We start from the raw sequence: 58,243 nt of genomic DNA on the forward strand, positions 1-58,243 counted from the left end.
AAAACTTCGATTTTTCATATAAATGTATGCGTGTGACTAATCGATTTAAAACCGTGAAAACACTAACACACATTAACAGAAGTTTGCTTTGAAAGGTTAAACTTTTACTGTATAAAATGGTCAATCAATGAATTATCAGCCCCTCGCAACAATGGCTCGGTCATGATTCCAATCCCTTCATCCCAAACAACCATGACATCCTGTTTGCACTCCATTGTGAACCTCCATTCAGGGTCCATCTCGCTTCGACGTCTTAATGCAGACCCCATAATACGACATTAGGGGCCATGGTTTACTTAAATTCAATTCCGTAGCGAATCGCTTCACTGGCGTGTTTCAGAATGGTATAGAACCTTACCCCCCATTGTTCAAATCTCTCGATACTTACATACATAAGATGTTTACTCAAAATAAGATTTTATAAAATTAAATAAAACAGGCATGGAAAATGTTAGAAAACGTTTTTATTACAAAAAAATAATTGACATCCTGGCCAAGTCTCATTTTTCATCTTATAAATAACGATTTTATACTTTCTTTACACAATTCCTCACATTTATACAACATTAAATTAGTTATTCCGTGATTTATTTACATTATATACAACAGTTAAAATGTATTTACAGTGTTATAATAAATATAAATTAACTAAAACGATCACAAATACGTGATTAACAAGGATTTATGGTAAAGCTTTCAAAGCCGACGCTGAAGATTCAGTCCATCATTTTTTTATAATTATTCTTGAGATAAATTTTTTTATTAAGCGTAATTTAGAGCACAATTTAAACATTGGGAAATAATGGACTGATTTTTAAAATATTAATAAAAATATTAAGTAAGTGTATAAATATAGGGAAATGCTGCGATAGGCGAAATTAAGAGAAATATTCTGAAACACTGGAAGATATGAGATACAATATGAAATGTGCTGATTATTTTAATATCTTATTTAAATACAATATGTTCAATATTTACATCACGTTTTCAATTTAGTAATATTAATAACGAATGCGATCAGTCTTAATTTTTTCTTAACATATCATCGATGATTTGATTACTCTCAATTATTATTAAACTAGCGTTCGTGATACTTAGCTGTATATATGGCGCATTCTTAATTACAATATAATAATACTTATAAAGCTACAATCACAATAGTGTATATGATTTATATGTATAAAAAATAAATATTGTTCATTATTTCTTACATGTATATAAAAATTTATTATATGTACACATATAAAAGCACAACCTTAATTTCATCCGAATTTCTTACATTTTTTTAATACTGATAACTCTTCGCGCACCGATAAATAAAACGTCCGATAAATATATTACGATAATTGATAAATTAACAACGAAGACAAAACAATAATTCACCTCTTTCTCTCTCGGTTCTTATCTGAGATGAACGGTGGCAGCCAAAGACAGATACTGTCGAAGAACCGGTTCGAACTCGGAAAAGAAAGAAGTTTTTTCTTCTTTTCTCGATACATACAAATTTTTTACATTGATAAGATAGACGCGTCAACGGGCAATTGGAAATGGTCTCACAGTTGAGAAACGCTTTAATTAACGAATCGGATTAAAACAACATCGGCGTCTTCTTAATTAAATAATATTAAATTAAATTTAATCACATTGGCATGAGCACTTTATATATTATTTTAAATTATAATCATCTCTATAGACACGTATGCACTATCTTTTTTACCCTGCACACTTTGCATTTGACTTCACAACACCAATGGAAAGTACACGAGCACCTTTCGTTCACTATCTGCTCTTGAGTTTTGTAACCTCGACTGCAGCACATAAGATCGCAGCCGTCGACCCCTATCGACGTGTCGTTGCATTGTCGGCCGTGTGTGCCCAAAATGCCCAATTTGGGATTTTTCTCGCAAAACTTGGGCGAAGGCTCCATGTAAACCAAGTCCTTGGAACCCGGCGCTTTGTGCTCCAAGTGATACGGCAGCAGTGTGAACTTATATCTGTTTCTTCTCGGCACGGCTGGATGTCCCGTAGAATGGATGGTGTTATGGACGGGAAGTTCGACGTTTTCATTGTTCCTCTCGTTTGCGTTGTCCCTGAAGCTGTTACTGATCAAAACCCGCGAAGCTCCGTCGAAGCGATCCTTCAAACTATCGCCGATGGTTCTGAAGTTGGGCAACTTCATCCAACACGTCTTAACGGTGCAGGATCCCGACATGCCGTGACACTTGCATTCCTGGCGCATCTCCGACTGCACGTGCTGTTGGACAAGACAAAGGAGACACGTGAATTTATTGTTTTTTTTTTACACAAAACTACCCGCCGAGAGGTGCATAGTGAAATTTCACCTGTCAGCGGTGCTAACGAGACGACAATTGTTCCAATGGCACAATGTGCATTCATCAATTAGTTGCTCCTTGTATTTTTTTATTACTGTCGTTCTACTGACGTGGTGGGGTGCCTTATGTAAATGCGCAAGACAAATTGGCGGAGAAATACCTGTTGGCAAGTCATCCGTCATTTTGTCATGGTCACCATCAGGCCGTTTGTATTCAAATTCATATCCGAGGAACTGGTCGGAGCAGTAGCGTAGCTAGACACGCTGGACCCTCGAGAAATCTCGAGCAAAGAGGAAAATAAATTTGGACCCACCCTATTATTCTTAAACAACTAATAAACTGGTGACTGCGTACTTTGTGTCATTGTATATTATTATAAGTATCAAGCAGGTGAGAATAATCATGCATGATGCCATTAATATATTGTCCATAATATTTTTTTAGAATGATTATGCAACTGATACTGTAGAGTTTTTTGCTTGTATAGCATATAATAAAAAAAGCAACCACAATATAATATACATAATTCGTCTGTGATTTTATTAATATTGATGTTGACACTGCACTTATTCAAGTAAGCAATTTAGTAACATAAATAATTTGCCGTTAGAATAAATCATATAAAATATTAAAAAAAATTGTTACACTTGCATTTTTATGTGTGATTATGAGACATAGAATTTATTTAATTACTATAAAGCTGAGTTTGAGACTCATCAATATATTAAATAATCAGTGAATTTTCGATAAATGGTCAGTAAAACTCTGATTTATGCTATTATTGCTATGTTGTATTATTACTAGAGACACATATTTTGAGAATCTATTTTTTCCAACTTTCGCATTTTATTTTCAATTTTTTGAAACTTATCTTTTAATATCTCTATATTTAGCATATATTTATAAAGAGAAAAATTTCTATATATTTCTATGTGAACTGTAAAAATCATTTCCATAAATTAATCGATGATAAAAAAGGCAATAGTGATAATTAAGAAAATAAGTAAAATACACAAAAATTCGGAGAAAAATAAGGTAAGATAATCTAGATGTAGATCGATTATGCTAATGCTGTTTTGTAACATATCTGAATATATTGAATATAAAAATGTATTTTTACCAGTCTTCCAGCTTCGTTGTTGTGCAGATTCACTTTCTCTCTCAAGTTCCTCGCTCGCTCTCCAGCATCGACGAATTCCCTTGAAAATCTGTATCCATAGCCTATATTGTCTGAACATCCACCCCACTCCCAATCTCGGACGCCAGCCGCTAAGGGTGCACCGCTAGGAGTCGGAGGAGCTCTCGCCTGATAACTGTAATCGCACGTACACGATTCAATGCTGCCTTCTGCGCACGCGCGAGCGACGGCATGAGTCACAGCAGCCGAGGTGATTGCGTAGATGAACGCCGTTTCTCTACAGCCTAGAACAAAAATAAAAAAAAAATAAGTACATGTTTAATTTTCTCATGATATCAATTTGGACGTTGAGCACAAAGGCCGATTGCATTGAATGCCACGAGTTAAAAAGGAATGGCCCTCTCGCGAATTGAATGGCCCTCCATTGTCCATTCACGTGCATTTCGCATTCGGTGATGGGCAAACATGTCATCAGTTTGACGTGGTTCATTAAGTGGCCGAAATAAAGTGCACCGAGAAAGCAATACATTATGGTCACCCTCCTGGCGGGAGCCCTCCGAAAGCGCCCATGGCTCCCGATGAATATATTTCAAATAAATCCATTCACCTGACAGCGCGGCCCGGGACTTAACTGCGATTTTATTGAAAAGACATTCAATACCCGATACGACGACACCGAGACCATGATTCACATGGATGTATTTATATATCATATGTAATAATGATGGGATTGCGGATATTTTCCATTCAAACATTGCTGTGATATTTGGTGCAATATGAAATAATTCGCAACCATAAACGAATGATTCGCTATCATAGCTTTTGTGAGGTTATGGCAAAAGATATTGAAAAAGAGTAGTACGTCAACTGTCATATTATTCAATAAAGAATCATATTATAAATTAATGTAATTAAATTTACTTCATTGTCGAATCATATTTATATTATGAACAATATTTTTTCACTACTATTTTAAGCTCAAAATTACGCGTAATTATCAAAAAAGGGTATTTTTTACTTCGTAATATTATTTTTTAAATATGAGTTAAATAATGAATAATTCTTTTGGGAGCAAAATAAAATATGAATTTATCTTGGATTGCTGTCACAAAGAGCAATCTCAAAACGAAGCACTTAAACTGCCACCATTCGGTGACCCAAACATTTGTTAAGCTGGCCTTAGTATTTCCAAATATTTAAATGAATTTGACAACACTTAATCACTTACAATGTTATAAAGATTAAATTTGCTAATAAAGAGAATGAAAAATAATAGTATAAAATAATTTTAAATTATTAAAATTATTATTAAAATTACTGACGCTTGTAAAAATTTGTATATTTAAGAACAAGTGTGCATTTAACGCATATAATATTCTAATTTTAAATCAATTTGCTTAATTATAAAGGGGCTTTGAAATACGAAAAAATAAAAAGGCGTGTTTATCAATTGCCTAAAATTAAACTTTCAGTTATAATAAACACGTGGGTCATTTAAAAATATCCCACTTAGAACACGCTTAATAAATATGATAAAAAATCTATTTGTAGTTATTGTATTTAAAGGTATTATTATTATAATTCTCAATGATATCGATTATTGTTAGTTGTATAAGCATCTTAATAAATTTAGTTTAATTATCAATAATACTGTATTATAAACTATAAGTAATAAATAAGAACCGCCAATAAACATATAATTTAAATAGCTTAAGTATAAAAACTAAACTATATATATTATTAAAATGTATTTTTTTATAACACATATTGAAAATAGACACCTCTATTATCTTTCTTTGATAATTTCCTACACTTGAATGTGCACATTTAGTTGGAATATAGTGAATTGGGTCAGTGCATCGTTTGACTGGCCGCATTTTAGATGCACGAATATCATGTTTAGTCTAGCGTCGGTTCTATTATGCTTTTGATGAAACGGCGGATCTTCGTTTGATATGTGTCGATGTCATATTTATGTCTACCATGCAAATTTATCCGCCGATGGAAATTTTTTTTTTAAAAGATAAAAGCAAAACTGCTCACCCGCTGCATTTAATAATATAATGAGATTGTTGTGCGCTGTAAACGTCGAATAAATTATAATTATGTCCATATTGCGCAATAAAAAATTTACGCCTCTCTTCTTGTGGCTATAACTTATTTTAATTGGCGTACTTACATACTGAGAGACCAAGTCGGGATGCGATTTGAGTTTGTTCTGCACCCACATTGGAAAAAATATTACATTCGTCATTGGTGGTCGGAGGTTTCGTCCGAGTCCATCTTTTGCGATATGTATTATGTACTTTATAATTTATGAGTATGGAATATGTTTACAAACAAAACGTTCTTTAAATTAAAGTTAATCGACAATTACTGTCATATGAATCACTGTACCATATAGAAACGTGTTAAGCCTTACATTAATTTTACAAAAAGCAAAATAAAAAAATATAAATTTTGCTGCACGGAAATAATTTCATTATGTAAGATAATATACATAGATAACTAAATATGTCGCATGAAACAGTCAGTAATTAAATTATACTTAAAATAAGTGTGATTCAGTAAGTTTGTTGACTTTTTCGGTCATTCACTCTATCGATGCGCCCAGACATTTTTTTTGCGATAGGATCATATTTTATGGAATCATATATCAATTAAAAATACACATAAATGAAAAATGACTAAGACACGTGTCGATTGTTTGTTCGGTGCGTTCCCATAAATAACTTGATCGTTTTATAGTAACATTAGAATTTTTTAAATTTGAAAAAAATATGATAGAAAATATATATATCTGTAAGAAATATTTATCTTATACAGCAGGACTATTAGCAGTTGTGACAAAGCTATTTGCGCATTTAAATTAAAACGCCACTATCATCAATTAACTTACATAACAATTTTTCCCTTATTTCATGTTTTTAAGTGCTTAATTTTAGGTGCTCCATTATTTTTAAGATACATTACAATTTAAGAATAACCGAAACGGATCATGAAATTATTATTATACATAGTCCAACTTATGTTGCCTTTACGCCACTCGTAAATCGGAATAATATATAGATATAATATAAAATTATTATTTTAATCTAAAACGTGGAGTAAACATTGACAGATACCAATGATATATTATGTTTAATAATAGAGATATTTAACATCAATTTATTTATTACAGAATTGAACGCACCTGGCCACCAAAGCAGCCGGCCGGTAATGTTTGCATCTTCATTACCGGTCGGTAATTTCGAGGTCGCACGCAAAAGCTTCAATTGAGCTTTCTTAATAACGCGAGGTGGTCTCAAATTAAAATTTTATTACAGCGATTTAAGCTCGCATGCTCCGCGCGAACGAAAAAAGTCGCACTCTCTGTGTATCTCATCATATTTTATACACAACCTTTAATGCCTTCAATTAATATTTGCCAACAAAACAATCCGTCTCTTGTACATTTTTTTCATTCGCTTAAAAACTTATTCAATAATAATTACATTATCGATTCCCATCGCGGAATTTCCCTGCAACGTATACGATTATAAAACGTCGATAAAATTTAGCTACGCTTTCACGACCTCAGGTGTTGCAAACGCCCGATATATATATAAATATATACATATATATATATATATATATATATATATATATATATATATATATATATATATATATATATATATATATATATATATATATATATAAAAAATAATAAAAAAAGCTCGACGTGAATAATCGAATAAATCACCGAGCCGGCAATGAAAGCTGATTCGCGGTCTTAATTGCTTGTAAATAAACGAACGGACAGACAATGATATATGTATTGTGCGTGCATAAATATTTATATAACGCTAGATTTATATGTGTTTTAAATTGAATTATCTCAATAATGCACTAGGCATTATGTCGAAATAATTAAGGAGTTATTCATCAAAGATTGAATCGGACGTTAACGTTAACCGAGGTCGACGGCATAAGGACCTCGTGTTTAATGATCTCTCGCTGAATTCATATTCATTAGCGATCATTATGGATTTGTTGCTACATTGTTGGTAAAAAAACGTGGATGTAAACTTATCTGGTACATATTGTTGTCGATTGTGGCTCGCAGAAGATCGTGATTCGATTATTCATCCATCATTTGTATGACCATTATGTAAACGTGGTATGTATAATATATGTATTTTAAGTGGTGCAATATCAAGGACGTGCTTTAAAAAGCCTACAAATTAAACACACAATTTTTAATACCTCACAATTCACTGTAATGTATAAACATAAACAAGGGCTTTGAAATACTGTACAAATACTAAATATTTCAAGCATTATTCTTGTGAAAAAGACTGTTTTAAAATTGCAAATACAGAAATTCATATAAAAAAATCTCCAGGTCTGTATAGAACATTCTGAAATTCGTCTTATATTGTCTGCTATTTAATGTTTATATTTCTACACATATTTTAAAATAAATAAATTGTGTTATATTAAGTGAAGATAATTCGATCGTAGTTTGAGCAACAACCTAGATCTTTAATAAAACTGCAAATACCGAGAGTTTTATTAAAGATCTATAACTTAAGGATTCGAGGAGGGTAATTTTTAAATAACTTAATTGAAATTAGCTAATTTATTTTATAAATTTTTTTTTATAAAATATAGCATTTTTGATCCATATTTAGAATTAGAGTAAAATTATTTAAAATTAATAATTTAAATATAGGGTATTTATTTTATTTATTTTATACTACTACTTATATGATATTTATTTTACATATGTAGGGTACTAATTGTTATTAAGCACATTGGTAATCGTAAAACAAAATATTTTAACATTATTATATATTCTTCGGATTACAAGAGTAAGGTAAAAATATGCTTTGTCTAAAAAAAATTTTACATACGCATTTATTTCACTTTTATATTTTTCAAGAATCTGGCAAAAGCCGTAAGAATTATAAAGATTTATATGCAGTAGATATATCACGGTAAATTGGTAACGTGCTATTTGGATGCTCGTTACTTACGCACGTATTTTCTAGTATCCCGACTACACGCTCCCAGATAGCACGTTCCTAATTTACCGTGTTATTGGGGTGTCTATGTATATATATAAAAATGCGTAAAAGTATTTTAAGCTTATTTTAAATATTTAATAAATATGTTTTAAAATTATTATATCCTTTTTACTATTTTCTATATATTTTGTAACGTAGTTATATTTATTTTTATTTTTTTAATTACTGATATTTTCAAAAGTATAGCGAATAAAGCTAGCTAACAAGCTCAGCCGGGTTTACAAGGTCTATTTTTTTAGGAAAGCTCCATGAAAATCAGATTAAAACTACAACAGTTACGGTTTCTTCATAAAATATTCTATTTCATATACACACATCATTTAACTGAGATTATATTTATTTTAAAAAAGTTTTATGGATATTTATTTAACACTAGCGCAGATTTCGTATTCTCAAAAACTGCTATATCTTATATAAATGACTAAAAAAAATCATTTTTACAAGAATTTATTTTTTATATGTTTTTTTGTAGAAATGATCTCCATGTATTTTTCTTTAATTACATAATTAGACTTTTTTTAATAGATAGTATTTTTATTAAAGTGCACAGATTACACCATATTTAATATATTATTAAATTGTTTATTAAATTTAAAATTAATAAAATTTAAAAGTCGTTATATATTAGTTTTTATATGTAATTAAAGTAGTAACACTTCTATGTGGCTCTTTACCTAATAAAACACATGTTTTAATGTTTTCATAAAATGCTGCAAACGATAAGAATAAAAGCGACTATTATGTCGAAACTATATGAGAAAAGTCACTTTCACATTAAAAAAACTAACGAAGCGGTTAGTCCGTTCTTTACTTATATTGAAAACATCATGTTTGTGAAGTTTATGGCAAAGTTTTATGTTTTTTTTTGTGAAACATGAAGTGGTGCAAAAGACATGTATACGTCCATGTTTTTATTTTTCTATATAAAATATATATATAGTCATATAGTTATACGTCTATGTTTTTATTTTTCTATATAAAAAATATAGTCATAATAAAATATTTTGGTTACTCATTGTATTACGTTTATTGATATTTATTTATAGATATTGTAATTTTAAAACTATTTTCAACTTTTTTACCTATATTTTTAACCAAATACTGGTCAAATAAATAAACACAATATTGAATTTATATAACATAATTAATTTAAAGTCACTGCGTATAAATCCATATCTAAATTTTAACCGCCTATATCTCACGGTTGCCCTCTCGATTTTTTTCACTCAAAATTAAACGCCAAGATAATAATCGAATCCGTCCGATGTGTTCTTTTTTTTGATTCGACAAAAACCTTTTAAAAAAGTGTATCGGACAAAATCTCTTGTAGGTAATTTGCATTAAATGCTGATGAGGGGGATATAATTAGTTACGGACACCAGAACGGGTTGACACATCGCTCCTCGGAATTTTACACACTGACCGACACATGTGTACGTACAATATATACATATGTACGCACACGCACACTAGTCTGTGGATTGAATGTAAGTTGCATAGGTAGATTATTAAATAAAAGTATATTGAGGTCCGGGCACAAGTATACGTCCCGAGGCCATCTGCCCGGCCGTAACATGAGAGCGGTATAATATAATGCGGTGTATAATACAATATATAATATAAATAAATGTCCGCTGCAAGGGGTCAATACAAAATAAGACGTTAAAAGGTCCAGCTAATAGAGCCTGCGGCTATGGGCGGTATTACACGGTGTCGACAATATTCGAATGAAGGTTTTCCCGAATTTTCCGCGTATAAAATTATGTTTGCAATGTTCGTAAATAAATATCATTTTTACTTTTGAAATATGGAGTTCTTGTTCGTGATCGTGCTTGAATCTAATAAATGAAGACCCTAAGGCAAGAACACGTTAACTGACATTTGCAAATTGACCTGTATTTTTATAATCTATAACAAAAACAAAAAGCTTTATAGTGGGTATTATGATTGAAATTGTTAAAAAAAAAGATATATTATTTTATTTTATGTCGTCATCATTATACATATTTTTGCCAAAAAAATTATTTGGTAATGTATTTATTTAAATTGTAGGTATAACTAAATTTCATTAGAATGATTTATTGTAAATAAAATTACGTCTTACATTATAGACCAGAAGAACCATTTCTTATTTTAAAGTCATTTACAATTAAAAACCACATCTATGAACTATACTGTAGTTTATTGTACAGTTACTATATTTTTACTTGTTGGTTTTAAACATTATAGATGTTTTAAAGCAACACAAGTTCATTAGAAATAACATTTGAAACTCACCGTAATTGACATTTATAAATCTGTTTTGCCTTAAAATATCAGTTAACATGTCATGGTTTTAGAGATATATGTACAAAGAGAAATATCTAGATTTAAATATGAGTGATATTATAATATTGAGTGATATAAAAAAAGTAATGTTCATTGTTAATAAATGTGTAGAAGACAATGAGTTATCACTGATGAAAAATATTGTATAGCTACGATTTTAACGAACAAATTAAATTAATAATTTATGAGAACTATAATGACTTTTTTTAAACACAAACAATGGGGTAAAATAATCATTCCCAAAAGGTAATGATTCCTCCTTCTATAGAAAGTAAGTCCCTGGGATAGATAGAAGAGCAATTTTAATATGTGTGGGCCAAATAAAGAATACAATAAAAAATAATGGAAACATATCTAGGAAATCAGATTCGAGTATATTTTTTTAGTTAACAATGACTGATCGTGCTGAGTCAAATAAAAAAATCGCACGATATTCATCATGCATTAAAAAAATACAATATAATGGTTAATGAAATTAGTCACAATGTTGATGTGAATTCTTTTTATTTAAATGTTTTTTAAATATTAGCCACCGATTGTTGTAATACCGTCTGTTGAGCACGAGAAAGAGAAATGTTGCAGAGGTCAGGAGTCACTCGGCAGGGGCGCCTCTAGGTGCACTTCCATACATCTCAATCCTTGGACACACGCACACAAACTAATGTATATATTCAATACATGTATTATATACATATTGCGCTTTTCTCTCGCGTGGTCCGAACAAGAAATGGAAACATTAGGCGAGTGAATCGTTATAGTTATATATTGATATGAATTACTGCCCATACAATGTTGTAGTATTATTTATATATTGTATTTGTATAGCATTGACATTATAGTACTAATGTAATTATACATATCTACTCAATTAATCATATAAGAATATAAAATCATTTATATTACATTGATAATATTAAAAAAAACAACTAATTTTCACAAAAAAATAAACTAGCATCTAACTTTCCATTGGAATGTCTTAAAAGCATAGCAGACGATATACATTACTCATTAATTGAAAAAATATTAGTTTTGTATAATGTATTTATAAAGCATAATTAAATTTATAATGTATAAATATTATTAAATTATAAAATTTATAGATTGTATTTTATTATATATTTAAAACTATATACAATCATATATTTCGAACATTAGAAAGTAATTCAGATAGAAAGTTACATAATTAAATTAAGCAGAATTACCAATAATTAATAAAACCTTGGTTATAATATAAATTAATCACACAATTCTAAGAAACTAAGTGTTTGTATGATTATGAATATAGCGCATATTTATTTTTTAGTTTTAGTATTTCAAGAAAATGATATGACATTAAAATCCAATAGGCTTAGATTAAAGTTTTTAAATAAAATGATCTAATTATTGTCGATTTGGTGGTTTTATAAGTGAAGTTTATAGCTACATATACATCTTCAAAACTTAAATTTAAATAAGATTATTTTAGTAGTAGCCCACATTTTCCCAAATGGAACATTCGAAAATTTAAGTTTTTTTCTGATAGTGAAATTACGACATAAAATTGACGTTAAACATAATTCATCTTAATAATCAATTTCTGTCTTACTTCCATATTGTGATGATAAATTGGCAATTGAATGCTTGAAAATGGATTTCTGAGAAGAATCACTTAAATACATGTGCATAAAACGTAAAGCGTTTATCATGTAGAATAGCACAAATATTCTATATAAATATATAGTAAGGCTTAAGGGTTCATTTTTGCTGTGATTATCTACATGGTTTCATGTAATTTGAGAAATCAATCTGAAACTAGTAGCTAATTCATTCATTATCTTGTCATAATCAATACATTGATTACTTATAAATCGATTGACGCGAGTCTTACTTGTTTTTAAAGCCATACGTTGTAGATAATTAAACAATTATTTAATTGACATTAATGGAGAAAAATGTGTTGAAAAAGCTCGTCATTAAATTTATACGATATTGTCACATTTTAAATAGTTTTAAATAATTAAAATTTTCCCTTAGTTATTTATTTTAAATTAAGCCTCCCAAGCTCAAAATAAAAATAATAATTTAATAAAAATCCATCATAAAGGCAATTAAATTAAAGCAAGAAGAATGGCCGTCAGCCGGGGCCTGTGTGTTCCGTCTCAGCAGCAATAAAGCCATCACTCTGCATCAAACCGTGACGCAATCACAATGATACATTACACGCCCAGTATTTCATTTATGTGCCTGGGTTTCATTCAAGAAGAGGAGAAGAGAAGAAGATTTTTTTCCGCCACGAGCACACTCTCCACGGAACAAGTCGCTTACAACACCCTCGGCTCGCTGAATAGCCATCTCTCTGCGGGCCATTGTTGTAATGCTCGGATGTAAAAAGATGATTATTGCCAGTTATTTGGGCTAATAACGGAAGGGACAATGAGTTCTCTCTCGCCGAGGCGGGCTACCGGCCGATTTTCCTTTATTTTTTTCTTCTTCTTTAGGACGTTATTAATATATAAACGTGTGTATGTATATATTACCCCGCGGGTCTCGAGTGCCCACCCTACCTGAGGTCTCAGGAGATTTATACGTGTGCGTGACGCGGAGGTTCGAAATCGCGACCGCACACTGGCATTGCTCAAAGTTATTATTTTTTATTAATTTTAATAATGAATAAAGTTATATGAGGTACTTTAATCTATTAAACGATAAGTTTTCTATGTCAACTTCAAGCTATGATAATACAATCGCTTAATGAAGCTATTAAACTATATAAGTATAAGATAAAGATAGACGGAATAAATAAAGACCTCAAGGCAAGAACACATCAACTAAAATAAACATAGTTTCAAGATATGTAGAATATGTAGTTCAAGCTATAATTAATAATAAAAATACAAAGAGGAAAACTGAAATGTTGCAAACAGAAGGATGTATTTTTTATCTGTACATACATTTTTTTTTATATAAAACCACATCTAAATCAATTTTTACTACATTTTTTTGCATGATCTACAGAAGTTTAAATAATTTATTAAATTAATAATATAATTTTTTGATGGAATTTATCAATACAAATATACCAAAAAATTCCAAAATAAAACATAATATAAATATAATCTTGCCTTATCTAAGTATTCGGCATATTTTTTTCCATCCCTGTATCAATTTTAAATAATAAAAACATGCTCAATCTTACAGAACCAATTGTCAAAAAAAATTGGCACGGATAGCCGTTTTTATTTGAAAAACACCGTATTGCATTTAAATTAAGAATCACTGCTTTTGCATTTTTGTTTATGTTGCTAAATAGTTAGTGAATAATAGTAAAAATATTTCACTTCTAGAAATATTTAATTATATAATTGAAGAGTAAGTATTTTTAATAAAATGAGTATGGCTAAATGAATATTGTAATAAATGATGTATTATTAAAAACAAATACATTAATTTGCTTAATATATAGGTACCACGAAAAATAGTTTAAATCGAAACTTATACTCTTTATAAAATTCGAAGAATATAATTCCATCAACGAGTACTTGTTTATATATCAACATACATTTGATTAAGAAAATAGATACTATATATATTTTTTTATACATAAATTTTTAATATTTAACAGGAAATTAAAAACGAAGGAATATTGTAATATTTTTTTTAATAACTATAGCAAATACATGATTTACCCGGTGGATTGGATTGCACAAAATATTGCTTCAATCAAGACTTATACTTCATATATAATTGAAAGGTAGATTCCAACAATTTTGATTAAATGAATACAATAATTAAATATCATCATATATTTTATAATAAAAAAATTCTATAGTAAATTAATTAAATATCATCATATATTCTATAGTAAAAAAAAATATAGTTCTAAAAATATATTATTTTATAAATAAAAAAAATCTTTATTAAACAATAATTTAGAAACTGAGAAATTTTGTAAAATATTTGGTAATACACGTTTTGCTCGATAAATAGGTATCATAAAAAATTGCTTAAATCGAGACTTAAACTCTATAAAATTAAGAGGTATATATATTAGCAAATTGTTAATTGTAAAAAAATTATTGTTGCGAAAATATAGTATTTTATAAAATACTTAAATATTATTAAGCAGTTAATCAAAAACGTAAAAATAGTTTTTATATATATTTTACGTATTTTAATATACTGCATAATTATTTTTCTTGAGGATTGACTTTCAATCTTCATTATCACCTTAATGGTTTATTATCAATGTTGTTTTAAAGCTTATACATTTAATTTGCGAAAAAAAGAATAATACCAACCAACATATTATGCAATATACTTAATGTTATTTTTTACTATTCATTAATAAATAATTCTTGACCAACTGGTTGAATTTAAGAATAAGATATATCCATTAAGCTTTTTATAGCCACCTTATGTTACAATTTATTGAAAAAATAAATTATTAAAAGGTGCCATAAGAATTGATACGGCACACAGTAGGACACCGGGTGGGTCTAAGTTTCCACAGTTCCTTTATCCTTTTTTTATGGTCTCGGCCAGCGGGGGGCGACAATAACGCGCGTTCTATTAGGTGGCCTATATTCACGTCATCACATCTCAGAATGTCTCAATTTAAGCGTTATAAAATTTAACGACGTATCGAAAAATACCTATTATCAAAATTATTATTCAAGCGCTTTCAGCCGCGGGTCGTAAAGTGGCATTACGTATTATTGAAATTCCCGATAAATAATTATTGCTGGAAATATGCACCGTCAGGTATTTCGATGTGTGGTCGCCGCAACAATGCCCCACAAAAATACCCCACGCATGCGAAGGAGATGTTAAGATGCGGTGATTACACAATAGAAACATCGGTGTTAACATGCCCTTTTATTCCACCTTTCATTCTTACCACCGATGCCTTGGGGATGCTGGGACTTCCTCCTGTCGTCGGCAATTTTTTTTCATAATTTATTAAGTGCGCTCAATGTATGGACAAAATGATTTGTGACATATTATTCGGGTCTGTGTCATTATTCCGACAATCAAAAACCCGACTTTCCTATTCGAATAAAAGTCTTAACATGCTTAGCATTCCTTTACTGTGAAATTGTAAATTCAATAATAAAACTAATGATTTTAGGTACATTAATTTTTGCATTACATATGCTAAGTTTCCTAATAAATGCTTTTAATATATTATTGTTATTGTATAGTATTACAATCAATATTCAGACTATACTATGAAGTTATGTTTAAGCATTATTCAACCTATATTATCATCTAATAATATAACGTATATGTTTTCGAAAACAATATGATTCAAGTCTTTATAAACAGCATTAATTAAAGCCATAAAAAAGTTATTTCATCGAATTCTTTAAAACGAAACACCTACCCACGCCAACTTCCATATGTAACTTTCACCAAGTAATTTAGTGTATAGATTTAATCAATTATGACTTTTGTTCATACATAATTTAAAAAGAAATTAAGTGCGAGATAAAATCTTATACATTCTTTCGCTCTGACATTCGCGGCGTTAATTAAGTAAAAAATAAAGTTTGACAAATTAAAAGTGTCAATTAACTGGTTTTGTTATAACGGTGTTGTATTATGCGTATTGTAGTGGGCGTACGTATAAGTTGTTATTATATCTCATTTTTTGTGGTTTACTAAAACTATTTCCCTCGTTCCATTATCGAATTAATAGTCGCATTAATCTAATGGTACACAAATAGTGGCTACTTTATAATATATCAATGGATAGCTTGTGTGTGTGAGAGGTAGAAAAAATCACATAAAACCTCTGCTATAGCAGATAGGTGAATGAGGTGTGGGGGAAAAAAATCGTAAAACATGGTTATTGGCGGACAAATAAATTACCGTCTGTCACCGTGTTAATAGACGACAAAACGTTTTGGCCGCGTGATGTCATCATCGAGCGATCGATCTGATGCAGTGATCGATATCCGAGGGTCGGATTCGGGTCCCGAGATCTTTATGTGGACCCAACGCTACCAAAAATGTAAATATTGTAAATCAAACGGGTACATGACCACGGAGGTATCTGGAATTCTTGCGCAACATGCGGAAGAATTTTATTTTATTTTTTTACTTAGGACTACGTATTTGTTACTGTTTGATGACTTTCACATATAAAAGAATAAAACTTCCTAATTATAAAAATGTTAATATAACCATAATGAAGTTTTTAGTTTTAACCTTATATAAATAAAACACTTTTTTAATTGAAAGCTTATTATATGAAATAATTGTTTTGCGTAGAAAAAATATATAAATATCTATTTTTAATAACCATACACCTCTAAGCAAAAAAATATTAACCTATATAATGATATTTATTTACGTAGTTATTTTAAATGAACACACTTTCTACAAATACTTTTAACATGATAAAAACTACGCTCTTTATTATAAAATTGTTTATAGCATATATGCACGTCCTAGATTAATTTATTTAATCATCTTTGACCAAAATAGTGACAAAATCTCTATGAGGTAATTAAAGTAGACGATATATATACGATTTTTGAGATGGCCTTCGACGAGGTTTGTCATGGGTTATTACTAAAACAAATTCGAACCTAAGTTGCTCAGATGATTTAACTCGGTTTTTTGTAACCTATGGCGGTCGATTGTTGAAAGAGTATTTCACTCTTTCAGGGGTTTCTCAAATGTCCAGTCTGGGTCCTCTGATTTTTAATTACATAGATACGGCAAATGTTGGAAGTGAAATCTGTGGCATTTTTCATTTTCATTAAAATTAAATCGATAAGTGTACTACAAAATAACGTTGCATTTATGTCATCTACAAAATACATGTATTTAAAAAAATATATACGTAAAAAAATCACTTGCTTTGGTTATGTTACTATTTTTATAATAACTTTGTATTTTTATATCAAAATTATTGCCCATTCTGGTATTTGACCGTAGCACTTTACATGTACATATACATATATACTTTTGTGTGTTTGTGTGTGTATATATTACCGTATTTCTCGTTGCCGTTATCAAGGATAAAATCGAAACAGGGACGCGGGTAATTAAATTTCACCTGACAGAGTTGACAGTTAGTATTAATTTAAGAGATTCTGAATATCGGGAAGGCCCTCGATAGAGATGAGACTTGCGCAGCCTCTCTGATGGAATTTTTATTACGGACCCCGAACACCCAAGCGTTTCCAAGCCATATCACATGCTCAGCTCGAATCGATTAACATTTTTTTATACGATAAAAGTGATACACACACTCGAACGAAAATAAAATTTAATTCGAACACGTTTGATAAATATAAATCAATGCTAATATATGTATTAATATAAGCAATGTTATTATATTTATTTAAAATGGAATCGATAATAATAAAAAAAAATATTTATATACTGATATTAAAATATCGAACTCGTATCGTAATATCCAGAATCATTTTGTAGGCGGGCGCCTCACACTCGGTCCATATAATTATGATACTTCTACATTAACCTCGGGCGATAGCGTTTTACGTCTAAATTATTTTTCGGGCTTTCATGAAAGAAAAATGGCCTTTAAGGGCCAAATCGAACCGCTTCTCGCATGGGTGGCTTTTGATTTGTTTGTTGTTTATTTTTATTTTTTATTACATATATAAAATCTTTCATTATTATTTTAATGTTTCAATTGACTCAAGCGCCTGCTGAAATGTTTACAGCTCAATAATTAAAACGTGACTATTGCCAAGTGTTATTTTAGTGCATTCGTATTGATTTATTCGAGTTAACGATTTGACGCTCGCTAGATAATTTTAAGTGGTTGGCTCCCAAGCTCCCGGTAATGAAGAGGGGAGATACAAAACAGAACTGAGTGTTTTTGATTAGCTTAATATTTTATATGTGTATATATTACAAAATGCAAAACTGTATTATAATAATAACGATTGGATTTATACTGGCAACTGTATAGAGCAAGAACGAAACGCTATTATTAGCAAAGTATCCCATTTCAACTGACAATGGCATTAAAAGCCGATTAGTTTCGGCGATAAGAAAGCTATTGTCGACACCTATTGTTGGTATGTATGTGTGTGTGTCATTTGGGCGGATTGCTTTCGCATGGGGTTCATTCAAGAGTGCCCTACAAATTGGCAACTGTCGACAAACATCTGCGCAACAGTGAACTCTCTAGAAATGGCTTACTCTAATAAATAATAAAATAATATTTTTTTTTAATGTATTTAAAAATTCCATATAGATAAAAAAATTAAACGAGATCTGAAGAACCAACTTAGTTTACCAATTGATATGTTTTTAATATACAAGTAAGAAAAATATAAAATACAATTAAGCACCTATTTTTACAAAATAATAATATTTGGTGCTATAAGTATTGTTAATTAATATTATATTTAAAATTAATTTTAATATCTAATTTGGTATTGATTGGCGTATTTTTTTATTCATAATCCTAATCAGAAAGGGTAGTATAAGTGGTTATATATAAACCTGAAAGATTAGGGTTCGAATCTCATATGGACTATAATAATAAAACATTTAATTTTTTTATGTAAATTTTGAAATTTAAAATTAAGACTGTATTAAAAAGATTATTAAGAAATACTCCGTCACTATACAACATACTTTTAGAATTTAGAAATAGATACTTTTAGATATAGTCATGCACTTTATATTAAAAAAAAAAGTACGAACCTCTATCTACGATCTTGCCAAAGAGGTTCTTCCCCCGAAGAAAGTTTCTCGTCGAGCAGTTCCACCGTCGATTTCTAAACTGATATTGGCACTCTTGTATCGCTTGATTAGCTCCTTTGGCGACTGCAGCCAAAACACCGCGATTTTCTCGTGCTAATTTTTGTTGTTTTCGCCTTAGCGTGTTTTGAACACTTGGGTCCATGTAAACAACGCCAGGCGACAAGGGTGACAAGTTGTTGGGCTCTCCGGCTTTTGCAATCCCCCTAAAAAAAATATAAGCATGAAATAAAACAAAGTCACTCACTTCCTCTACACGTCAGAGAGTAAAAATTTAAAAAGTCAACATTTACATTTTTTATCAATAAGCTATCTTTCATCCTTCTTCGAACGCACCATACCTTTGTTTGCCTTAGCTGATAATGCTGCACACACAAATTAACAAACAACACCTGACGAATCATTAATATGCACATATCCTCGGTTACGTGTGAATTTTACTTTATATGATTTGTACAACAAAAACACACTGAAATTTGACACAATGCACACAGAATCCTCTGAATGGACAGTGTAAATATTGATCGTGGCGATTATGTTTCTTCAGATGCCTACATAGTGGTAGGTAGACGGGGTGTCATGTTTGAGAAACCTTCTTATACTATAAATACAATATAATTTACATCTACCAAATATTTTTAATAATAAATATATATTAAAAATTAAAACCTTAAGTAATCGATTATATAATATACGTAATATTTTATTATATTTCCAGCATTGTTTAAGTTCCTTACGGATGCTTAAAAGTCGTTCAACACAAATCTTTCTGTCAATATTGGACAACGTTTTGAGGTACACAATTTGTGTATTTTTGTCCGTTTTAGTCAAACATACTGATACTAACACAGACTGTGTATTCAATACTTCCTGTTGAATTAGGGATATACGACTATATTATTTTCATTTTTCCCATGTATTTATAATATATTATTAATCTATCGATTATTAATTTTATTTGCTAGACAGACTCATATTTATATAAAAAAAATATTTTTCGTCTACCCTGTATTCACCGTGGGCACTTTACGACCGTCTCATTTAGTAATAGAAAAACATTAATTATGTATTCGAATTAATAGAATGTCTCAATTCGGTAAAGGTTAAGCAATAAAAACTAACGACTTTGTCATTCATATTCGATGTATACTTTTCCGCGTCATTTTATCAATCGTACAAGAGCGAGAGATGACCGGAGTGAGATAAGGGCCTCCGTGGATGTAGGCTGAGGCGAATGTCTTTATTACACGCGATATTATTTAAATATTCATACAATGTACGTACACATCTAATGAATATGTTTATTAAGACTCTTTTTTACGTTATTTTCTTATATCACCGCGAACAAGAAGCTTTAAACGTATCGTCACTCGGGTGTTTAGCCACAAAGTGGTGATTATTGTAGCTGCAATGCACTCGAAGATAACACCACATTCCGTGAGATCCAGCCTCCGCGTCACGATCGACAAGATTGAGCTTTGTATATTTAAGTTTGTGAGTTTATAATCGTGTGTGCGTAAAACGATCGCTTTCTTGGCCTCACCGTATAATACTAATAATATGTCTATAAAGTGTTCAGATAGCTTGGGATAGTTTAAACGCCGGGCATTTAGCGAAGGGGTTAAATTATGTAAAAAGATTAAGGACAAACATTAAGAGATAATCTTATCGCTGCCTACAATATAAAGCTATTAGTTAGCCGTTAATTGGGTTTGTTTTTAATTCGAACCCGGGAATGCTACTCAATGAACATGCGATAATTTATTCAGTGGACACGACAACAATTTTATTTAATATAATATATTTAATTTCGTTAAAATATAAATTAAATTACAATATAATATCAAAAATAAATATCTATTTTATTACTATTAATAAAAATATGTTTTATGCAGTATTTAATAATGGCACCTATTTATTTTCACCAAGAGCAGTTTTTTCGTGTAAAAAAACTACAGCAATAAAGAGCAATTTGAGTAATATTTACATTAAAATCATATGGATAATGGTTATTTTACGTTACAATGATAAATTGTATAGGTACAATGAATTACGTTTGATTATCAATGCATTTAATATATGTATATGTGAATAAACAACGATTCTGACTAGCACGTTCAAAAGCGAAGATGTGTTTATTTGAACAGCTTTATTTAATTCTAGTGATTTTCTTTTTCGCTCCAAGTGGCTTCAATACTGGGAATAAAACGCGCGCAAAGCTTGATTAAGATTGTATTTATTTAGATTAATAAATTTCTAATATAATGTTTCAACAAATACAATTATTTATTACGGTGAATTGATGGTAGTAATGATTTATATTTCATCGTTTTTACTTCGTATACGTAAGGTCAATTATTACCTATATAAACATAGGTAACACACTACATCTAATTTGCGTTGGTTAGTGTTAACACAAAGCGCACAAGAGACACGTTCAATTCATATCTGTTTGAGAATCTGGAGCACATCCCGCGGTGAGGCGTCCGCAAATTGGCCTCGTCGCGCACACACGCGTTGCGTGAGTGTGCGATTTCGCGACAAAATGCCTTCTTTACCATCTCAAACCGACCGATGATGTCGTGCATGCAAAAGTGTGAGAAGATGCAAAAGCGGATCGTGACCGTTGAGCTCGTGTAATTTACCAGAAGACTTTGTCGGCCTCTTTGTGGCCGACCGGGGAACAATTATGTTTACATACGTCCCTCAGAGGATGCACAGCGGCGGCTCATCGTGATGCGTATTTCGTACACATTCGTATTAACGCGTTCAACGTGATGGACGAACCCCATTACGGTGATAATGACACGTGAAAAAATTATAACTCATGCGACAATGCGAGCTACGCAAAAATCACAGGCGAGAGACCTCGACGCGCGGTAGCACCGAACCCGGCGGGCGAGCGCTGTATATAAACCATAAACACATTTATATGGATATTGATAAATTCATAGAAAAATACGTAAATAAAATATGATCTATACTATAATAGCTTAATAGTTTAATTTATAAAACTATAAAATAAATGTAAATATAGCAAAACGATGGCTATAGGTATAAAGCCATGAAGTTTTTTTTGTATTTTCTAGACTTCAATTCATCCTGATAACACACAAGCTTTAAAATTTTCGTTTTGTTACGTATTGATATAGTAATGAATGCATTCGATAAAAAATAAAACTATAAAATAGTGGAGGTTTATTTTATGGACTTCGTTTATTTATTTAACACAATTATTATATATTATATTATTCGGCTTATATTATAAAAAAAAAACGAATATAATGTAACTTTTTTCGTAAAGACTGTATCAGATCATCAGATCATTCTATAATCAGTTTACGGATATTTTATAACGATATTGCATAGTAAATCTTCTAGAAACTGTTTTCAGAGTTTGGTTATAAGTAAGCTATAAAATTAGACTGAACAAAATAAAATTTAATATTGTGATATTGTGGTTATATTATTTTATTTTAAATTCATTATTAAGTAAATAAGTCAATGAGTCATAAAAATAACTTAAAATAAAAGTGAAAGCTTTATGATTTAAATTATATATAAATGTTAGTGTAGAAAAAATGTTATTGATATTTTCTTTTTATCTATAAATTATTTGTTGATTTGCAGTTAAGAAATAGTTTAGTGTTGAAAACTCACGTGAGTGCCTTTTGAATGGTAAAAATGTGCTTATAACTAATTAGGTTTAGTTTATATTTTCTGTAATTAATAATAATTATAAGAATGGCACATTTTTTTCAATTAATATTTTATTTTTATTCAATATTAAATTTTATTCAATAATAAAAAAAGTGTTTTCTATTGCAATGTAGTAAAAAGTCCTACTTCTCTTAAAATATAAGTTATCACAAAATAATTTGTTTTTATGTAGGTCACAGTGAATTAGCAGCGAAATTATATTTTTTTCGCTGGCATTTCAGGAAATTCATATACAAATACATTTTTATTTATAAATGTATATATTTACGAGCGGAAATATAATGTAATTGATTGGGTTTGCTTTTATTTATTTTAAATATTATAGTATTTTATCCAACGATATAAAGTCACAATTCCGTTTGTGAATAAATAGAGTTTACTGATACTGAGCAATGAAATTATATTTATTTTAGTAAAAATATATCTTCACTAGTAATACATGTACATAAAAATATTTTAGCAATATACTTTTAAATCATCTAATGCTATATTTTTTATTAATAACAAAATTAATTAATATCAAAATGATAGACATCAATTTAATTTATGGATCCTCTACCGAGCCTCATTAGTCCTTAATTTCATTATAATGGATACGATATACGCTCATGCATAAGCAAGATTATGCATCATATAATACATTATTTAAATCGAGTTAGCGTCGCCAACAAATTGTGTGTTAAACGCATTAATTACAATTATTATAATAGGGAGCGAACGTGAGCTTTGCGCGAATATAATAAAAGCTCGTTTCGCATGCGACATACGAATCGTCGCGATATATTATGATTCGCTACGTGCATATGTAAATTGCATCATATTATGCTAATCGGTTGAATTAATTTAAAATATAATTCTGCGTTTAACTGTTTTTTTTTTAAATCTCTAATCCGTCAACGCAAAAAGTCGCGACGCAAACAAACTATAACTCATATCGTTTTTCTAACAATGATTTACAGCATCCATGGGGTGATTGATCGATCCGTGTCGGTAAACGACTTTTTTCATATTAAACGACAATGTTCTACAACCCCGTCGGGTTGTGTGGCATCAATAATTTATTACTTCGCGGTCGTCTTTTATTTTAATGCCGTTTTATCATTAACGATTTCACACGTGTGTATATGAGGGGTATATATATTTTAATGATTTTTTAAAGATTAAGCAGTAAATAAATATATTTCTATAACTTATTAGCAAAATCAATAGAAAAGCATCTTTTGAGTCACTCAGTTACATATATCATCATTTGATTTCAACTCCAATCAATTAAATAGAAACGCCCGTAGAGGAATTAATTGATCTCATGGCTGAATGACCTAAGAGAACATACAATACATACACAAACGAATTGATGATGTAGCGTCCATTATCAACCCTCGCACGTTCGCATCGGAGAGTAAAAAAGAGACGTTAATTAAATAATTAAAATATTATTAACGACCCTGTCGCCTGGCAAATGGAGTCACATAACAATATATCAGATGGCAATATTGCATCGGTTATCTAAATAGATTCTCGATTTTATCATCGCCCACGCGGTCTTGTCACTTATCAATTATGAGCAATAATATTAGCATAATCAAGTTATAATCGGCAGCGACGTCGTTTTCGCGTTATTGTAATTTTATTCATGCGGATGTTTATTGAACGGCGATTTTTCATCGGTTTAATTGTGTAAAAAATATTTTTTATATGAGTATAAAAAGTTTTCGGTCGCGCCAGGGTTATACGTAATGTGCGCTCGCAGCGAGCTTTTACGGGGGAGCTTAATTTATTATCATAATAGCTAATATTTCACGGTTTAGAAACGCAACAGATCTTATTTAAGAGCGCGTTTGGCAAAGTGCTCATACGAAACGAATCGATATTGGTTATTTTAATAATACCCGAATATTATGTCTGTATTTTTAATGTGCATAATAAGCATTTGACTCGTATGTCGTTTTAGGAAAAGACGACTACCTTATCCGGTGATCTTTGATGATGCTGCGTTAAACTGGTCCCGAGACAAATAATGATAATGGTCTCTATTCTAATCGGATTAGAATCAATATGAAAATTAATTTCACAGAATAAAGACGTTATACATATCAAATTTCATTCATACGAATTAAGTATATTCAATGTATTTGTGCAATTTTTAATTTTAATTTGACATTGAGTTAAAAATTGCAATGAATATAGATCGAAACCATTCAATAAAAATAGCATACGGTTTTATTATGTAATAAAAAATTATATTGCTTAATAACTTGTAAATATTTTTGACTCAAATCTACGTTCGTTTGATATTTTATAGTTTTTTGTAAAATAACACATCTGTTTTACAAGCGAATTTTAGACTAGGAATATAGAAAAAACACGTGATAATTTATATGACATTTCTTTTCCACGAAACACAAAATCACATATTCCTAAATTATTTTCTTTATACATTAAAATTATCTTTTAATATTAACAATCGATTCAATATTTTTATTCATTCTTCTACTACATTAAAAAGTAGTTTTGGCATAAAATGAATTACTAGCAATAAATATTAAATATTATAAGCTTTAAAAATAGTCAGACCACAAAATCTTTTTGTATTTCTGAAGTAATATTTTATAATACATCGATTAAATATTTTCATGTATTCTTTTACTTAAAAAATTATAAATAATGCATAAATTAAATGAAAAAAAAAATAACAAACAAAAATTATCCATATATTTAAAAAAAAAACACTAAATCTAGTCTTTTAATGCAATAATTTCACATTGTATCAATAATATTCAATTAAAGATTTTTATGCATTTTTTTTTCTAAAATAAATTTTAAATAAAATTAAATATAAACAATAAATTTATTAATTAAAGCTTTCATTTAATATTCATATATTAAACATTAATAACACGAATGTATTCAAATATTATTTAGATGCAAAATTACGTGATATTTAATTATCTACACCAAAGGTATGAAAATATATAAATGATAATGGAATATTTTTTTGTACGTATTTTTGACCAAAATAAATTGTTTATATTACTGTATATAATCTATGCACTTTAAAATATATTTAAATTAGTCTTTCATTCACTCACATAATTTTAAATACACAACAGCGTATATACATTCATGTTTTTTTATAATAATATGTTTGATTAAAAGGCGAAGTCAGTTAATCGACTTTTTCAAATGAAAACAATTGAACTTTAGTTTTTCATTTAATCCATCAATCAACTAAGTCCACCCTTAAATATGAAAGGGTGCTTACCACCACATGCTGCCTTTTCCCTGGCCCTTCCTCGCCTTGCCATTTCCGCCGGTGACTTCCATCACGGACGCCATGGCGAACAGCATCCACAACCATTGCATGTTGCAGCTGTGTCCTTTTAACACACAACGATAAAACGGAACCGGAAACGGAACTTTATGTCACTGCGATGTTCGTCACAATGTCGCGCGACCGTGCGACATGTCATTCGCCAGCGGCGCGCATGTCGGGGCAGATCGATCGTCGATCGATAATTGAGCGTTCTGCGGCAGCGGAGGCCCGAGGGACAATGTGGGTACGCTGACGGTGAGGCTCCGCCCGCAATGTAGAGGGGGAATGGAGGCGGAGCCTTCGGTGGAGGCAGCGGTGGGGCGATCTCCCTCTCTACAACAGCAGGAAAATCGCTCCGAAGCAGTGTCGATGAATGTGATTTAGATGTTTGTTTAAAATACTTCAATTAAAGATAAGTTACTTACGTTTTAGATTTATTTCATTATGATTTATAAACAATTTTCAATAAATTTTCTTTTCGCTTATTGTGATACATCTAATACAAAATAATGTAAAGGACACATTAGTTGTTCCAAATCAAAAACTAATGATTATAGAATTATAAGCATATATTCTGCATCTCCACTTTAGATCGAAAAATGTTTTGATGTCTTACTCATAAATTATTTTTTAATTACTTTGAGGTTTAGCTGTTTGTATATCATTTTTAAATCTAAATTGATTAATCAAAATTTGATTTAGTCACATGAAAATTATTGATTGCCTTAATTATTATTATACCGAAATTCTCCGCAGGAGAAATGATCAAACCATTCATTCATTCAATATCTAGCTGGTCATTGACATTTATTAATTTTAGAGGGATAATTATTCCATTATCCATTTGAGTTAAGAATACAGTAAAAATTACGAAGAAGTATGTATGCGATAAATTAACTTAGAAAAGCAGAGAATCGGGGTTTTAATTTGGTTTGGTTGGTTTAGCCGATTTCACTTTTTTAATTTCAATTTAATTTAAATGATTTATATAAAAAATAATACCAATAAATACGAAATAGCGTACGAAATAAATAGTCATAACAAAAAATATTTTATAAAATAATATTGGTAGCTTCTGAATGGATATAAAAAATCCACAAAAAGCAAATAATTCATAAAAAAGCACATGAAATATAATAATGAAATTTTATGATAGAAAAGTGGTAAAATAATTTATTTAAACAAACTAATACTGATTTTTCTATAATTTACTATGGAATTTTTTTATGGAAAAATGCGAAAAATTAACAAATGTTTATAAATTAACTCACTACTCAAAGGGTTAATATTAAATAAATAAAAAAAAGTTTGTTTTTGTCGTAGTCTCCGATACTTGAGATTCGTGGATTTTTGTACTATCGCGAAGTATTTATATATTTACTACTTGCTGCTTATGACTATATTTTTTTAAAATAATAATATGAATATATGTATTGCTTTCTTTAGTGCTTATAGTATTTATTTTTCAGTTCGTTTTTATCGTATCCTCCGCTTCTTGAGATTAGTGGGTTAATATTTCTTTAATATTAAATAAAAATATTTGTATAGATTTTTGGTTAAAGTGGTTTGTAAAATAAAACTGCAGCGTATATTATGTGAAAAGTAATCACCTCTGTGTGTAAATGTATAGTTATGCTAATATGTATGTTTATTAAAATTGTTTCCCGGTTTGTGTTGTTTAAATTACATTAATTTTTATTTGTGCTTAATAATAAAACAAGTAAGATATTATTTAGAACAAAGCAACATTTTCTCTTTGATTTTATGATTTATTTTAATATTGAATAATTTGACAATAGCACACAATCACTGCGTAAAAAAAGTTTCATGATTTTGATCCAGATTTTTTAAAAATCTGGCAGTGATAAATTTGAGTCTCTGTAGTATTTTCGTCAAGTGTTTGTTACCATCAATTAAATGCGATTATCGATAATATTTTTTATTTCAACAAGTGCTTATTTTATTTGCAATCCTATATAATTAATTACTTAAATAAATATTATTCATCAAAAATATATGATTTGATTTAAAAAGATTTATATTAAACTTTTACATTCATGAACTGCTAAAAATATTTTTATAATTTATAAAAACATACTATTTATATTCACTTTCACATTTCATGTCTTAATTAAATAAAAAAATCAAATCAAAGAAAGCATGAAAAAGACAGAAAATACTAAATTTATGTATGTATTAAATTCAAGCAAAAATTATAGTTATACATAAAAATAATATATAAAATAATAATATAATAACACATTCTTAACATATAAATAAACCCAATTTGTTAATATATATTTAAGATTTAAATACACGTTTCCAACTTAAAAATTCGTGTATAAAATGTACACGAATATTTATCGTTTTATTTAAACCAATTATAATTCCATTACGTTTACAAACATGTAATTTCCTTTCTGGTCTAAATGTACGCATAAAATCGTACTTTAAGCAAAACAATAAATTTCATTAATAGTTGGTTACAGTTGGAAAGTGATACCTTCATCCGGTGTAATCGAACCGTATAATCAAATCGTTATCAATATCGCTATGAACAGTTTTTAGATAATTTAAAATAAATGTAAATACAAAAATAACACCAAATCATACATAAATAATATCAGATTCACCGCTTAACCTACAATCAATCACCTTTAATTGCTCGTTGGGGTCGTCAAGCGTTAAGAACCCGTGCTCAATATTTATATCCTTATATAGGAAATGGATCTCAAGTGGCTTCAGGAAGTACCACTTAGTCACACGCTACATATTAACAACACGTGCTAACACGTTCCGCAGAGAACACTCGGCAAATATTGTCTTTCGAATGTGTGCGTATGCCTTCTCAACCTCTCACTACAATGTCGTTTATTTATTGTTCGAGAATTTATATGCCTTATATAGTATGTGGAAATGTTTATAAAACCGTACGTACATATACACCGTTTGTGTATATAATAATCAATACAGGGTCTCGGCTCACGAAATTCACATGTTAAATAATTTTGTTTGTCCGAGCACGGACGTGACTGCCGAACGTAATTATGCGGTATTGAACTGTTGGGTTTATGAATTATTATTTTTATTATGTATTCTAAAAATAATATATTTTAATGTGTTTTAAATACTGTTTAATAACAATATATTTGCCTAGTTTTTTATTATTAAATTATAAACCGCCCTAAGATAGTTTAAAATATAACATCTTATATCGATATTAAAAAAAATACATATGTAACTTGATTTCATAACGACATTCACTAAACATGTAACGGAATTCAAGTATAATGGATATGCTATCATTGAGGCCCTAAAACCTTTATTTAACCTAAGGGACGTAATCAGTACAAATATAAACGTCTAATTATATCGATATAAACATACTAATTCGATGTATTTTTTCTAAGCTCTAAAACACATTAAACCGATAAAATATTATATTACACACATTTTTACTATATAAATTATTTTATCTTTAAAATGTACCATCAATGTACGATTTAGATCGAATCAAAAAAATCAATCTTGTAGCTTTTTATAGATTATGTTATGAAACAATAGTTTTATTCATGCACGTAAGTATATTTATTTTATTATAAAATACTAATAATGCAAGTCATTCTCTGGATATGTCAATCGCTAAGAGACTGAGAGAGTAAGCAATATCCATAGCGCCGCTTGGCACTCCATCGGGCGGCTATTGGGGCTGTTCCTGTCTCCTGCTGCTGTCACAAAAAATACGTAAATTTTGATAATATAGTAAGAATTTTGTTTTGCTATTATACTAGTATTTAATTATTGATGAATAAAACCATATAATTTTTAATAAATAAATTAAATTTAGTTTTAAGACCCCAAAAATAATGTTATTTATAAATATTATTATTTTAGAAAATATTTTTTAAAATAATAATTTAACACAGTTCATATAATTTTAAGTTATAAAATCAGCTATATTTGCTATCTTATGACTTTACAGTATAATTATAATTAATCCATTTACTAAGTAAAATTTACGTATTTAATATACCATTCAAATTTGATGCATTTTAGTAATCTTTATATATTTATAAAAATATATCGATTTATAAATAAATATTTTTACCTCTTTATTTTAACAAATATTTATTAGAATTATATATTATCTCACATAATTTTTATTATGTATGTTTTAATTTAATATTAGATCATCTATTAAAAATGTTCTGAAAATTGTCCCTCGATTGAAAGCCCCGTCTTCTCACAGGAGGCATTTTGTTTGATATTCTTGCTTTACTGAACAAACACATTTAAGCCAAGTGCAAATATAAATCTCATCTCCCGTCCCAGCTATGACATCTGTCCCAAGAGGTCTCTACCCCAATATAATATCACATACAGCTGCATAACTGATACGAGCTTCAGCATATTTTAGAGAGTACGTGATTTTTATACTTATCGTGGCGGTGGCGATCACGTCGTCAATTTGCAAAGAGAACACCGACGTTGACCTCGTTTTCGGTACAAACTAAAAAAAATATTTACAAAAACCACCGCGATTAAGACGGAAATGGGCCGTAAAAATTAAAAGGTGTGTTTTTAACACGTAACGAGGCACAAAACGATTTGTACACTTTGGTGAAGATAACAGAGATAAAGCTTTTGGAATTGGTTCAACAAAGGAGTCGGTGTTTGTTTGCGAGTGTGAAAAGTTGTCATAATTTATAGTATTATATTGCACGGTGAGCTTCGATGTTTTAATGTGAGAAAGTAAGCGTTTCAGTGTTTCGCAAACTTTGTATATACAAAAATGCTAGTATTTAAAATATCAACATTCTTTGTTATTTAATAAAATTATAGTTTTTAATATACGAATAGTTTAAAGTCATACTTAATCATAATATTATAATATTGAACTTTTTCTAAATTAAATTTGTTTGCTCTTTCTACAATAATTTAATAAAATTTTAATCTGTGAATTAATAATTTGCTTATTAATTAAAACACATCTTATTTATTTAAATTATATAAGGTTTCAAGTACATGCTTTTTTAGTTGATTTTTTAGTTAGATATACATTACTATAATTTTACTACAATTTTATTAACCAAAATATGATCTTTTACATAAATTTAAAAATCAACGAATCTCTTAATACATATCTTAATTTTTTGAGGTTGTGAAGTTGTCAAAGACTTTTATAATATCACTCTACTATTGAATTTTGTAGTTCAAAGAAATAGGAAATGTATTATGATACTAAAATATCTTTTGACTGAATTTAAACTATAAATGTCTCTGAGCTTCTTATATGCAACAAAACGATCCATTTCTCATTTGTATTGTATTTTGCATCAAAAAGTAGATTCTTCAAAGCTATAAAAAGCAATCTGTTTATAATCTAGAAAACAATAAAGCTCTGATACAAAATTATGGTGTAAATTGTCGATTTGCGTTCTGTATTATACATATAAATTATTATATTCCTGCTGAAACTATAACATGTGAGAGTTATTAATATGTAATTGCCAAAATTCACTGGGGACTGCGATTTTTTATTGATTGAATTGATTGGTCCAATTCTCATGCACGACAATGTAAGACCACAAAGTGCAACCACAATAATATGCATTTTTGAAATTATTTTAATTCTAATGGTGCTTATTTCGATTAGCTATGAAAAGTGTGTTTTTGATCATAAATTTCAATTAATATTTTGCAATATAAATTTTATTTACGAAAAACTTAAATTAAAAAAATCTGTAAGGTTACTTTTATTTGCGTTATCCTGCGTTAATAGCCACAAAAGTTGTTTTAATATTTTTTGTAAATATAAACATTACATTTTTTTGGTAAACTAGTTATAACATATAATAAAATCTTAATATTATTTTAAGTAAGGAAAATATTTAAATTATTTATTTAAAAAATATCAGATAATTTATTAAAATTAATTGAAAATTGCTGTAATTTTTTATGCATAAAATTATCACGCTCTACGTTGGACCATTCATCTCAAACATTGAGAACCAGTGAAATACTACGGAAACCCGTCTCACTGGCGCCAGCCTAAATCACTGAAAGGAATTTATGATTTGGAGCTGAAGAAAATTCCCATGCAGCCTCCAGTCAAGAATGGAGGGTGTCCTTTATTTGAAAGGAAAAGAAAAAAATATGCATTTGTGAAAAAGTAGGCGGTCCGAATATAGGAGGCTTTCATTCAGCAATAATTCACGGATGACTTGGGTGCATCATCGTGATGCACCCCCTATTCATGCCGCGGATCCATACAAAGTCCGCATAATATAAACGATCCCACGAGGAATGCGCCACGATGAGATGAACATTCGAAAACGATGCTTCCATTAACATAAAATAGATTCTTTTCGGTCCGGTGGCGATGCAAAGACATGAAAAATCTGTATAAATATGAATTTGCATATTTTATATCGTGTATTATGACACCTTTCTCCTTGGATGTTTTTAATTGTCTTATTGCATTTAACATAACATAATTCCTAGATTGACACAAGCCATGATTCTGAGATACCGACATTCTGTGTTTAGTATAAACTTAAAAAGATAAAATGGAGTGGTTGTATTTAAAAAAATATAAATGAATTATAGATAATCTTCTACGAAATTGAATGAAATGCAAATTTTTTTTAATATATTTTATTACTAGTATTATCCTCGTATAAAAAAATAAGAAAGTGTACATAAAAATAGTATATGTGATGTTGAGGTTTTTTATATTTTTTTATATATAATATAACAACGATAAACCATGGGATAAAAATCCATGCTATGGAAAACTAATAAAATGTTTGTACAGATGTGATATTATCTGTGAACTTAATTGACAAACAATTTAAATAAAATTGAGCTAGGATGTACACAATGACATATATTAATTTTAAGCTAAAATAATAGTTCATGATTAATATAATAATAGATGTCACTGATTTATAATTTAGTAAAGTGTTTCACTACTTACATAGTAGTTATTGATTGTGTTTATATTATACAAATGTATGAATCACTCCAGCTTCTACATCTGGAACGTCTTCCACTGCCCATGCAGTATGTCTTGAGTAGCTTTTTGGGGAGCACGCTTGTTCATGAATATTTTGCTCGTTTATTTTATAATTTAAAGAAACTTTAAAAGTACACATAAATACTATTCGATCGATTTACTACAAATTTTGTTCTATGCCTTAAATTACGCGATATTTACTAGAATGTATCTTCAGCGTAAATCGAGGGATAAACATATTTTTATTGTCTGAAGCATTTATAGACTTTGCCATACTTTCACAACTGTTCATAGGTTTTTAAATATTTTTATCAAGTTACTAATGAAATTAAATTTATGTGCATTAATTACATATTTCACTTTGTATAGTATTTTAAAATTTATTTCCAGTAAAACATTAGGACAACATCAACTTATCAAATCAAAAATAAAGGCTTTGCTCTACATTGCTTGTTATATATTGTTGTTAAGTGTTTCATTCTTAATAATCATATATCAAACGTTGGACTTAATTGTTTTGTCGTTTAATAGCAAAACGGACAGGTGGGCATTAATCGAATTAACATAACTCATTAACGCGGCCAAGGGCACTTTAAATTACAATAATTTGTAATGAAATCACCGGTTCTTTACTATTCACCGGCTACCTGCGGTTTCACCTGACAATTCATGAATGAAATGTAACAGGTTGGTAATTTGAATATACACTCGTTTAGTCATTCATACGTTTCCTTACATTTTATGGCAAGCCGTAATAGGCGGGTTTTATGCCGTTCGACCGTAATAAAAGTGACTTAGTGCCCAACCGACGACAGACATTCTCAACATTTTTAATTTTAATACTTTTTTCAATAATCTCGGATTACTCGGAACGATCGCATCGGCAGGAAGTGGTGTCCGTTAAAACTTTAACGCGCTTGGCGAATTATACATATATTTTATCAGACCACTGATAACGCTTTACCGAGAAGGTGTTAAAACGACAGGTTGTTTTAAACCGTGCGAGATAAACGGCAGATTCGGAGCGAATGTTTCCAAAAGTGCAATTTGCTTTTGTTTGCGGTGCAGATCCTTGGAAAGGAATTATATCAATGGCAAGTGGAAAAAAATCCCCTTAAACGCCTTAATCTCTTATTATCCGAGAGGCCGATACAAATCGGCTACTTCAGATAATCGCAAAATTCGAGTGTATCCTTTGTACAAATCTGCTCGTCCGGGATTCAAGATCAATTTGAAAGAAACTCCTAAGGATATCACGCACGGATAATTTGACAGGCATTAGACGACAGATATTTCAAGACTGCATTGTAAGGTCAAAATTAATATACCGATGTTTTTTGTGCCCCCCTGATGTATTTATATATTGATGTGTTTAAAGAAATAACAACAATGAAAGCGTACACTGCAATTTGGCATGTTAATTTGGCAAACAATGGGCAGTTCTCCTGGCACTCTCCTGCGATCGTTTCAAGAATGCCGAAATATAATAGAAGCCGAACGGTGTTCTATTCATCGTGCCGGCAAAGGGCTGAAGGACCGAAAGGTATTCAAGGTAACAAATGTTGTAAAATACACCGGCTACGTCTTCATCAGATGTGGTGTTGCCAGGTGAGCGATCAATTGAAACTATTTATATATTTACTCTGAATTTAAATCTGTATCGGTTTTGATCTCCTAGTAAACATTGAAATATTTATCATTTAAATATAAGAGAGTCATCAATGAAAATAATCTTTTTGTTCTGAGAAAAAATATAAAATCTAATCTAATCACGATTATTCACGTCCGGTGAACCTGTCACATTTCTAAGTAGTATAAAGCGTTAAAAAGTAACGGCAATCTTTACCTGTCGTATATCCGATTTTATTAATCTTTAATAAAAAATAAGCATATATTTTAAACTGTTAACTCAGCTCTATTATTTACATTTTTTGCAAGTCAATAAGATTTTGTAAACATTAAAAAAAATAAAGATAAACTACTGCACACTGGTAAATATAGGTTAACAATACTGTCTTAAGTATTTAACGTAGTATATTGTATAAAGCTACTGTAAATTAAATTGTCTTTCTTTATCAAATAAAGTAAATATAATTTATTTATAATACATGAGACAATTTAATTTTTTTTCTTTAAACATCGTCTAATTGTAAGAAAACTATTCTTGTATTTTTTTAATATATAGTGTAATATTATTTATGGATCAATGTAAAATAAAATATGCACTCATATACATAGATAGATTTTTTCAATGATAGTAGCGAGCACATAAAATAAGTTGTGCATCATTACAGCACCAAAACATCATTGTGTTTGACAAGCTAGTTGAGAAACTGGATGGATTGCATAAAAGGAACATTCTTGAGCACTGATTTTCTGGGCGCAACGATTAACCATAAGGGACGCAATCGCGACTCTCGTTGTGCTTTATTTGAAAGACGCTACGAAAATTATGCAACGAGTTATATCGCAACGCTCCTAGTAAAAATAGGACAAAAATAGAGATAAGATTTAAACACACTCTTGTGAAGATACCTAAAAAATATCCGAATCTTTTACAACAACAAAGAGTACTTCTTTTCATTAATATTCTAGACAATTTAGCCATATTCGAAAACGTTACGTTCTAATATATGGTATATAATGTAAATCAGTAATTAATTTTCAAGGTTCCACAATCTTCGTGTGATAAATTCGAGCATCTTTGACACTATAATGAAAGCTTTTAAATGGTGGCATTAAAAAATAGTTTTATGAATAAAATTCACAAAAAAAATTAAAAAGTAAATAATGTTCTATAAAAATTATATAATACATTAATTTGATATTATACAACTTTATTTTTAAGTCCAGTAATCATATTAATCACATTTAAAATATATATAAATATAAATTAGAGTAATAAAATACGTTTATAAAGTAATATCAATATATTTTTATTATAACATATATGATTTTATATATTCATGTACTCAAATCATTTTCATGTATAATAAAAGATATTTATATTATGGATCAATTAATTCAGACGATATATATATAAATCAAATTAAAATGTCCTTTGACAATTCTGTGTGTAGACTGAATAAGGTTTTACATATGCCAACACGATAGACCAGTGGTATATGTTGGTGATTAATACCTTAAGGACCTAGGTTCAAATCCTATTTGTACAATAGTATTTTTTTAATTTCTACCGTATCTGGGAGGGCAAAATTAATTATAAACATATATAAATATAATTCTAATCAATCGTTAAAAATACGTTTTCCTAATCTTACTGATAATTATTAATAATTAATAATTAAAATAAAATCGAGCTAGGTTGTTGATTGTGACATCTATTAATTGTAATCTTTAATAATAGTTTTACTAATTTGTTGTCACTGGTGTCTTGCTATTAACTTGCTAGTTGCTGCTTGTTTACATTGTTGTAACACATTTGGCTAACCTCTGCCATCGTACAATAAATAAAAATAATCAATTATTTTTTAAATTACATAAAAGATACCAATCAAATATTTTATTTTATTTATATTGCTTTAAAAACGTAGAAGGATATCTATAAAAAATAATTTTGTTTTAAATATAAAACATATTTTTAGAACCCACAAAGCTTTCGGCGATTTGATTTTTTCTCCTTCTGAGACGTTAATATATATTTTTTTTGGTCACCTGGCAACACAAAGGATCTTCGTGGGTGTCTGGCGAGGCGCTAGCAAGGGACACGTAATTACAGCCTAAATATGGCTAATGCCGCGTTTGAGGCCCACCGACGGCCACCGCGGCACACTCGTCCAGGTAACACAGGTAACTCGGACGCTCACCTGCCAATCAGCCGAAGAAGGCGCCGCTGATGGCAACACTGCCCATCCGACACTTGTTACCTCATAACTCTACTATTAACCGCCGACACCGATTAATTCATAAGACTAGAAAAAAATGACAATTTTTGGTCGGTGCCCATCTGGCGTTTTGTATTGACAAATTTATGGTTAGTTTGTTAAAAGTATGATCGAATCTTAAATTATAATGGGATAGTATTCTATTGATTTATAAAAAGTTAATTTGTGTTATTAATAAATAAAAAACTCCAGGTTAGATAAGGCTACTAAACATTAATAATAATTAATGGGTAACTAACCCAACTGTCAATAATTAATGTACTTTTAAAACATTTTATTTAACAGAAAACATGACAATATTAAAATAGTATTAAAAAATCACATATATTTTGTTTATATAAGTAGAAAATAATCTTAGATTTATTATTAAGAAAAGCTATAATTTATAAATGAATAGCTAGGTGGCTAAAAATATTAGTATAGCTAATAAAGTATTGTAAAACGTTTATAAAATGGTATTTATGGGATAATCGCTATAAATGTAAATTTAGTTTAGTTTAGTAGTTTAGTACTAAAAGATCTACATTATAATTACAATATATATTTTTGCATTTGTATGTATGTTTTGAATTCTTGTTGTATTTTAATGTAAACAATTAGCTAATATACATAAATACGTATATAACATAAGACATAAATAAATTAGTCAATTCTGTGGATCCAAAGGTGCAATTAAGGACAGTTTTAAAAAATCAAGCATAATATACCAGTGGTGTATGTTGGTTACTAGTATTTGAAAGACCTGGGCTCGGACTCTGATGTTTTCCAATTTCTAAAAAAATATTTATTTTAATTCAAAAAAAAAATATTTTAATTTATAAAAATGTATTTATTTTAATATATAAAAAAATATTTAATAAAATTATTGCAATTTTTATGATTTAAAAGAGCTATAATTTTTCCTTTGAAAAACCATAATTTTATATATTTTTAACATTAAAGTAAGAGTTTAAATTAAGCGGTATATTCTCCAGAAAAACGAGTAGAAAAAATATGATTTCCAGACAAAAATCCGAAGATAAAAATGTAACAGTATTAGAGTGTGCTAAATATTTTTATAATAAAATACTTTAGTAATGATAACATAATGTGTTTGTATTTTTACAACCATCTGTAAAATATTTATATTATTATTAATTTATTATTAATACATAAATAGTCCTACTTTTACTTAATCACTACCTAATTTATCTCCTCCTTTGTATTTTTTATAAATCAAATACCACCCAGTCGATAATTTGCTTAGTCCTACTTTAGGACTCTAGTAGAGTAAAATATATTTACTCTACTACACCCCACAAAAAATTATCTTTTGCCCTTGATATAAATAATTTTGCTCATATGCACTCTAAGGTTCCGAAGATATTCACCCACTACCATCCCCACATAAATCTCACCGCCTTCCTGTGATTTAAATGAATATTATATTTAATACCAATCAAAATTTTCATAGGTGCACTGTATGAAATGTAAAAAAAATATTGCAATTTTATAATTTATAATCGAGAAAATAGCACATAATTCAAACTATAATTAGAATATATCTGTATACTCTTTCTGAAAAACCGCCTTTTGATCTTCATATGTACAATAAAGAACTGTTCCTAGATAAATTTGCGTTAAATCACAAAAACGCTGATGATGCTCAGTTAATTAGTAAATAAATACTATTATTTTATAACATTTATTTTATTGAGGCAACATAAATTATTATTGCTACTTTTTTAATGTCTTTAAGTAACGTTTAATTTTTATTGAAAATAATACAGATTAATACTAGAAAAGCTTTTTTATAAAGACCAAAAAACTATGATTTTGCCATATATTTACTCATTTGTAAAACATTGTCATTAAAAACACAAAGCTTTGTTGTGGTAGTGCAAAACTAAGCTTAGTCTTATGTTATTTTTATATATAATATATACGCATTTAAATATATTTTTATCTTAAGTGTAAGAAACTTTTAAAAAGGCATTGAAAAATATAGATTAAAATCTAATTTTCAGATGTAATATACGCTTTTTAACTATAATATAAGAAAAAAATATATTTCTGTAATAAAACATTTATGTATATAGTTTACAATATATAAATTAAACATATAATGTCAAATACAGTATGATAATAATTACTATTATTTGTATTTATTAAAAATATATTATTAGCATAAAATGAAAATTAAGATGTCCTTCATTTGAAACTAAGAGCATCTTTCATAAGAAAATAATCTTACACAAGCGAAAAAAAACAATAATGAGAAAATCTCCTCTCAATAATAATACCGCGTGAAATTGCTGAAAGGCAAAAAAGAAGAAGACCACCGTGGTTTGGAACGGCAAGAGCCGAAAGACAAAGGGCGACGATAAAATGCAAACGCAAATGGAAAGCAATAATGTTTATATAGAGATATTTGAGTCTATTGTCTTGTCACGTACTTGACTTCTCTGAATGGACACACCTTGCCGTGCTCGTAAAGGTAAACTGATAAACCGGTAATAGTTTATGGTTGCGCCTAGTAAAAGCTCTCCAATTTATTACTTGTTAAAAACCGTGCTTTTGTATTGTAAAAAGCACTTAGTTTCGGCGGACACCTCTTCTAGCTCATTCATGATTTTTAACCGTTAATTTTTTCATACCTGATTTCTTTATATTGTGCAATCAATTTAATATATATAGAAACAAATCAAATCAGTCTATTTATTCGTGTAAAATTATACCTTATATTTGTAAAAAGACATTCCTTATAGCAAAACACACATATTAACAATTTAGTATTAATTATCTAAAAGATTTAAAGCAAATGAAGGATTTTAAAAATTAATAATGTTATTGTTAAAAATGTATAAAAGACACGATTTTAAGTATAATTTTAATAGCAGAAAACATAAAGAGCTTATGGTAAGAATATAAAGATTTCTGAAAAACAAACGAGACACTTTGATTTGTTTTGGAAGAACCAGAACCAACTCAGAAATTAATCATTGAATAAACATTTAATACTATTTTTAAACCTAACTGATATGAAAGATATACAAACAGCAATAATAATATTGTGAAAACACTATTTAATAATTTCTCAAAAATGGTCTGGAATTTATGAATTAATCTAACCTAATTTTAGATAAAATTGTATGTAATATTCATTCATAATAAATTTCACAAGCTTATTATTGTGTCATAGCAATTACAGTACTAACCATCGATTTATAGTAAACGCACACATTTCAAATATTAATCAAAGCTCACAGTAACAATGGAGCATTGGGAACGCTTTCGAGAGCTTAAGGCGTCTAATTTTAGACGTGAGATGTAATCATGTAACCCATTACAAGGTTGAGGTGCAATTTATGTAATTATTAAGGCCCGTTCGTACGTGACACGATCGTCAGCCGTTGCCTGTCACGGACCGCAAACTGCTTGTGTAACTTTATATACACGTCTCAATTATTCCAGATTAGTTTATTGGATGTAAACACTGACTATAAAGAATCGACACAGCGTTGACCCACTACTCTAAAGAATTCGAAAAAAATCTGACGAAAAAATCGGATTGCGTGTTTGTCGGTCCAAGGTCTTTTGTCCGAAAAAAATCACACTTGCAAGACAATGGTTTACAAGAAACCAATTATGTTGTTCTTTGATCGTACACGATTAATTAAAGAGTATAAAAAATAAAAATAAACGTATAAGGCACGTCCACGCGGTATTCCCTGCCGCAACATTAGTCAGTCGGAGGTGCCACTTTAATTAAGGGTTCTGCTTTAATGGCTATATTAGTGATACTTTGCGGTTCGGAATTGGGATCGTGATTTGTAGGTGTTTCCGCGAAAACAACGCCTGATGGACCACACACCTTTTAATCAGGAACTGCTCTCGCCGAGGGTCTTGTGTTTGATTCTACAGACCTCTGTGTTAAAATTATTAATTTTATTTCAAGTTATGGTTATAAATAAAATATAATAAACCTTCATTCATATTAAAGATAGTTTTTCGCTACAAAACATTTATATTTAAAAATTATGAAAAAACTATTTATTGACATAAATAATTTATTAAAAAAGTTAAATATACAACATTGAGTATAAAAAATCAAAAAAAAGATAATAAAAATAATATTTCATCTTTACGTTACGGAACACAAGTTTCAATGGGATTCTGAGTAAATTATGTATACAAACTCATGATGTCAAGTACTTAAAATTATCTTTCTTGATGTACAAGATACATGTATATAAAAATCCGAAAATCCTGCAGCCACTTTTCAAGTGGCTGCAATGACTAGGTCATGTAATAGTAAATCAGATTAAATTCATATCATTCAAAGTCTAAATACCACGTGAAACCTCTACGATTTTTTAATTCAATAAAACACACTTAAAAATCATCTATTCTAAGCATAGCAAAAAAATAGGCAAATTAATAATTGTAATCGATCTCCTGATAACTTTACTGTTACTTATTAAGCTACATTACATCTGAAAAAGTGATGACACATTAGGAAGACTACGTTATTTAACGGCACATAGTGTTGTAAATCAACTATTGAACTCGTATATTCTGAGACGACGATTTTTCTAACATAACATTATGGTATAGAACCAAAGTAATTATTTAATTACATTTTATGCTTGAAAATAATATATCAATTTATTATAATATTTGTGAATTTTGAGTCACTCTGTATAATAATAAATTAAATACCTAGCTTTATAGAAATGGTAGATCTATAAATAATAACAACATGTTGTGTGATTAATATAAAAACAACCATAATATTTTGGACTAATGTTAAACAGTAATATGTTTTTTTTATAAAATACTATAATTCTCAAAGAATACATATTTATGAAATTTAAATAGTCCATGGATAATAAATAAATATAAAAAAATTCTCTGTAATTATTGTAATATACACGGATAAACATTTTTCGTAGGTGAAAATCTTAATTAGACTCACAAAAAGGATATTACTATTTTTGTACATATATTATATATGGCCTTATTTTAAGGTCACTAGCAATTACGTAAACGAAAAATACATAGTTTTTTAGACTAAGTCTAAAAGTCTCTAATTTTTTAGACTTCTTTAACCCTTTCACCGCGGATGGCTTCTATAGGTGTCATAAAGAAAATTTAATTTATAAGCAACGATTCTCACTACTATTCCATTCCTTGCGATGTCATTAATACAATTTCTGTTATATTTTCAACAAGTGTTTATATATTCTAGACTAAACCATGGTTCATATGTTATTTTCCCCCACAGTGTCTCAATTTTCTTTATTCTTTATTTCGCGACGGCCTTGTTTGCTTTCTTCGATTACATAACCCTTACTAATTCAGGCGACTCTCGCTCTCTTTGATTCTTCAGGGTTGGAGGGACGCCTGATATTAATTCAGAGATGGCGCACTGGGTGGCCTCTTGTGTGGTCCACGCCCCCCCGCCCCGCGACCCGCCCATTGTTGCCGCGGACGAGCCGTTTCGTCATGCTCTGTCCGACGCTCATTGTCTTCCCATGCCATCATCATCATGACTTTTGCACCGTTTTATAACAAAACAGAGGTTACCAAATCGAACAGTAGAAAAAATCTCACGAAAATCAAAAAACTTTCACTAAACGACTCAATTTCTATATATCAATGTCTGAAGCGATTCGATACAAACATTGAACATTCTGCTTGTTTTTATACTAATGAGGAATCACGACGCTAGTTCATGAAATTACATTTGTTAGAAAGAGAGAATAGCGCACCAATGACTTTGTATAGGGTAGTAACATATACGTTTATGCTTGATCGAACGCCAGACCAAAGATCAATAATTAAATATATTTATTGCATTCTTGGCATAGCGTATACTCAATATAGCACTTCCTAAAGGTGCTAAGAAACGGTGTTAATCCAACAATGCTCGGCGACTTTCGGCTGCGAGTTTTAGAGACCCCTAAGAGTTGTGATTGTGTCCCTCATTCTGACTCGTTGCGGCCAGAACGTCAGCGCTTAAGAACAATCCTATTTGCTCATATATTTTAAGTGTGCACCATTACTATTTTTAATCGTATAATTATTGTTTGTATTTATTTATTTATTTTTATTAAACCTTGCGTTGTAACCTGACAGGCGTAAGCCCAATGTGTAACAACGGAGTAAATCTGTACCAGCTGAGTAAGTCAATCAGATATAATAAATACTTACAAGTATATATGTATTAACTTCCAGACTGAAAGTCCGGGTATCGGTAACATCTATATTATTAATTATAAATTATTATGTGCGATACAATTTATAATCAATAAATGTCACTGCAGCTGGGTCTGTTTTTTCTTAATAAATAATAGCGTATTTTTATGAATAAAAATTCGGGTGCCGCTGCCAGGGCTCGAACCCGCAACCTCAGAGTTACTAGTCTGAGACGTTACGCTATTCCGTAATGCGAAATAATGACCATTACGCCGCATTGGTAAAACCTATCAAGACATGATGGTCAGTTTGTAATAAAAAATAAATTGGTATCAAAAAATAATTTCAGGAGACATTTTGACTAATTTACGATACATGTTACATGCAAAAATCGCAAAATAAGTATACAAATATTGTTTCTTAACTTATTTTAAAATCTTGTCTTAAAAATATAATACAAACTAAAATAAAAACCCTTTTTTTCACCTAATTTTAAGAAATTAAGTTTTAAAACTTATTTAAATTTTCCATGTACAAAGTGTGTATATTTTTTTGCTAAAAAGTGGGATAGATGCAAAAAATAGACATAAAAATAATAATTTTAGTTAATTATATTTGAGTAGTATCTTTGTCCATTATCTTGTCACTTGAGTCAAATGAACGTCCTGCAACTGACCTTAATTAATACAGAAGGAAAAATGTTTTGGAAAAAATTAATAATTATTTTTAGTAAATACGTACGATTTATATTTAGAAAAAAGCTGCGTTAGCCTTGAAATTCATAAAAGAATATGTAAGAAATTACTTGCAAAAACGCACTGAAAAAGATTATTGATTTTTTATCCTTTCTATGGAATTATACATACATAGTTTTTTGCCTCCTGTTTTTATAAGTTCAATCAAAACGTGATATATCATTATATAAGTGTAATATTTTTAATTCCTGTTCATACTATGTGAAAGGTCGTGATTAGTTGTAATGTTTCCAAAAATAGCAAATACGTCTTTTACTCCGTTTTATTAAAAAAATAATTCATAAAATATATTTGACGCGACTATTTATTAGATAAAACACACATGCAAGTATTTCGAAAACAAGTTTTTTTTATCATAGAGCGAAAATGTGAGAAATCGACAAACAAAGGTGCGCAAAGGCGGCCGGATAAGATAAGAAGGTTTGAGTAATTTTTCTTTTACTATTTGATTATATTCAGTTTTTGTGAGCAATTAAATTAAAATAACACAATTAAGATTTAATTAATGGCCGTTTGTTTTAATAATATCATACACTTAAAAAGAGAATCTTCCATATTTAATTCCTTATTTTTGAAATGGAAATTGTTAATAAACTTTAATCTTGTTATTTAAGCCTTTGCCATATTTTTGCTCCATAATAAAACATATCATTGTATTTTAAAAGTATATTTAAAATAAAAGCTTTATAAATATTTTTTTGTTATTATTATCTAAATTTTTAGCATTTCTATCGTATTAAAATAAAATAATTATATATTAAAAAAACTAATAAAATCTTACAAAATAAATTTGATTATTTATATGACGACAAATAAAATAAAAAATAAAATGACAGAATTTATTAAAATATATAGGAAACTACTTACAAATAAATATTGTGATAGTTCATAAAATAAATATAGTTTATGCTATTACAAATAAATGCTTTTACTTATATTTGTTGATATCTATAATAAAAGCTGCTTATTTGTGTAAAACAAATAACTGCAAATTTATCTTCGCATGAGAATTTTCGCATTTTATTTGCTTTTTATTCATTTTTTAGCGATATGCATCATAAATTAAGGCTCTCTTGTACACCTGTAAAATTATCATATATCTCCAACTTGTCGAAGATCATTGACAATTAATTAAAACGAACGCGAGCTTACGAGTTTGCGCATATCTTCTCGGTTTCTCGCCTCCTCGGTTCGCTTTATCGCTGGGGAAAGGAACGCGCGCAGATCGTGCACGCAAGATTGGATTATTTTTTACATATGTATGTACAAATGTGTGTAAATTAAATATGTGCCTTTCGAAAATGGCGCAGATTGATTTTAGAGATGTGTAAGGTATTGTTAGAATTTGAAACGGCCGCAGTGATGGAAATTGCAGCGCGTGTTGCTATTCATTCGGTTTGTTATTGAAAAGCTTTCACGTTTTTGTTGGTAAGAATAGTTCATTTTTGCAGTTTAAATTTTGTATAGATTTTTGATTATTTTAGTTTTTTAGTCGAAAGAGAAAGTGAATCCATGGATTTAAAAATTAAATTAAGTTAGAAATGAAATGTATGATCTAATAAATATCTACGTGCATTAATCAGTATGGTGGATATGAGTTATATGTATTACATACTATATGTATTTTGAGAACGGTGTCTAGAGTATTATGTAAATGAAAAAAAACACTATGTCTTCATAATGAAAGAATTGAATTTTGCTGATATTCTCAAAGAAAAATTTTCAGTTCGTAACAATAATAAAAGTCAGAGAGAAACGTAATGCTGAAGAAGAATATTTTGCGTATTATGTCAAGAAAGAGACTGAATTTCAATGTTTGTGCTTGACCAAGTTAAAATAAAACCGTATAAAAAATATTTATAATATTCCAATTTATATTTAAAAGTTTTTTTTATTATTTGATCGATCTTTTATGCTTTAAAAAAAATTCATTTAACACCTTTTATGTCTTATAAAAGAGAAAAGCACCAATGTCTACACAATGAAAGAATTTGGTATTAAATAACGTATTCTGGTAATATTCACGAATAAACTTATTATTCTTTACAAAAATCTAGAAGAAATGTAATAACAAAAAAATCAGGTGAAGGTATCATGCTTAAAAAAAATTAATTTGAATAGGTGATTTGTGTAAAGTAAAGAGAATCAATATCTTAGTTGAATTGACTAAGTCAAAACAAATTCTTTCAGAAGGTTGGTGTAAATTTAGCTTATAATAAAATTATTCATGTTATAAATTACAAAATTGATCTTGCGAGAAAAAATAAAATGCAATGTCTCCATATTTGCAAGAATTTGGTTTAAAAATATTTTCGGTGATACGCACAAAGAAAATTATTTAGTTTTTCAGACATAAACAATATAAGGAACGTAACAATAAAAAAGGAGGATGTTTGAAGTATTGTGTAAAGAAAATAATAACAATATTTCTGTTGAACAATCCAAGTCGAAATAAAACCTTGTAAAAGATTTATAGAAATCTAACTTAAAATTATCGTTCTTTTGTTTAAAAATTTTTTTTATGATAAGAGAAAAGAGAGAAAGACCTTATTGAGAGATAAAAATCAATGACTTCATAATGCAGGAGTTGCTTATCAAATAATTTACGAATAAAATTCTTCAGTTATTCAGATATAAACAATAGGAGGAACGTAACAACAAGAAAAGTCGGAAAAAACGTGAATGAATAATATCTTTTTTAGACTAACCAAATCGAAATCAAACCTTACAGAAGATTTATAGAAATTTACCTTATTATTGAAAAGTTTTTTTTTAATTTAAAAAAACTTTTGCTGCTTTAAATTGCAAAAATAGTAACAAAAAAATCACCGGTTAGTTTGAAAACCAATATAAAAAGTATATATATATTTATATCTTATTTAATTGATAATTGTCTCTCTTCAATAATTTTTCAAGAAAAATCAGTGCTGTTTACGTCTCAAGAAATTAAACAATTTCCTAAAAATCAAAAAGTTTAATAGTGTAATAAAATATTTTATTTTTACATAACAATATTAAAATATCTGTTATTAATAATATCAAATAAAATTGTCATAAAACCATATTTTTTTTCATGTTAAATTCAAAAATTTTTGGTTGAAAGCTTTCTTAAAATAAATAAATAAAACTATTATACAATTTTCTGTTACACTAATTCAGGTATTTTTTCCAGGAATTAATTTAATGAATTTGCTAGTTTGTTTTGTGCATCTCTATCGTAGCTTAAAAATAAAAGAAAATTTTGGAAAAGTTTGAATGTGAAATAAGCATGGGATAAAAAATAACCATACAAATCCAAGATATTTTTACATTAATGCAATGAAATAAAAAATTAGGTAAGTAAACCACTCACCTTTTTATTTTCCAAAGTTTACACTTATGGAGCAAACCAATTTAAATACACAGTGTTTTATTTTAAAGCGTATTTTCATTGAATAATTAATATAGTGTGCATATATTTAATTGCTTGATTAAATTTAGTGACTCAAAGCAGAAAAGTATTGAAACAAAATTAATTATTGCAATATGTCAAAATCAACTATATCACTTACATGTTATATTTATAAATATAATATATCACTAACATCTTATATTGAATATATACTTTATAAGTCAAAAGAGCAGTGCAACATTTTCTTATGTCTTTATATTAATAATTTCAGTTCATACGCACATATCTGTACGTACGCCAGCAATCTCGAGTGACACACACGTCCGCTGCGACAACCTTATTACTTACAAATTTTCTCAGTCCGAGTAGGTGTGAAGGCGAATCCGAGAAACGAGATCCCGTCCCGAGATCTCTCTTCTCTCGCGGCGCAGACTCCAAGCACGTGATAAGGAGGTGTTCCGTGCGTGCGAAAAAAAACGAGCACGCCGACGACCTTCTTATCAGTCCAATACATCGAATTGAACGAGATTACGATCCCGGAGACAGTGGGGATATTTAATTAAGTCGTCCACCTTATTAGTCGTATTTCTTCCTGCTGCTGCCGAGTAGTTTGTAGTTATGTCTGTAATCAGATCGCCTCACGCGAAATACGTGCCCCAGGCCCTTATCAGATCGCGATCCACCGAAATATTCAATAAACAGACACGACCGATAAATTTCGTTTATGTACTTGTTTCGAGAACGTGCGCGAATCACTAGATATGCGATATCAGACGAAAGAGATATTTGTGAGAACGAGTTCCGTCCTTGGAGTGTACAATGTATTTAGAACGCTAAAATTATTTTATTACAATTGTACGTATCACTGTACAACAATGTCTTTGCTATAAAGATAGGTAACTCTGTCTGGTATTTTAAATTTGTTCTTAACTTTGTCTTGATTGTTACTGTTGTTAAAATTATTATCTTAGTGGCGGTTAATGTTAGCTTAATTATTACTAGGATTACTCACTAATCTCAAGAATCGGTGATTACGCTTGTTGCAATGTCATAAGTTTCAGATATACAGGGTTAATTTTATTTTATTTTTTATGTGATATATTTCATATATAAAAGTTTTTATGTATTTTTTTTTAGTATACTTACAGATAATTTATTATTATTTTCAATTTTATTGTATTACTTGAGAAATTGTAAACAATGGAAATGGTTATGAACCAGTAATGTGCATTTAATGTGTCTGTAAGTATTCTTGGGATTCTTAGAACAAAAAAATTTACGTCTTAACAAAAAATGTGGATCATTATAATACAAATATATGGGTCAAAAAATCAAGAACAATAAAGCAGAATAATTTTAAATATATCTGGAATTAGAGACTACACTATAGACCATTTTAAAACATATTTATAACAACAACTTTGAATTACTCTTTCCAACTGCAATGATTACATTGAAAGTACATGATTTAGTTGCTGGAGAAGAAAGAACTTTTTTCAAGTCCAAATAAATTTAAGATCTAACTTTAATCAAATATAAGTCAAGTAAAATTTAGTAGTTTGAGAATTAAGGCTTAGAAAATAATAATGTGTTATTCAAGGATGTTGCATTTGCATTTCAAGTTATAGTAAAATTACATATATAATTAAATTTTAATATAAATTTAATAATTGTCTATTGTGCTATTTAAAGTCATAACAGAAATTTTAAAAAATCAACAAAATAAAATTGTAGAAAAGTTCTCTTTTAATCTGAATTTATATAAGTAAAACGAAATAAAATTGTAGAATGGTTCATTTACTTATTCGCAAAACGTTAATAGTACACACAATAAAAACACTATGCGCCATGCCTGTATGTGTTCATATAAATAATGATTTCACATGATATTTCAAATGATCATTATTTAAGAATAACTATAATTTTAAGACGCAATAATATTAATATATGTATTTCTATGTAAAGAATCATTTAATTACAAAACTATATTGAAAAGAATAAAAATATAATACTCAAGGTTCTCACTAATAGCTGTAACATAACTAAGGTTTTTTAATATTAAATTGCAGTAGCTTATATAACTATATTATGCAAAATATTGTAATACGCGATTCATTATTATATAGTATTAATCATATAAAATTAGATACTCCTAATTAACTAACTAGCTATTAAATTATTATTACCGATAAAACATGCTAGTTTATTATTCGTGTATTAAAATAAAATTGTTTAAGTTCTTTGTACAACACTGATTATTATTTAATGAAGAGTGATAGTTACTCTATAGGTATTCATCGATGTAATTTAATTAAGGCGAATGAATGTACTATTCTTAACTAATTGGCAAAAATAAAGCTTTAAATATATATTTTAGTTATCGTTGCGGCTTTACTACAATTATTTTGTCAATGCGATTAGGTTTTAACCTTGTAAACCTTTTATACTTAGCATTTAGTTCTTATAATATAATCAGGGATTATACCATTACTACAAATACTATAGAGCTACCTAAAAGCATTGGTACTGTCATTTAAATTTAATATCTACACTACATATGTATAACAGTTTAAGAAGAATAGATTCAACAATCATTACAGATATTTTAATTTGCACTGTCCGACTGATTCAGGTGTAAATTCTTCAGAAGCTGAGTCATCACCTGTATGGGTGATGCTGAGAAAATTTAAATTACGACATTATCCAATTGCTGTCAAATTATACAGGTTTCATAACTGCTAATCATTTTTGAACTTCCCATGAAACGATGAGGCTCTCAACTGCAATTTAAATAAAATATATTATTTATTGTTAAAATTTATTAATTGACAAATATTGAAACGTACATAAAAAAATATTTTCGAACTAAAAATAATTTTTAATTTGATTGTATTAAAAATCTTTGTATAATAAAAAATATTAGATGTTTTTTTAAAAATACTAAAAGTATTAATTTAGTTAATATATTATAAATCTGTTAATTTTAACGAATTCATAATAATTTATAGTTGATTAATTATTGAAATTTTATTTAAATTATTAATATCGTACAATTTCATAACTTCTGGTATATTATACCACCAAATTAACCGGTAACCCTTCATTCCTGATTCTCCACGGTCCTGGCGGGTTGACGGCTCGACACCACCAACAAACATACATATTTATGCCGCGGATTACCAAGTCTGGACCACAGCTTCTTCCGATGAAATTAAAGATGAAGCTACGTGGAGGGTCTCTTGCTTCTGCATCGAAGAGGTGTCCTAGAAAATTTTAATAATTTGTTAACTAATACACCATAAATTCTGACAGTTATTCATAGACCGCTAATTGCTTCGTTATATATAATACAAATAAAAAAATAATAATTTATGTACATTTATACCATAGGTTAAATAACAATAATATGAATTAACTCGTTAATCTCATCGCTTTTATCTCGCTGTGCATCTTATGGAGCTTATCTAGATATGAATATTTTTTTTTCTCGTATCCGTTTAGCATCAATCAAGACTTGAATCGTGCTTACCGTCGCATTGTATGAATTAATTTGACATCAGGTGATGCAACTCAAATATTACTACGTCTACTGTCAAGCGTTTTTTTGCCTCTAAAAATTCAGGGTGTAGCAAAATTAAATATTAAAAAAAATTAATTATTCATGAGGCATTTAAAAATATTTTAATGTTGCAAAAACGCATAAACCTCGACTTAAAATGTGTCATTCTTAACACAATCACCATAAATGTGTACGATTCTTGGAAAGATTCGCTAAATATTTTATTGGGTATTTTAATTAATTGCTATTTGAGTCAACCCTTTGAGGTTAAGGCGCTATAAAAAGCTGTCTGAGTAGATTTTCTGATTACAATTATGAACACCTGTCTTACGGTCCAGTTGCTGGATAATTTTATCTACACAGAATTTAATTGTGCCTTGGTAGAGTCACACACAAATTTTGCCACACACACTTTTTTTGGTAATAATTTAACCTTTTCAACACATCTCAACTTTCATTATTTATCTTGCTGCATTGAGCGCCGTTTCCGCTCGAGCCACTGTTGAAAAGCGACTTTTCTTAACAATGCCCTTATTGACTCTCGATCCCTTTCAATAGCCATTCTTAGTCGAATATTATGAGCCATTCACGAAGGTAATCTATCTGCTACCGATGAAATCTATTACGTTCTGTAGTAATTAGTTACGGTTTTTCTATATTAAGGAATTCGATATATTTTCATTTGAAAAATTTTTAGAATTCGTTACGTTACATTTGTCAAGTATGCAATATTATAATACAAGCATTTCTGAAAAATCTCGCACAAAAGAAAAAAAGAATATTATCCGCAGTAATTCATTCTCGGGTATGCCTATTTTTATATATATCTGTTAAAAATATATAAATTTTAAGCCTTCCATTGCATAAAAATAGGTGCTACCTTAATTTGCAACTAATTAAACACCAGCAACAATTATTTAGACTCCAGATTTATCTCATCTATTTAATTAATTAAAAAATATTATTATAGCTAAAAATAAATAGCTATCACTGTGCATAACTTTATTATTTATCACTATATTCTTCTGTAAGATTAGAAAACCTCATCTTTGATGATTAATCGGAAGTAGGGATTCCAATCCCGGGAAAAAATTTTGATCCCGGGATTTCGGTATTGCAATTAGTCGATCCCGGGATCCCGGGACCAGTCCCGGGATAATTTTCATGTTATTTTATCGATAAAAATAATTTAAAATGAATAATACAATATATTTTTACATCTGTTTTTTATAACGCACAATGTATAAAGTACGTATAATTTCAGTCTTGGACTTAAAATAGAAAATAATATAATAAAAATAAAAAAGGGAAGGTCTTATATATTTATTTGAGAAGAAAAAAATGAACTTTTGACAATGTATGTACATACTATGTACATTCATAGACACAATTAATTGAAAACATTATTTTGAATAAAACTCACGAAGTAACATCAAAGCATCAAGTGTTTTATCATTTAGCCTTGATCTGATTTTGGTTCCTAAGCAGCCTGCTGCTGAAAAAGCACGTTCAGACACACAGCCTCAAAGGTTCACAGATGACACGTGCAACTCGCGCAAGTTTGTACACGAAATATAACGATGTTGTCAATAATAATTCGATTGTGCTTGATAAATCAACCAATCCGAAAAATTCGGGATTGTGTTTTATAATCCCGGGACTCATCTGGTATTGAAAATTGTTCGGGATCCCGGGATCCCGGGATTCGGGATCCCGGGATTGGAATCCCTAATCGGAAGTAAATTATGTAATATTCACTAATTTTGATCTTTCAGACACAATATAAGTCGAAAAACACTAATGTCTTTCAGGTATTACTTATCGACCTTTACCATTGGTCTATGGTGCTGTTAATTATGATTTTACCATAACAGGTGACGCCATTTTAAGAATAGTAATGTAATGGAAACAAGAGTGGTGTATAGCGTAATAAATGTGTGCAGTACAATTAAATTTCATTCAGGAACGATAGATAAGTCAAATAAATATGTCAGAAAAAATTTGAGCAAGTAGTAATGATACTTAAGTAGAATCTTATTTCTACTTGAGTATCACGGTAGTGCTTTATAGCTAGTTTTATAATTTTATTTTAAAGAACATCGGTGAAATAAATTGTCTACGTATTGGTTCGGAAAAATAGTAAGACTATTTTTATTAATAATAAGCACTATAAATAGTTGATGTAATAGCTCTTAAATATTTTATTTAAAATATAAAATTAGCCTGGAAATAGGCGTTTTACACATGTCAAATACCTGTTTAAAGCATTATTATATTTCACTAGCACTTGTCGGAAAAAAATATATTTTCACTAGTAGAAATATAAATCTACCGGTATGATTTTACTGTAATTCTAGTGAAATTTTTTTTTTTCTGATAATACACATTTACTGCGATGTATAAATTTACATGTACGTTATTTTAATTAAATAAAATAACTTAAAAGTAGTAGAAACATGTAAGTTTACACTACATTTTTTATCAATCATTCTTTTACTTTCTTACATCTTCATTCTTAAGCTTCCACTAGTTAAAGTAAGATAAATAGTTTAATAATGATCTTAAACTTCGCTACTCTTAATAAATTATTAGTAACATAACTATATATAGCTAATAATGGAGACTGGAAACACGCTTATTTTAGAAAAGCAAAGGTAATTAGATTTGTGACAGTTTTGTTGCAATATAATTTTTTACGTTAGTAAAAGTAAATATATTTGTAATTAATGCAACTGTATTATTTCTAATCTGACATGAAAAAAATGCATTGAATTTATTTTCATGAGATGTATTTAAGATATATATTAGAAGAAAAATTTTTGGGACAAAAATATTATCTTTGCTTTTGCTCCACTACTACAAAGTTTAAAAATATTTATCCATAATTTATTTGTTGTATATCCAACATTTTCATATAAGAGGCGCTATTTCAATGCATTACAACTGGGTACCAATCAAAGCCATTCTTGAGTAAGAAAATTACATTCTAAGATCTGAAAAAATACAAATGCAAAATAATATATTTAGTAAGTTTAAAGAACAGTTACCTATCTAAAAATAAATTTATTTCATTTTAATATTATTTCTTATAGATTTCATGAATTTAAAGTATATTTTATCCTCAGTATTAACACCATACATAATTTTAAAGGCCATAATATATTCCAATCAGCGACAAGCAATAACCAATTATACCGCCCCTCGCGACAAATCCTAACGCGCCTCGCCTCAACTCATCTTCATCTCGGGTGATGTATTAATGGTGTATGAGATAATTAAAAAAGGCTCGTTTCACAGCCTCCGATTTGGACCCCACACGAGCCGACCCCCACAATATTTTGTATGACGTCTGATTTTCCACGGATTCCGAACACTGGCCCGCCCCGACAACGCCACAATGGCCGCATAACTCAGAACCATACTTTGCCATACACCAAAATTCATTGTTTATTTACATAATAAATGTAAAAAGATCTTATGTATGTGTGTGTCACTCGCGGACACGGCACAATTCTGTTGGCACACGTGTTGAGTTTTTCCGACCTTTGTGAATTGAAATGAAAAGACTTGGCACACTTTCGGCGCTAAATAGCTGTAGTTTTCTATGATTGCTTTTTTACAATATAGTTCCGTAGTGCATTGATTAATCATTTAATAAGATATGAGAATATACAATAGGTTTGAAACTAAGTTATGGAATACGAATTTTCCTAATTTAATATATGATCGAAATGAGTTAAAATATCTTTTACATTAAGCTATGTGCACCTTTTAAAATTAGTTATGCTAAAAAATGTACAACTAACGAAGGAAGAATATGTTAACTGTACTTATCTATGAAAGCCAGAAAGATAATTTGCTATAATAATGTATTTTTATATCGGCATTTATTACAGAAAAAAAATAAGAAAAGTATGCTTTTATTTCCATTAAATCTTGTTATATTATATCTAATATTTTTTTGCAGTTTCTATACCATAGTTTCTTATCAAATTAACTAATTTTGGTGTATGTTTGTATTGACAAATTTTTCTGCCCACAGTGTAGTTTAATTTATTTTTATTCTTAATATAGCCTTGATATTACCATATTATTATTATTAAAATACTCTTGCAGCTTTTTTTTCTTTTTTAATTGATCATTTGATGCAATTCTTTATGAACTATTTCGCTTGGTGAACACTTTTATTGAATTCAAGTATTAATTATGTATAGCATGTGAAACTGCATTATCGATTAAAATAAGCAATTATTTTCAATATTTAATTTACATTTACGAAAAAGAGTGAGAAAGAATTTAACTCTAATAGCTTCACATCTTTGAAGTAGTTCCTCTATCAATATAAGAAAGAAGTAACTATAAATTTTAATTTTAAATCAATTGTCAACTTTTTCCCTTTACAATATTACGACGCTTATAATAGTATTTGCTATGACTATTTTTATTAATCTAAAAAAGCTTTATAATACCTACAATTATGTAGGTATAATAAATTGTACGCCAAAAACTATAAGCGGCTCGCAAATTGCGGTTTGGCGATCTCTGTCATAGACTATCGAAAACGTGACCACACATATATATTGCTGTATTCTTATAAAATTGCTAAAAATCATATTTTGAAATTTTCACTGCTCAAATAGGTAAATAAAATATGGTATCTTATTAGTTAAAAATTTCACACCTCACAGTCTGTTAATACTCAATGTTTAGTTCAAGTAAAATATACAAAATATTTTCGCTGCACAACTAACTTTCAGATAATTTCATACACGCTTATATGTAAAATTTAAAAAAATAAAAAAACACTGGTTTGTACATATACATATAATAGCTATCCTATATGACATAGTGCAGGTGATAAATGCAAATCAGAAATAGTTTTATAAATAAACATCGGTCACAAAAGTAATTACAACGTATCAAGTCGTTATTACCATCTATTCTCACTACAAACATGTCTATATTTTTCCTTTTTTTTCTTGTTATTATCCTGATATTATTATTCGACAATTTTTCAAAACCTGTTTCGCCGATCGCTCGTTGACGACGACTGATTTTTTTCCATTAACTTCCCGCCTACGTGCGTCCACTAATTAGAGGCTCACATACGCTTCGATTCCACGACTATTTATATTCGAAAAGCGATTCGGGGGCGGGAAGGGGTTAAAATTTCTCACCTGCAGCACTTAACAATGGTATTTTACAGGCGGGGCGTGGCGGGACATTATCCTAAAAACACATATCGACCCGGTGGGCGGTCGTCCCGGGACTTTTACATAACTTTGCATATTTTACCATCATCGGCTTTGACTGACTGTACGGTATAACTAGATGGAAACTAGGCTGTTCAGAAAACAATGGTTGATTTCAATCTGCTTAATTTTCTTATGAAACAATTTTCTCTTTTTGATTAACATCTTAATGGCCAATGTGTGAAAATGCACATTTCAGCACTTTAAATACCGTTTAAATTAAAACACATCTTTGAAGCTATGATTCTAATATGTTGTATGGAAGTCTATTAAAGCAATACTAGATTTTTAATGAAATTCTTAAAACCATGTTTTATATGTACTCATACAATATCTATTTCTATAGTATTTGTATGACTCTTTCACTCGGATGCTATATCATTTTTCAGTAAAATATAATAATAATACCTTCTTCGTAAAATATAAATATAGTTTGTGCAAATGGCATTCAGACCTCTTCACTTATTATCTCCATAAGAAGATTAAATAAACAATAAAGAATCTGTGAAAACTTTTAAAAGGGTTTAAGTAAGACAAGAGTATTATAACCAAAGTTTTATCACATTGTTTTGCGTTTAACATACAGTCATTGTTTATAAAATCGCATCGGTTAAAAGAAAAATTCTATCGTTTCCCGCAACAACAAAAAATATACAGATTATATAAGTAAATCTGGGTTATTTACTTGTATTGAAACGATTTGGACCATTATGTCGGAACATAAAAGGAGCTTAGTCCCCAAAAACCGTTTCTCGGTTCCGATTAACAACAGTTTAGCAAAACAAGTCGCTTCTTGCTCACTGAAAGCCACTTTGCTTTATTTGTTATAAAAATATATATATATCTATAACAAAAAGTGTGACGAATCATTTAATTAATTTACTGATACATGAATTATTTATGACGTATAATATTCAAATAAAAATAATAGATAAGCTCCTTCTGAATCGGACAAAGCGAGTTTGTTTCGATATATAAAAAAGCGTATTTTTGTTAATCGTTCGGCACTCTTGCGATTGTCGACCACTCAAGATGTTTTTTTTCCACACATGATCCTACCTGAAAAGGATAATAATATCAGTTCTGTTTTCCACTCGACAGAACAACTTGAAAAGTCGATTGGGATATGCCTAATGCCTCGTGTGACCTTACAAAGGATTTTTGGAAGCTGCACCCGAATTTTCATAAACACACGTGGTATGTGCCATGTGAAAGATCGTATTATAGAGTTTTTTCTTTACATCTAAAGCTTGTCGGTCATCTGCGCTTTTGGGCACAATGACGAAAATCATTCGGTTGTGTGTGATTTTTTGAAGAGACGTTTAATCCATCCTATTTGTATGCTATAAAGCATCCGATTATTTTCCCAGCGATTAGCAAGACGATGTGTCGTCGGGAATGGTTGTCATATTTTTTCGAGAGACGATTATCGCCTTTGACAGTCGAAACAAGTAAAAAAGAGGTGGGTCCAGTTCGACAGTTTTATTATTCTAATTGATTACAGGCAAACTGCGCATTAAAAGGTATGTTTATTTATTAGTATCAGTTT

General features: G+C 29.2%; 1 protein-coding gene across 1 annotated transcript; it reads right to left on the reverse strand.

Moving 5' to 3' along the window:
* Positions 1 to 444: 444 nt before the first annotated feature.
* wg (Wnt family member 1 wingless) lies at positions 445 to 26,874 on the reverse strand. Its single transcript, XM_088188569.1, has 4 exons — positions 26,584 to 26,874; positions 19,545 to 19,807; positions 3,454 to 3,755; positions 445 to 2,254 (listed from the first exon to the last, which is right to left on the reverse strand). The coding sequence occupies exons 1-4, from the start codon at positions 26,682 to 26,684 to the stop codon at positions 1,688 to 1,690; spliced, it is 1,233 nt and encodes a 410-aa protein (XP_088044695.1). The 5' UTR covers positions 26,685 to 26,874; the 3' UTR covers positions 445 to 1,687.
* Positions 26,875 to 58,243: the final 31,369 nt, after the last annotated feature.

Source organism: Plectrocnemia conspersa, unplaced genomic scaffold (genome assembly GCF_051122295.1).
Source record: "Plectrocnemia conspersa isolate PC_06_02 unplaced genomic scaffold, ASM5112229v1 ptg000007l, whole genome shotgun sequence".
Classification (NCBI taxonomy): Eukaryota; Metazoa; Arthropoda; class Insecta; order Trichoptera; family Polycentropodidae; genus Plectrocnemia; species Plectrocnemia conspersa.

Excerpts from the sequence above, each read along its gene's own strand:
- wg (XM_088188569.1), bottom strand. The coding sequence starts at position 26,684 with ATGCAATGGTTGTGGATGCTGTTCGCCATGGCGTCCGTGATGGAAGTC. Across the intron at positions 3,756-19,544 it reads TGGCAAGATCGTAGATAGAG|GCTGTAGAGAAACGGCGTTC; the intron begins GTTCGTACTTTT and ends TTTTTGTTCTAG. Across the intron at positions 2,255-3,453 it reads ACAACGAAGCTGGAAGACTG|CACGTGCAGTCGGAGATGCG; the intron begins GTAAAAATACAT and ends CTTGTCCAACAG.